Source organism: Epinephelus lanceolatus, chromosome 18, assembly GCF_041903045.1.
Source record: "Epinephelus lanceolatus isolate andai-2023 chromosome 18, ASM4190304v1, whole genome shotgun sequence".
NCBI lineage: Eukaryota > Metazoa > Chordata > Actinopteri > Perciformes > Serranidae > Epinephelus > Epinephelus lanceolatus.
Genome location: NC_135751.1, coordinates 8,522,097 through 8,577,410, shown reverse-complemented (window position 1 = coordinate 8,577,410; position 55,314 = coordinate 8,522,097). Strand labels below are relative to the sequence as shown.

Sequence of the window (55,314 nt, the reverse complement as noted above, 5' to 3'; positions counted from 1 at the left end):
AGCACACTAAGCAAATGCTTGAATCTGTTGTCTTCAAACCTTAAAAGGCATGCATATCCAGTGCCATGAAAACCCTAATTGCCCTGGTCTGAGTTACCTTGTAACTTACTTCTCAATATTGGGAGGAGTTATCTGTTGTTATTGGGGTTTCTTTTATGTAGCACTGATATCAATGTTGGGCTGATGTCCTTGATATGCACTAGCATACTTGAAGTATTGCCCAACGCCTGTGGAAGTTTTGTGAAACATGACACGTTGTGTCTGTTGTCTTGACGACACTGGGTGACCAAAATGCTCCCACACTGCTGACTTGAATGTGTCTGGGGGGGGTCATCAATGCCGGAGTTATCAGCAGCCACTCTAAAAGCTCTGTCTCAGGACTTTGTGAAAGCTGACCAGGCCTCACGTGAGCAGCAGGATGGATATTGGTGGGGAAAAAAACATGACGAACCACGAACATGAAGACGGAACCGTGACACAAAGACCTTGGACATTTGTATCAAGGGCTTGACGTGAAGTCAAGCGGCAACTAGTGAGAATGAAGCCAGTGCTGAAGTGCCAAAAACTGCAGTTCATCAAATGGTCACTTGAGGTTGGCTCCAAAACAGAGTCAATCGCCTTAGACTCCCATGTTAAAATGCCCAACTTTACAGCAGACATGAACATGTTTACAGCCTTGTACAAAAACAGTTTAGGCTTCTTTATCTAATTGCAGCATTCATGACAACTGCACATGGGGGAAATTTTTTGTACCTCAAATATTTACATTTTAGGTTACCCATATTTAAGGGTGGGAGAGCTTGAGTGACAGGCTGACTGCAAGGTGTCACAGTACTCTGTGAGTCAGATCCACACTCATCAACAGCTCTACCCTCTCTTCTAAATATGGTAGCATCTGGCTCCCAAAAACCAAGATGGCAACCACCGAAATGCAGACATTTAGGCTTCAAAATGACAGTCCACAAACTCATGTGTGATGTTACAGTAACTACATCTGTTATTATGTACAGTCTATGTATATAGAGGCCTGTATATCAGTGGCTTGCAGTCTCTGACTTTACATGATGACTGTGTGAACACATCACAGCACATACAGTACAGGCCAAAAGTTTGGACACACCTTCTCATTCAATGCATTTTCTTTATTTTCATGACTATTTACATTGTAGATTCTCACTGAAGGCATCAAAACTATGAATGAACACATGTGGAGTTATGTACTTAACAAAAAAAGGTGAAATAACTGAAAACATGTTTTATATTCTAGTTTCTTCAAAATAGCCACCCTTTGCTCTGATTACTGCTTTGCACACTCTTGGCATTCTCTCCATGAGCTTCAAGAGGTAGTCACCTGAAATGGTTTTCCAACAGTCTTGAAGGAGTTCCCAGAGGTGTTTAGCACTTGTTGGCCCCTTTGCCCTCACTCTGCGGTCCAGCTCACCCCAAACCATCTCGATTGGGTTCAGGTCCGGTGACTGTGGAGGCCAGGTCATCTGCCGCAGCACTCCATCACTCTCCTTCTTGGTCAAATAGCCCTTACACAGCCTGGAGGTGTGTTTGGGGTCATTGTCCTGTTGAAAAATAAATGATCGTCCAACTAAACGCAAACCGGATGGGATGGCATGTCGCTGCAGGATGCTGTGGTAGCCATGCTGGTTCAGTGTGCCTTCAATTTTGAATAAATCCCCAACAGTGTCACCAGCAAAACACCCCCACACCATCACACCTCCTCCTCCATGCTTCACAGTGGGAACCAGGCATGTGGAATCCATCCATTCACCTTTTCTGCGTCTCACAAAGACACAGCGGTTGGAACCAAAGATCTCAAATTTGGACTCATCAGACCAAAGCACAGATTTCCACTGGTCTAATGTCCATTCCTTGTGTTTCTTGGCCCAAATAAATCTCTTCTGCTTGTTGCCTCTCCTTAGCAGTGGTTTCCTAGCAGCTATTTGACCATGAAGGCCTGATTGGCGCAGTCTCCTCTTAACAGTTGTTCTAGAGATGGGTCTGCTGCTAGAACTCTGTGTGGCATTCATCTGGTCTCTGATCTGAGCTGCTGTTAACTTGCCATTTCTGAGGCTGGTGACTCGGATGAACTTATCCTCAGAAGCAGAGGTGACTCTTGGTCTTCCTTTCCTGGGTCGGTCCTCATGTGTGCCAGTTTCGTTGTAGCGCTTGATGGTTTTTGCGACTCCACTTGGGGACACATTTAAAGTTTTTGCAATTTTCCGGACTGACTGACCTTCATTTCTTAAAGTAATGATGGCCACTGGTTTTTCTTTAGTTAGCTGATTGGTTCTTGCCATAATATGAATTTTAACAGTTGTCCAATAGGGCTGTCGGCTGTGTATTAACCTGACTTCTGCACAACACAACTGATGGTCCCAACCCCATTGATAAAGCAAGAAATTCCACTAATTAACCCTGATAAGGCACACCTGTGAAGTGGAAACCATTTCAGGTGACTACCTCTTGAAGCTCATGGAGAGAATGCCAAGAGTGTGCAAAGCAGTAATCAGAGCAAAGGGTGGCTATTTTGAAGAAACTAGAATATAAAACATGTTTTCAGTTATTTCACCTTTTTTTGTTAAGTACATAACTCCACATGTGTTCATTCATAGTTTTGATGCCTTCAGTGAGAATCTACAATGTAAATAGTCATGAAAATAAAGAAAAACGCATTGAATGAGAAGGTGTATCCAAACTTTTGGCCTGTACTGTACAACTGAAGTCTGAGGGCTCAGTCTGTAAGTGAACATTTGGATTCAGCCAAACACCCAAGGACCTGTGTATGTAAACACATATAGTGTGTATGTAAATGTAGCAATTTAGTCCTGGAACAATGGCACTACTGGACAAGATGAAACTGATATTGATCGTCACATCTGACTCTGGGTGAGATAGTGCTCAGGTAAAATTATCAGATTATTCTTTCAAGTCCTTCTGGATGTTAACAATGTCCTCTGTGATATAAATATACTTACCACCCTCTGTGTGGATATTTTGCTATGCCTCTCCCTTCATATCAAACCTAATTTCTAATTTCCCCTACACTTGTTTATATACTGTATGTGGTTTGTTCTCTTCTGTCATAAACTTTGACATTTAGGGATATTGAAGCTGAAGAGGATCCAACAGCCTGAGGCCGACAGACTAGCTTATAAAGCTTCGCGTCAGTTTTAGAAAGCAATCAATCACTTCAGTTATTACGATGCCAGTCTGTTCAGTAAAATATTTGCTATGAACTGTGAGCCCTGATGTCACACCACTGCATATTCATTGATTCATAGAAATGAAATAGATGTGGTATGCCATCAGTGGCGTAAGTTAGATACAGTGGGCTCCAGTGCTATTATGACGGGCCCTAAGGTACACTAGTTACTAGTTAAGTGCCTAAACTAGCTACTGTATTATATTATTAATGATCAAATAGATACTTTACATTGGATAACACCAACATACATATTACGCAGAAATGATCACCGCATATATATGACAAAAATACCAATGGAAATAAGGTATTATTCATTTAATTGTAAAATTTTTATAACTTATTTATATTTACTAACATATTTTGTTATAGATTGCTGCTGGCTATTTTACAAAAAAACAGAAGAGAAAAACATGATGAAGATGGGTTTGCCTTTTCAAAGGCACATATAGCAAATAGCAAGTTTTTCTTTGAAAACAGGCATATTTCTAAGGTAGCAATTCAAATTGCTCACAAGGGCTTGTTTTCTACCCAACAAATACTTGGAGGTCCCACTCTCTCTATGAGCCCCCTCACCCCATGGGCCCCTGTGCAACCGCCCCGCCTGCTCTGTCTATATTTACGCCCCTGTATGCCAAACTCCAGTTTCCATTGTCTTTTCCAGGGCTTTAAAGCAGCTTGGTCAGTGGTCGGCAGTGACTGATTCCGACACACAAGGCACCATTAGGTGTCTGGGCTCAACTAACTCCACTGTAAACCAATCAGCAGTAATGAGGTCATATAAAGATCTGGGGAAAAAAAAGATCAATTATCCATTGAACATAATTTTGAAACCATCGTGGCAAAAATGTCCTTTTGACACTGTGTACACAAAATATTAATTCAGGGGCAGGTATGTGCAGTTTGTTTCAGTTAATTCAAGTCATAATGTACAATGCATCATCTTGTTTGTGACAGTGTCACTTTTCAGATACTAGCTATTTAAGAATGCAGGACTCTCTGTACGACTGACACTTCTTAAGAACCTAATAAATGATTGTTTTGGCAAGTGATCTGAGCTGGAGTCAAGCTGGGTTAACTTTGCGTAACGCCTAGTTGGACCTGCAAGGGTAGATTATTGGCGTCAGATACCCTACTGAGTGATAGGTTGGCTCTCTGCAACACTGCTGTCATTGTCAAAGTCATCCATCACAGTAGCAGGAAACCATGAAGGGCAAGAGTCAGTCAGTCAGCTTCACATAGAAACAGGTTTGTTAACAAACATTTACGACTCAAACCAAGCACTGATGCGTATCACTCATTTTATTTACTTTTCTCATTGTTTGAAATGTGGCCTGTTTGAGGTGTTGATCAGGGTGTGACTGCCACTTTTGAGTGATGATAGATGGGACGCTATGAGCTGGCTGTGTGGTTGAACAAAGGTTGGAATGGGGAGAGGTGGCCATCAACACACTAATAATAGAGAGTTATGCACAGATGGCAAGGGTGAGGGTTTACGTGTTTAAATACTGATTATTGATGGAGGAAAAGTGATGGAATGCAGTTTGCAAACACGACTCATTGTATTCAGGGAGCAGGGGTCAGGTAGTTGCAGAAAATATGGATTCAGTCAAATTTAAGTCCCACCTAGGACTGACACAACAAACTCTTCTTACATAATCATGACATGCATGAAAGTAAAGCAGCTTTATGGCTGCTGGTAATGTAAGAAGTCATATTTTGAATTATCTGCTCACAAAACAACTGCCTTTAATAATCACCACAGATGTTTTCTTATTTATTTGCAGTGAGATCACCACAAAGATGTTCATATTGTATGTTTTTGCAAACCATGGTTACATTTGTATATTATTTTGTGGCAGATGTGTCGAAACGTTATATTCAACCACACCACTGTGGTGAAGGTGTGTTTAGGTTTGGGCGCGCACACGCTGCTGGGAAACATTACAATGTGTCGATAATAAACACCCAGGTTTGGTGCCACAAACACCAGTTGAACTGCTGCGAAGCAGTGCCAAAAAAAACAACCAGTGTTACTGGTTTTGATCAACAGTGGTTTGCAGCTTTGCAGGTTTCTTCCAAATGTGACACAGCATACACCATCCCCTCCACCTCCTGATGGCAGAAGTCAGCTTTATGTCTTTTCGTCACTTTAGAAACATTGATATGATGCTTATCATACTTTTGGAAATGTAACGTGTTCTGGGTTTGCAGACATGTACTATAATGCTAACATGTCCTTCTGGCGACTGGGCTGATCAGACATAGTTTTCTTATTTTGAAGGTTTTCCAAGACATTGTGGATGATGGTTTTACTTAATTTTCCACTACTAGAAAACTCAGAGCTGCAATAAGGAATAAATCTGTCCAGGTTGTTCAGGAGTAAATGTTAACAGCTGTTCCTAAGTTCAAACTTAGCCTCATGTTTACCTTTGTATTAACTATTTTCATCACTAAATTAAAACAGATTGCAGCTCACAAAGCTAACATTAGCACGCTAATATCTGAAGAGTAAAGAATGGTAATATGCAGTAAAGTCGACACATTTGAACTGAAACTTGATAAATGCTGTTTAATGATCATTTTAAATTACATGTCATTGAAATAACACCATAAACCTCAAACTGTGAAACATTACACTCAAAACCCTTGACTTAATAAGTAAATAACATCAGTTAGCTTAGCATAATCAAGCGTTTTCCTCCCAGTATAACTGTATGAATACTACTAACTATGTTACACACAGATTTCTACATGTATGCACACAGAAGTAAAACCAATACCTACATTTAATAAAGATTTACCTTTTGAGCCTTTACATCTGTACTTGTTGGAAGCCCTCCATTCAGGACCTAGGCCTTTTTGGTAGAAACATGTGTCTTGGGTGATCGGATCAAAAATGGACAGCTCTAAGTACAGGTGTAAATGCAGCAAATGCATTCTCAATGTGTCTTGAGATCCGATCACTCAGACCACATTCAGATGTGGTCTGGGACACATATGGCCACATTCTTTTAGCAGCGTGACACTAATGTGTCCTGGGCCACACTGAATAAGCGCCTACTCAGCTGACATCCTTACTTACGAACTCCCTGCCAATAGGTGCAGGGCCATCTCCAGAGCAGTTCTCCTCCAGGCAAATGGTCAGTTTACTGTTTGCCCTGTTAGCAGAAGCTGACACAGCTGCAGCTACTGAACAGTCCCAATAAACTCACACCAACACTGCAATGGTTTGACCTTGTTGTTGAACCTGTTAATAACCATTAGGTAATGGCTGTGTGATGCTAACAGTTTGCCTTGTCACTGTGTATGCATGGGTGGACTCTCACCAGTGTTGTATAGCACAACAAACCTCCCACCAGTTAAAAACCACACTGCATTTGGTCTTTGCAATTTGGAAATTATGTGTGTGTTTATTTGTAGAGTAGGCAAGAGAGGTCCAATCACAAGTGACCACTCGAGAGATGCCTTCTAATGCCAGGTGTCAACAGACAGACTTTGAGATGTCCACTTGTGATCAGACTGCCCAAGACACATGTTAATACCTGGTGGAAACACCTCCAGAGTCAGGAAGTGGGCTGGTAACATCACTGCAGACACTTCACACCCTGGAGACATCCAGTTCAAACTTCTCTCTGGTAGATGCTACAGAACACTGGATACCTAAAAACAAAACAAACAAACAAACAAACAAAATAGACACATGGACAGTTTCTTTCCACAGGCCATCACTGTGATTAACACTTAACACCAGCCCAGGGTGTCAGGACTGATCCCTGTGCAAAAAACCCTGTAACACCAAGCACCCACTTTACAAGTAAACCATACAATTCATTGTCTAAATACTCACTGCTCTTTAACTTGTTAATATCATCACTATCAATATATTAGCATCACTATGTACACTGTATATACAGTCACAGTGTCTATTTATACATACAGTACAGGCCAAAAGTTTGGACACACCTTCTCATTCAATGCGTTTTCTTTATTTTCATGACTATTTACATTGTAGATTCTCACTGAAGGCATCAAAACTATGAATGAACACATGTGGAGTTATGTACTTAACAAAAAAAGGTGAAATAACTGAAAACATGTTTTATATTCTAGTTTCTTCAAAATAGCCACCCTTTGCTCTGATTACTGCTTTGCACACTCTTGGCATTCTCTCCATGAGCTTCAAGAGGTAGTCACCTGAAATGGTTTCCACTTCACAGGTGTGCCTTATCAGGGTTAATTAGTGGAATTTCTTGCTTTATCAATGGGGTTGGGACCATCAGTTGTGTTGTGCAGAAGTCAGGTTAATACACAGCCGACAGCCCTATTGGACAACTGTTAAAGTTCATATTATGGCAAGAACCAATCAGCTAACTAAAGAAAAACGAGTGGCCATCATTACTTTAAGAAATGAAGGTCAGTCAGTCCGGAAAATTGCAAAAACTTTAAATGTGTCCCCAAGTGGAGTCGCAAAAACCATCAAGCGCTACAACGAAACTGGCACACATGAGGACCGACCCAGGAAAGGAAGACCAAGAGTCACCTCTGCTTCTGAGGATAAGTTCATCCGAGTCACCAGCCTCAGAAATGGCAAGTTAACAGCAGCTCAGATCAGAGACCAGATGAATGCCACACAGAGTTCTAGCAGCAGACCCATCTCTAGAACAACTGTTAAGAGGAGACTGCACGAATCAGGCCTTCATGGTCAAATAGCTGCTAGGAAACCACTGCTAAGGAGAGGCAACAAGCAGAAGAGATTTGTTTGGGCCAAGAAACACAAGGAATGGACATTAGACCAGTGGAAATCTGTGCTTTGGTCTGATGAGTTCAAATTTGAGATCTTTGGTTCCAACTGCCGTGTCTTTGTGAGATGCAGAAAAGTTGGGGATTTATTCAAAATTGAAGGCACACTGAACCAGCATGGCTACCACAGCATCCTGCAGCGACATGCCATCCCATCCGGTTTGCGTTTAGTTGGACGATCATTTATTTTTCAACAGGACAATGACCCCAAACACACCTCCAGGCTGTGTAAGGGCTATTTGACCAAGAAGGAGAGTGATGGAGTGCTGCGGCAGATGACCTGGCCTCCACAGTCACCGGACCTGAACCCAATCGAGATGGTTTGGGGTGAGCTGGACCGCAGAGTGAGGGCAAAGGGGCCAACAAGTGCTAAACACCTCTGGGAACTCCTTCAAGACTGTTGGAAAGCCATTTCAGGTGACTACCTCTTGAAGCTCATGGAGAGAATGCCAAGAGTGTGCAAAGCAGTAATCAGAGCAAAGGGTGGCTATTTTGAAGAAACTAGAATATAAAACATGTTTTCAGTTATTTCACCTTTTTTTGTTAAGTACATAACTCCACATGTGTTCATTCATAGTTTTGATGCCTTCAGTGAGAATCTACAATGTAAATAGTCATGAAAATAAAGAAAACGCATTGAATGAGAAGGTGTGTCCAAACTTTTGGCCTGTACTGTACATAGTAGTCAGATATTTATATTTATCTTTGTTCAGCTATGTTGTCCTTGTTTTAAGTGTCTATTTCTGTGTATGTACTTTGAGAACAACAAAAACTGGAGTCAAATCCCATATCTGTATAAAGGAAGCACAACAATATATAAGGGCTTTAAACAAAATATGAGACATTTGTTTAGTTTCAATGGTGCAATCTGACTCAGTAAATCACTAGTTTGAAACTAGTCTGAACTGAGGAAGGATGTTCAAACTTAGTCAAGGATTTATTCCAAAGAAAGTAGTATAGTCCCAAATTTATCTTGTAAATTCAGATTTATAAATAAATATCCTATTTTTCTTACTGTTTCCAGTGGTTTTACTTGTAAAGTTTTTATCCTTAAGACCTCTGGCCTGATTGTTGGTAAACAGATATTTTAAAAACATGCACAGTAACTAACAACATGAGTTGTATTGGTGTTTGACTTGTTATATTCTGTAAAACTCAATACTTTTACACTTTTTCAGTGTACTCTTCAGCAGTTTGCCTCTGGCAGCTTTGTTTAGTCTTTTATTGAATCAGGAAGTCTCTTTTGATATCTCTCTGACAAGAGGCAAAAAAATAATAAAAACATGAAAATAAATCCTGAAATCAAAACCTTTGATCTTTTAAGTCATTGAACTGCCATCTAACTCAACTAGGGATACTGGGGAAAAGTGACAAATGGATTTAAAGTGGCCTTTTCCTTTGAATACAAGTCAACATGGTATTTTAAATACAGTAGTGAAAGATAAAAGGAGAGTGTGTAGATGTTTTTAACCTCTGAATGATTATTTTCATTGTTTGTGTCAGGTGGTTTCTCAGTTTAACTGATTCATCTCGAAGAAATTAAGCAGAGTTTGATGAGAAGGGTAAGACCTTTAAAACTATTGATGCTGTTATTTCAGCACCTGTTCTGACTTGACTCCTGTTTGTGAAAACAGGTCTTAGTATAGCTGACACTCTCCCTTTTGATAACTGAAAACTATTGTTCACTTCTAAGGTTACATTTTCCCTGGCCATACCCTGTCACGCCCAGGACAGGCCTCCTGTTCACATACTTGGCTCCTTGCCTCACCTGCAGTCATCATGGTGTTTAAAAAGTATGAAAACAAGTAAGTATAGAATCAAAATTATTGCATTATCATGCAGCAAAATGAGGTCATGGCGGCGGATGAATGGCAAGATCGTATCGGGATCTTCTCAAGGTATATCTGTGCATTCAAACTGCCATCAATAAAATGACAGTTTGTGCAGAAATTCTTCAGTCGTGCAAACCAATTATTGCATCAGCTGTTCGGGTGTTGCAGGTGAAGACACTGGATGTTGAGGTCCTGAGCTGGTGTGATTACATGTGGTCTGTGATTGCAAGGCCGGTTGGATGTACTGCCAAATTCACAGCAATGTCTCATAGAAGTGAAATGAATATCCAGCTCACGGGCAACCATTCTGGTAGACATTCTGCAGCCAGTGTGCAAATGGCACATTTCCTCAAAACTTTCAACATCTGTGGCATTGTGTTGTGTGATCAGACTGCACATTTAAGAGTGACCTTTTCTTGTGACCATCCCAAGACACACCTGTGTAATAATCATGCTGTTTAATCAGCATTTTGATAAGCCTCACCTGTCAGGTGAATGGATGATGATGGAAAAGGAGAAATGCTCACTAACACTGATTTAAAAAAAAAATGTGACCAAAACTTGAGAGAAATTGTCTTCTGAGTGCATTAAAAAGTCTTACGCCTCCATTAGACTGTGAGATTTTAGCAAGTTTTTAAGTTCAGTGCAAGCTATATCCGGATGTAATAAATGGCATCAGGTTTGATGTATGCAGACTGTATGATGACAGTGCCTACTGAATCACAGGCTATGACTAACACTGCAATGGCTTCTCATACTGAATCCTTTTTTACGAGCTTTTTGGAGCTGGAGGACACATCATACAGGCAAAAGTTCTGCTGCCACAACTCAACAAGGTTTTCCTCTTTGCTGGAATCCCACACATTTCTTTTGGTGTGTTTTTCCTCCATGGCAAGCTGTTATCTGTCTGTTTGTTTGGGTTTAGCACCAGTGTGTCAGCATGCTGCATTTCTATTGGTTGGTTAGTAGACATGGATCATAAAAGCAGTCTCATGGTGAGATCGTCCCAAATTTTTGACACTGTCAGAATTTTTTCCTAGACTGTCTTTGACCACAAGACCATGACAACAACCATCCTTGAATCTCTCTCACTGCGCGATGTATGACCTAGGGCTTGGTATTGCCACTGATTTCCTGAATCAATTCGATTTCGATTAACAAGGTACTGATTCCATTCAATATCGATTTGATTGAGGATTTCAGTTACAGTACCGATTTTTGCTAGTACGTGAAAGAGACTCTCAGTGAACTAAAACTGTAAATTTTACAGGAATTATTCTTAAAAAAGAATGAATTCAGAATAGGACTGAAACTGAATATTCTGACTAAATGTTGTTTCTAGAGCAGCAACAGTAATATTAAAACAGCAAAGTCATAATATAGACTTAATATCTCACTTTCAACATATCTATAATGTCAATACAAATAAATTGTATTCCTGAAAGTTTAGAATGAACAAAAACACAGACAGCAGTCAGTATCAGTCCTCCTGTCTTCTCTGCACCTCCTCATGCTGCTGAGAAGATTCCACTGCCTGCAGGTAACATCACCCAAGGTAAGTGTTAAGATAAGTGGTAAGCTAAACAGTAGTTGTTGTCTCAGCTTGTTAAATTGATTTTATCTTGAAAGCGCACATCTGCTACATCTTTACTCCGTGTTTTTGTGTCTGTGTCTGTGCGTAAAAGTGGCGCAGCAGCCCCTATACACAGACAGCAGGAGGAGAGGCTGTGGCAGCATATTAAATTCCACCAAAACATAAAGCATGAGCCAACAGTTACAGATAAAAGAGCCTATAACATTGGAGCTTCTCAAGACTATGGTCGTTAATAGATTAGCATATATTAAAATTTTGATCTCGGATTTCAAGAATCGATATCAGGTAATTTAAATGAAGATTGATTTGACTCAGATGAATCAAATATTTTAACAAAGCCCTAGTGTAGGACCATCAATTTAGACCCAAAATCATCGCCACGTTTCCTTCATGTTGGTAATCTTTCATCTCAAAATCACACAGTCTTTAGATGCTACCTTAAACCTTAGGAAATTAGAGCAATAACAAAAGTGTTGCTTTTAAATTTTTGTGTAATTATGTACATCACAGTTAGGTTGCAAAATTACTTTACAAAGCACAGGAAGCAAACACAGTGATGCAAAATTTTCTAAATAAAAATACAAGTTAGGTCAATATTTATGTTAAAATTTCATAAATACCCCAAGTGATCTTGGAGTATATTAGGTAAGGTTAAATTATGTTATAAAAAATAATTTGTTAACAATTCTGAATAACCAGATTTATAATATTGCCAATAATGCCAATATATTCAGACATTTGAATGCAGACTGACTGAATATAACTCTTCCAGCTTAGTATTTCATCACTCAGGACTCCAAGGAAACTTGTGGATGAATGTTGGGTAACTGGATTATTTCCAGTGAAGACAAGAGTTAGATTTACAGTATTTATTTGTTTTTAATGTTAACAACAACAACAACAACAAACACACATTTTGCAGTAAACTCCTGCAAACCTGATGGGGAAAAATTGTTATGTAACAATATGACTTACTCAACAAAGTTCATTATGCCTCAAATTGGTATCCTGTAAACCAACCAGTTCTAATTTTGTCAATAATTAGAAATGTTTCAGAAAACCCATTGGTAAGAAACATTTTTATGCCCAGATTTGATTTTTTTGCGTATGAACAAATGTTGAACTTTTTTGGCCAAAAATATTTAACGTTTAGAATCAAGTTTATTACAACTGCAGAGGATCTGATCTGACCTTTTCCCAATATTTTCTGCAGGTCTTTATGCTCTCTCATGCCATCCCAGTCGGTTTCAATCAACTGAATATACTTGCTTTGTGTGATAGAGGCAATAAACCAGACTTCTTTCATTGTAATTGCAGAGGATTGATTTCACAAGCTACTATTAACTCACACGTCTACTTGGTGCCATTTAGACTCCCTCTCAGGGTATAATTATTTCGCCCACACTCATTTCACAAATGAACTGACATTTTGAAAAGCTTTCACTGAAGCTTTACTATAGTATACTTCTGAAATTGAACTTTTGAATGACTGAACTTTGGCTTTTGCTGCCTGTTTGGACAGCTTCGTTCACACATGTTCCTCCTCAGAAATTATAATCCTAAGGTCATGAAAGCAGATTTCAGGAAACCTTAAACCCTGGCATTGAAAAACCAACCTCATAAATGTCACGCAAGTAAGCATGTTTAAAGGTTACATTTTTCCCTGGCCATACCCTGACACACCCAGAACAGGCCTCCTGGGCACATACCTGTCTCCTCACCTCACCTGCAGTCATCATGGTGTTTGCTGAGTGATCGTTAGCTGCAAGAGTATTAAATAGGAGGGGAGAGTCCTGCAGCTCCTCACTCTCATCTCTTTGTCGTCTCAGAGCAGAAAGGCAGCATCCACCATGACCTCCTTCAACAGTCAGAGTTTCTCGGTACGGAGCTCCAGCGGCTCCCTGAGCAACTTCGGTGGTGGACTGGTATCAGTCAGGAAGGCTGGCAGTGTGTATGGAGGAGCAGGAAATGCAGGGGTCCGCATCTCCTCTTCTTCCATGGGTGGACGTGGCAGCATGGGGGGAGGCTACTCCTCCTCAAGCAGCTACAGCGTGTCCGGCATGGATGACAGCATCATCGGCAACGAGAAGTTCACCATGCAGAACCTCAACGACCGCCTGGCTTCCTACTTGGCCAAGGTGAAGGCGCTGGAGAAGGCCAACGCCGAGCTGGAGCTGAAGATCAGGCAGTATGTGGAAAGCAAGGTCGGTCCCAGCACCAGGGACTACAGTGCCTTCTTCGCCACCATTGCTGACATCACTGCCAAGGTAACCAACCACTCCTCATCCTAATAGGTGCAAGGATGTGATGCCTGATGCAGAGCAATAAAGTTTTACCTGAATTAATGAGCTATAGTCCATATTGGGGAGGGGGAGTAGTACTGTAAGAAACAACTATAGTACTAACAACTAGTACTTCATTAAAATCTAAAAAACTGAAAGCAGATATTGACATAAAGCCTTGTGTTTATAGAATCCTTCTATGATTTTAATGTGGTAGCCTACTGCCCTCTTTTAAGAATCTCTTAAGACGAAGACCTTCTATCAGCAGCCATGCTGATGAATATTATAGAATATTTTGGAGACACATACTATCTGCCATCCTCAATAGACATGAATGTGAGTGTTTTACTCACATGTGATGATGCAGGTCAGCCAATAGCAACCCACTCCAGCACAACCAGTTGTGCATAGACCTTTGTATTGGACATCTGTACCCTTTGATCATGACCACCCCCCAAACCTAGTGATGCAGCAGTGGTGTGATTAAGGCTCTATCTGTGTCTCTCAGATTCAGAGCGCCATCAGAGTGAATGGTGGGCTCCATCTCAGCATTGACAATGCCCGCCTGGCTGCAGACGACTTCAGACTCAAGTGAGTCCAAGACACACACACACACACACACACACACACAGAGTGAACACACACATTACTACGACTGAAGTGGTAATACCAGAAACAATAGTGATCGTAGTAAAAGCATTAGTCGTACCAGTAGGGGAGCCTCTCACTAGTGCAACTAACTAGTAGACATTTTAGACCTCACTATTGTGACTACTAAGGTGAAAAATGATGAGTCTTACTGTTTTGCCCATTTTGTAGCTATTCTGCTTCTCTTTGCAGTTTCTTTGCATCTTTTTGTGGTCTCTTTTTGAGTCACTTCCTGGTCAGTATGTGTTGATAGAAATGTAATTTTGCAGGTGAAAGCCAGAGGGCCACTGACACTTTGGCTGCCAGTAATCCTTCTATGGCTGTAAAGAACTTCTTTAACATTTTCATGTTTTTTTCATTGGAGACAATGTACAACAAATTGTTCAAAAACTTGACTGATGTATAATAAGTCAAGCTTTTAAATCTCACAACATATACTGCAACAAACACACACAAAACTAAGTGTAAAATTAAATGATAAAAAATATTTGACTCAGTAGCAGTATCTTCAGTAGCAGCAGCAGTAACAGTAGCAGTTGTAGTAGCTACCGCAGTAGCTACAACTAAAGTTAATGACCTACATCAGTTTAGAGCAGACCTGGTCAGACTATATGCTTAGTGAATTTAAATGAATGATATGTTTTTACACACCTGTACATGAGTTACTGAAACCAGAACAGCATGGCAACACACATTAAGATAGATAACTCTGACATCACTGTACACTGATATTCAGTCACAGGTGTGACTTGATTGACAGGTGAGATACTAACATTTTATCATGCAGCAGCAGCAGCAGCACCTCAGGGCTTCACCTCAGCTCATGAATTTGTTTTAACACTCTGAATGATATGAAAGAGTGGATCTGTTATGATGTTTGGAGTCTGGCAGATCCATTCATGCAGAAAACATCTGTCTTTTATTAAAGCTTACATGTCCTGGTAAGGGCGACACGGTGGTGTGGTGGTGAGCACTGTCACCACACAGGGTTCCTGGTTCGATCCCAGGAGGGAGCCTTCTGTGCGCAGTTTGCATGTTCTCCGGGTACTCCAGCTTCCTCCCGCAGTCCAAAGACATGCCGGTTAATTGGTGACTCTAAATTGTCTGTAGGTGTGAATGTGAGCATCTGTCTCTATGTGTCAGCCCTGTAATAGTCTGGTGACCTGTCCAGGGTGTACCCCACCTTTCACCCAGTGTCAGCTGGGATAGACTCCAGCCCCCCCGCGACCCTCAAGAGGATAAGCTGTTCCAAAAATGGATGGATGGATGTCCTGATAATCTGTGTTTAAAAGCTATATATTTCTTACTGCTTCACCTGCTGCAGCATCAGCATCCACTAAAAATAATGAAAGCACAAAGCAACTTCTGACAAGTAGTGAGTGGGAAGTGGCTGATGAGGAGAGTTTGAACAGGTGAGCTAGTGGGTGGGAAGGACAGGTAACTGGGACATGTGGGAAAGTCTGAGGGCATCTGGTGCACAGATACAGAATGATAGTGAAGGGGTTTGAGGAGTTGAGAATGTGGCTGGAGGGAGGGGACAGGAACAGTAATACTATATAAGCAATAACTGTGAGTTAAGGTTAGTAGTAGTAGTAGTTAATTACATATCAAGTTGTATTAAGTATAAATACACCCTCCTCTCCCTTGTTCTTCTCCTGCAGGTATGATAATGAGCTGGCAATGCGTTTGTCTGTGGAGGGCGACACTGCTGGCTTGAAGAGAGTCCTGGATGAACTGACCATGGCGAAGAGCGACCTGGAGATGCAGATTGAGGGTCTGAGGGAGGAGCTGATCTTCCTCAAGAAGAACCACGAGGAGGTCAGAGAGCACTAAAACAAAACCACAACCACATCCTGTCACATCTGGTTCCTTTATTACTACATAATTCATAATAAATGATGAATTAGTGTAACAGTAGCAACCTGAACTTAATCTTTATATGGTCATTTTCATATTTGACTTTGATTGATCAAATTACAACGCATAATTATACCTAATCATTATAATAATAAAGTATATAAAAAGTATATAATTAATAAAGAAAAAAAACTTACTAATAAATTAGCCTAAGAATAATTAATTAAAGCAGGTTTCTTCAAGGACCTTTTAGAAAAATCTGTAAAATCAAACGTTATGAAAAATACCATTTCAGTGTTATTTTCATCACTTGGTACAAAAAGAAAATATTGGTACATCATCGGTATCAGACAATATTGGCTTTAAAATTAACTATATTCATTCAATGAATGAATATTACATACATTAAAAAATATTGTATCTCATGTCTCCATCTGCTGGTGGGACTTCATGATAAGAGTATGCATGCATAATATGATGTTAATTCCATTTGATGATCACTAAAATTAGGTAGGGAAAAAAATTGACATATCTATATCAGTATTGGTTATCAGTCAAATGAGGTGTTACATATCGGCGGATCGGATATCAGCAAAAAATCCAATTTTGTGCATTCCTATTTAAAACTCTACCTATACCTATCTTTTTTTAGGTTTCCTGCCAAGGAAAACATCTGGGTTATATTCAGTCCAATTAATAATAATTGTGTTAATCTCTGGAGCACACTGAAATTTATTTGTCAATGCAGTTTTTTGTTATTATACATTCTGACACTTTAAATCTGGCTTTGATTTTTTTTTTAAAAATAGCTTACAGAATTTCTGTGCACATCAGTGGAAACGTAAATTTAATCTTGGTTAATTTAATGGCCCTAGTATGGCTTCTATTGGCAGAATTATATTATATTCATGACTGTGTTTTCATTAGTGTAAAATCACCTGAAATTATGAATTGTTTCTTTACACTGTAATGAGGTGTTTTTATCTACATACAGACAGATCCTCCTCCACAGAGTCTGCCATGACATTTCTACACTAGCCCAGAAAGCAAAAGCAAACACTGGCTCTAGATAGGACCATTTGCATTTTTGCACATTTGGCACATGGGAAGTTTCAGTTTGTTGCAATCTGCAACCTCACCACTTGATGCCACCAAATCCTTCACATTTAACCATCAACATTGGTACAGCCACACACCCTGAGTAATAACAGGGTTAACAACAGCCCCTAGAGGTGGCCGTGCTTATGACACCCCAAAACACTGCTGCTCTCTCAACAGTGCAAAAAGAGACTCAGTTAGAGCTGCAAGCATCTATTATTATTTTATACAATTAATCAGTTATTTTTAAATCTCATGATTTGTCTAACAAACAGTCCAAAAGCCCCAAATATTCAAATTAAAATGATTTAAAGCAGCAAACTGTCACATTAGAAAAGTTTGAACCAGAGAATGAATTTGGCTTTAAAAGATTGTTTATTAAAGTTATTGCAGAGTAGTTTTCCGATAATCAAATAACCAATCAAGTAACAATTAATCAGTGAACTGACATGTATTTAATTCATTTATTAACAGTTTGTTTGGATTATTTGTTTAAGTTCACTTTGCACTCCAAGACAGGAAGAAATCCCAATGTTGCATTACACTGAAAGAACAGAAAAATCCATTAGAAACTGAGTTTAAGAAACAGAGGACCAGCAACTCTTTCTGAGGACTCAGTTCATGCGAACATTAATAAAACAAGAATGAAGTAAACTCACACACACAACTCTTGTATCTGTTGTTTCTCTGCAGGAGATGCTGGCAATAAGAAGTCAGATGAGTGGTCAGATCGACGTGACAGTGGACGCCACTCCAGGACCAGACCTAAGCAAGATGATGGCCGAGATCAGAGAGTACTATGAGAGCATCACTGCCAAGAACCAGAAAGAGCTTGAGCTCTGGTTCCAGACCAAGGTAACACCATGACATCACTTCCTGTGGATGCAAAGAGTACCTGTATGGTAAATTCATGTACAGATTTTTTGTGTGCTTGTGTAGACGGAGACTCTGAACAAAGAGGTGGTCATTCAGAAGGAAACCCTGCAGACGTCCAAGTCAGAAGTCACAGAGATCAGACGGACGCTGCAGTCGCTGGAGATCGAGCTGCAGGCCCAGTTGGGCATGGTGAGTGTCACAGTGATGAAACGCGTACTCAGTACTCTAACTTCAGTAGAAATGTTTCTAAGTGTCTAAGTGTAAATATACTCTAATCCTGCATTCAAAAACGTAAAAGTAAAATAACTCCTTATGTAGAATGGCTCATTTCAGAATAGTATATGATATTGTTGGATTATAGTTATTAATGTGTTGAGGTGTTTATCACCTTAATGTTGCAGCTGCTAAAGGTGGAGCTCATTTCAGTGACTTTATACTGCTGGCTAGCTTGTCAGTCATCAAGGCAGGCACGTGCACAGATAGACCCCAGGTGGCGCTCAAGCACCTACATTTTTGCCCTCTGACTAGAGGCATTTGCGAGACATTTCTTTTCTGTTTCTTTTTCTAATTTAATATTTTGGTTTTTAAATTTGGCCCATGGCATCAATTCTTAGTTAAAAAAAAAGGCCCACAACAGCATTTGAGTTTTCATCCAGACAGCAGCAGAGCAGCATCCACGTCTCCCTGTGACCTGTCTTCATGGACAGCCAGGTAGATAGTGTTTGCCCAAAGCCTCGATATTGTATGTTACTTTTTAAACTACCGTAATGTGTCAGCGTTTTCAAAACTCTCAAATTTAAGGGATTAACACTGAAAAACATGCTTTTCTTTTTAGTACTTGATAAACAAAGTTGAGGATTTAAAGAAATAATGCATACGTCAGGACAGAATATTAAAATTTTATATTAATAACAGGTAACAAGACCAGTACATATGCAACAAAATTGACATCACTCCTTACAGATCCAGCTGGGCACAGATTTATGATAACATTTAAGTGTGTAATTTAAAATTAATTTTAATTTTTGTAAATAGTTAAACTATTTATAACATTTACTTAAATATTAAAATAATAATAAAGAAAACTATATCTAAATTTGAATACACAGAAATTACATTTATTAGTATTATTGTGTGGACGGACACTGACATTTTAGTAACTCAGCGGAAACAAGTTCTGTAGCAGAGAAAAGTCTCTTTTTTAGCATCAGTATAAACCATGTCAAATCATATCCCCCGCTCACAGACGGCTGCTCAGTGCTGCCACTGTGGAAACAAAAATAAATCTATAAAAATGATTTTTGGTGTAGATGGAAAATTAAGTGTTGAACATTCGTAACATTAACTTTGTTTCTGCAGAAAGCGTCACTGGAGGGAACTCTGGCTGAGACACAAAACCGTTATGCCATGCAGCTCTCTGGATACCAGATGCAGGTGAGACAGAAAAAGTTCCGCCTGTTTCAACTATTTTACTTTATATTTCTACAGTTTGATTCAGACTTTAAATGGTATTATTTTTCTTCCTCTTCTTCTTGACTTTCAGGTGAGCGCTCTGGAGGAGCAGCTGGTGCAGCTGAGGGCAGACCTGGAGAGACAAGCACAAGAGTACCAGATGCTGCTGGACATCAAGACCAGACTGGAGATGGAGATCGCCGAATACAGGAGGCTGCTGGATGGACAGGGCAGCAGCAGGTGAGACTGAGATAATTCAAAAATATTAATACTGTACAATAAAACTAACCAAAGACATTCAGTTTACAGTGATCTGTTTTCTGATTGGTTCAGCAGTGTCAGCTCCTCTTCAACGACCTCGACCACCAGGACCAGGCGCATAGTGGAAGTGGTGGAGGAGGTTGTTGATGGAAGGGTAGTCTCTAGCTCCTCCACCACCTCCTCCGTGAGCACCTGAGCTTCCGACGCAGGTGACAGCCAATCACCATCATCACCATCATCATAGTCTCATCACCATTGTTCACTGATGTTGAGAATCTGATGTCAAATAATAAAATAAGAGCTCAAATAAACTCTGTGCTTATGTCCGTCCTGTTGCTATGGTTACTTGCAGTTTAATACATCCTGAGCTGTGATGTAAAATAACAACAGAAATTATTTTCTATGATCATGGTGTGACTTAAGTCACATTAGATTAGATTAGATTAGATTCTACTTTCTACTGTCACTGCATCCATACAACAAAAAACAGTTTAGCATCTAAGTAGATGGTGCAAACAGTAGCATGTAGTACAGATATAAGAAGATGCATGTGAAATCAACAAGACAATAAAAATAAAATAAACATAGATACAAATTACAAAGGAAAAAAAAAAAGAAAACTGTAAAATAAGTACGGAAGCTGAGAGCAGCCATGTTGGAAATAACTTAAAATCAAATTTCAGTTACTTTGATGTACAAAATGAATCAAGTTATCTTAAGAAAACAATTATTAATGTTAATTTTGTGACAATACCATAGTGGTAACACTTTATTTTGACAGTCTATCTATTGAAATTCTAGTTATCTGTAGCTATTTAGTAGCATGTCAACAGTATATTATATACTACACTGTTTCAGCAGACAAGTAATATACATTCAAGTAACTGCCACTAGACTATAAGGTGCATTTGAAGTGTTGATCTACAGATTTTACGAGAAGTGTCTGTTGACTGTCAATATTTTTTTCAACTTGTTGGCAACTAATATTCAACTAACTATCTGTAGATTGTGTCAGCATCTTCTAAGATGATTATTAATAATTCAAAATTAGTCTGTCAGTTGAAAGTCAACAGGGTCATGCCAACACATGATCAAGAGCATACTCACAAGGTATCCCAAACTCATCAAAAGAATAATTAACTGACTATCTGTTGATGGTCAACTCATCTATGATCTAATCTAGTAATCTCTAGTTAATGATCAACAGATTATACACGGGTGTACATAGTATACTGTTAGAGACTCTGCATGTAATACTGACATGGAACTGCTGTGTATATCCCTAAGACCTTTCTACCTACCCAGGGGGTTTGGCAACATCATCATCTGTGCAGTGTATGTTCCGCCAAGTGGAAATGCTGCTAGAGCCGCGGCTCGGATAGCCAGCAGTTGCAACTTACACCTAGTATCCCAAGTTTTATTCTTGGCAATTTTAATCAGTGCATATTAGAGCTGTCCCTCCTTGGTTTTGAGCAGTTTGTTACATGTGACACAAGAGGGAAACTGTATTTTGGACAAATGCTATGGTAATAGAGATACGTACACTGTGAAAGCAAAGTCACCTTTGTCAAACTCCAATCTCAATACAGTCCACCTAGTCCCAACATACAAAACTGTGTTTTAGACAGCAATCCACAAACAAAGACAGGGACTGTATGGTTGAGAGAAAGCATGGAGATACTCAGAGGATGTTACAATTTTCTAGATTGCCTTTCTTCTGGATTTTGGCAGTCAGACCTTTGGCCCAGTCCTCAGGAATGACTTTTTTTATCCCAGATATTCCTGAACAGGTCAGTGAGGATCTTGACTGAGGTGTTGATGTCAGCCTTCAGCATCTCAGCATGAATGGAGTCAGCGTTGGCAGGTTTCCCATTCTTTGTTGCTTTAATGGCACTTCTTACTTCTGTTTCAGTTGGGGGGCTGGTGTTACTGTTGAGTATGTTATTTGCAGGTGTGGGGGTAGCAGGATGTAGTGGTTCAGGGCAGTTGAGGACTTCACAGAGGTGTTGCACCCATCTTGCTGCCTGTTCACGCTCTGTTAAGAGGTTGTTCCCATCTTTGTCCTTTACAGGAGCAGATTGGCCGGTCTTCTTGCCACACAGTTGTTTAGTGATTTTATAGACAACACCCATTTCACCTCTTGCAGCTGCCCATTCTGCTTTGCAAGCTAGTATCTCAACAAAGGCCCTTTTATCATTCCTTGCGCTCTTCTTGACCTCCTTGTCCTTGTTCTTATAGGCCTGTTCCTGGAGTCTCAGTGATTTGGTGTTTAGCATCTTGGCTTTTAGTTGTTTCCTTTGTTCAATTTTCTGCCACGTGCCAGTTGTCAGCCACTCCTTGTTGTTTTTTTGTCTGAAGCCCAGGACTTTAGTAGCTGTCTCAACATAAGTGTTCTTGATGGCTTCCCATTTAGTGTAGATATCCGGGTCCTCATCAGTTGGATCAGCCAGATCAGATATGCATACAAGCCTGTATTGATGTATTATTTTCCTTTGTTTATTTTTCAACCTCTTAACTGAACCACTTATTTATTTATTTTTAAACCCTCTCAGTATTTTGGCAGCAATAGCAGCTCTGCAAGCTGATTCATCTCCCAAATCAGGAGATATTTACTTTCCTCCCCTCTAGGCCTCATGCCTCATTTCAAATGCACAGATTAGAAACTGAAACTCTTCCCCTCCTTTTCTGAACTCCTCGGAAATTGTCAGGACATTTTAAGATAGATTACATGATGGGAATTTGATTTTGTTAGTATTCTCATGGAAAACAAAGATACTCAATATTTCACAAGAGCTTGCTTAGCAATACAGAGAATGAAAGTTTCACAATGCAGATAAAGCAGGTAGACAGGATCTGTTCAGTGATTTATTAAAAGTACCAGGCTTACTGGTGGGTGCAGATAGGCAGACAGTCAGATACAAGTCCAGGGACAAACTTGTTTGTGTTGGGCTAACATGTAAAACAGTGAAACAAAGTTTCAAAGGGTTTCCTCCCCATGTTTATGTGTACAGAAAGCAAAAATTGAAGTTAAATTAATAATCATCTTACACCTTATTTGACTTAATAACCTGCTTTTTAGAATTATTTAAAAGCTTGCAAAGCAGTCAACAGTTTTTCAACACAGAACTAAATTAGAAGCATCAGACTCCCATCCAAAGAGAGAACACTACATTCACACTACATAGGCTATTCAATTAAAACACCCTGTGTTTACACTAAATTAGTATTTAACAAATTATTTTTATTTCAGGGCTGGTTGTCAAATATTATATGCCTTATCAGAGGTATCCTGTATGTTCTAAAAATAACTGTGGTCAAGCCACTGTTTCTACTTTCCAAATCTGTCCCCACTGTCCAACATGTCCCCCTGTCCATACTCCCTTTTGATAATAGCTCCCATTTTATATTTACAAAAATGTCCTAATCAATATAAACTTGTTTTCCACTTCCCAGATATCTATTCTCTTTCCAAAAATGTCCCCACTTTGCAAAAAAATGTTCCCACCTTCAAAAAATCAAAATCAAAAATGTTTTATTGCAAGTAAAAAAGGATTGATTAAAAAAATGCAAATCCTAAAGTTTTGTTTGCAAATCCTAAAGTTTTGTTTGCAAGTGATTTTTTTTCGTTTGCAAGTCAAAAAGTTTTGCAACTAAAAAGTTGAACCTGGAGGGGAAGGCCAAAACTGAAAGCTGTAAGACACGTCTCTATTGGCCAGTCTCAATCGGAATGACAGCTTGCAAAGCATTTTTTTTTCTTCTTCTCTCGGTTGGCAGATTGCAAACAATTTAAAGGTGCATACCGCCACCTACTGTACAAGAGTGTGCAACATCATGTCATTTAGCCTGTTTCTTAAATTCTACTCATCAGCCTAGTACGCTTGCAAAGCAACATGGGAGTTCTGTGGTTCACGGGGAATTCAGTGCGGAGCTGTGGTGAAAATCAATTCTGAAACCGAAGTTTTTCGGGGCTCCGAAACCGCAAAACCCGCTACCAAGTGATGCAATACACATGCCAAAGTAGTAGGTGGCGATGTAACTTCCAATGGAAAGGCCATTTTAACCAATCATAAGTCAGCAAAATCATCATTTGTTTTCATTTATTCTTTCAGGTGGGTATATGTCACCTAAGCACCTTCAGATTTTATGAGTGTACCCTTAACAGATAATTTGTTTACACAGTTTGTATTGTGCTTCGTGATATTGTTTGAGGGAACTGTAACGTAAGGTAACTGCATACGAGTGGATGTAACCGTCACTAATGCTAGCGTAGTTCCTCAGGGATTAAAGCTGTTATTACTTTAATTTTGACAATCTAACCTGTGACAACAGGTTTTAAGGACTGTAACTGTTGGTAGCTGTTGTTGATTTTATTTAAATATGTTGAATTATAATTTTATGGGTTATTGTTTGTCGGACGATTGAGCTAAGCTAAATAACGCTAACGTCAGCTGTCACTTGTTGCCATAGCAATGGTAAACATTCACATATGGGCTAAGTGCAGAGTGCAGAATCAATCTTCATTGTAAATATAATTAAGATACATTGTATTTAACACAGGATGTGGGATTTTAGTAGTTAATAAACTTTTAGAAAAGAGCTATTTACCGTTGCTCTGATGTCAAACAATGGAGGCAGGTAATAAAACACGCAACCGCTGCCATCAGAGTCCTCCAAAAACTTCACCCTGGACTCCGGTTTCAAAGAAACGCTGTTTCAGGGGCCCAAAAGTGCGGTTGCGTGTGGCCAAACAGCCAAATCGCATAGAATAATACACAGTTTCAGAAGTACACGGGTCCGTGTGGACTAGGCCTAATAATAGCAAGAATGTTTTATTTGAACTGGTGCATGTAGATTGCTTTTGTTTAGCCAGGACAGAACTATTCGACGGTGTAATGGTCAGTACTGTCGATGCCCTGGGGTGCAACAGTAATGCCAACTGTTGAGTGTTTCCATTGGGAGAGAGGGAATCGTGGGTGTAGCCCGCTCTGTATGGAGCCACGTCAAACCCACCAATAGAAACTCTTCTCTCATCCATCAGCGTAGGCCCGGCCCATTAAGTGCAGTTGTAGGTACTTGCAAGCAAAAGTTTTTAACTCGCAAGCAAATAGGACTGATTTGCAAGCAAAACTTTTTAACTTGCAAGCAAAGAGTACTGATTTATAAGCAAAAATGATCAAATGTTTTTATTTGATTTTTGATTGCAGTTCAAGAAATATGCTCTAAAAACAGTTTTATGTGATTGCAACAAAGAGACACAAAAATACCTCCACATGTTTCTACTGCAGTTTCTGACATCTTAAATGCATTAATCACAGTGCACAGTAGCAGCAGCTCCAGTTAGCCTCAGGCTCTATGGCTTTTTTATATTGCTTTTACCTCCCTCACAGTATTCAATGTTCCCTCGTACTGTCTTAAAACACTGACTGGTAGCCAAAGTACAATTAAAGAGCTTTCCTAACATTAAAGGCTCCACCGCTACATTGAAGACCCCACAGGTGTTCCCGGCCAGCACCTACCCTGAAAGCAATGGACAACCCTCAACCGCCTGAGGACCGGCGTAGGACTCTTTGGGGCAGCAATACTAATGTGGGGTCTCGTGGATAGTGCCCACCTCGAATGCAGGGATCCACTACAAACTTTGGAATACTTAATAACCAGCTGCCCCTAACACTGGCCACTGAAAGGCGATTGTGGTCTAATCGACCTGGACGATAAAAAACTGGACTGGCTTGCCTAAACAGAGCTGAAGGTCTAAGGACATACGCCAGAAGAAGATACAGGAAATTAACATAGCAGCAAACTACATTTTGCTGTGTAAAGATACAGTAGAGTAATGGTATTCAGAGCAGATGGAGTCGCACTCCCTCTGATGTACGCTGTACACAGAGGCTTCTCTATGTACAACAGAGCTTCTCTGTGATTTGCTGTAAACTGGTCCAGATGTACGTGCATGTTATTGCATGTGAGTCCTTGTGAGAGCGCCCCACTGACTTGTTAATCACCACTGCTCTGCACTGCTTGTACAGCAATACCTACTGATATTAGGTATTATTGCAGAAGTGTAATGCCCACCCTCCGCTTCCCCCCTAAATTAACAATGTTAGCTCTGTCAGCACTGTTTCTATTGTCAAGCTTATTATGGAGTTAGCACCATTAGCTACTGGCTAGATTTTGAGAACAGTGTGCAAACAATCCAGCCCCATACTCTGAATCAGATATGCTCTAAATGTAGCATACAGCTCTTTTTTTTAATGATTTACAAACACATCAAAAAACATTTCAAGTACATCCAGAAATTTTGGGAATGAAGTATGTTGTGTGATGAGTTTACATTTTTACTGGTGTGCTCTGATGGAAAATGTAGGTCTAGTTCAGCAGGAGTCCAACAACAATCATCTTTTTTTTTTTAAATGTCATACTGTACAGTGATTAGTTGTTTCAGCCTCCAGGTGCACCCTCAGCAACAGTAGTAAAAGCTGACTCTGAACACAGCCTGACAGTTAAAGTTACATTAATCTTCTGCCCCTCCCTACCTTAGGCTGCCTATAAAACCTCTTGAGGTTACATAACTCTGCCCAAACTGATCGTAAACCTGATGTTTTTCTCACTGTGTGCCGATGGCTAATTCTCTTCTAGAGGTATGTTGAGGAGCAGACTGTCTGAACAGAAGATTGAAATGAAAAGTTAAATACTGATAAGGCAGTGTACATTGTGTACAGTATGTAAGAAACAGCTGGAAGGTAGCCTTTGTGGTTAAACAAGTATTTGTCACAACATTGTTTCACCATTATTAACTAATTGAGTAAAGCATAAAGAATGTAAGATGGTGTACATTACTTTTAATCTTCATATCTTCTTAATGGAACAATGATTAGGATAAGGTTGGAGGTTTTACCTCTCTAGAGGTAGCACCAAGACCTTAATAAGGTCTTTTTTTTTCAATCAGCTTTTCAACTAAGCGTAATTTGGGCTATTTGCAACTCTGAATGTAGTGATGAGTTTGACATGTACTCTGTATAGTTTGCTGTAATGCATTGTTATATATTTCACATCACATAAGACTGGTGAATTAACTGGAACTATCTCTCAAACTTTTTCTTATTGAATGACAGCTGAAGAAGTGACTGAAGTTTTTCTTGTCAAACGGTCAGTGCAGTGAACTATTTCTTAACCAGTGGTGCCCCCAAGGGGGGCCATGGCTGCTCAGTAGGCCTACATTAATGTCTTTGAGAGGCTGTGGCACACTCATATTTAAAACTAGTGTGAAGGTGGTGCTCTGTGAAACTTAAAAGCCTATGACATCTTTTGTCTGCAGGGGCTAAATAACGTTCCAAAGTTTGGCTAAATTTCGGCGAGGGAACAACTGGCACCACTATTTCCTCTAAGGTGTTTTACTGCTCAGTTGCGCACTGTTCCCTACCTCTTTGCACAGAAGACAAAAAAGTTGCACACTCAAATATCCCCGACTGTTTTCACTGTTTTTTTTTCCTTGTCCTAATATGTGCTGTGAATGGTGAAATGTTTGACTTTAACTGTGAACGTGAAAGCACCCCATTGTGGGCGTTTGTCTATGCAATGAGTGACAGGTGACAATGTACTGTCAGTCTAGTCTGGGGCCGTTAGTGGCCGTTTTGGTAAGGAAATGGAACCAGGGCAAGTGAGACAGGATCCGGATTTCGATGGATGTGCCTTTCCGTAAAAATAAAAGCACCAAGCTAATAAAAATGCGGTGAAACTTTTAATTTAAAGAATATAATTTACAAGAAAAGCCCCAAGCCATTAAGTTAATCGATTTTCTTACACCCCTCATCACCCCAAATCGATGGTGCGCCAGAATTTAAAGTTTTACTATGGTGAACACTTTTAGTTTGGTGAATTTGGTGAATACCGCATCCGCTCCCTAGACAGGAACCAGAATCCAGACAAAATTCAGAGTGAATAGACACCAGGCTCTTTGCTTGAAGAACCTGGTGACGCGAGGCTACTGTCAGTCAGTGATGATTAAAAAAAACATGCCCACCAGGCACTGCCCAGCCAATTCTGCAACGGCTGTGTAGCTTGACAGCCAATCAATGGAATTATGTCGAGAAGCCGCTGTTGGCACATTTGTTTTGTTGTTATCCATTAGCAATGCAGCTATGGCTAAACGCGACGGCTCTGGCACTTTATCCTCTCAAAATTGCAAGAAAGAAAAAACACACGTCGTTCACGTGGAGTGGCTGTCTGAGTATATTCAAACTGGGAACGACGAGCGGACGCCACCTGTGAAGCTCGGCAACATTTTTTCTTTTTCAACTAATATTGGAGTTGTTTGCAGCGAAAGTTCAAGGCAAGTTTTCAGAGGGGAAAGTGTGGAGTGAGTTGAAACTAGACTACCTTAAGCGACACGTTGGAACAAAAGGACATTTACATGCTGTGGATATTGTAAAGAGATGCAAGCAGGGGCTTGGGATTGGATTTTTACTGCAAGAGAGCACAGAGGAATGGAAGAAGAGAAACGAACTGTCACGTAAGAAAAAATCTGACCCAGAGGAAGTTAAAATTCTGATTGACAATGTTCTACTTGCCATCAAAATGAACACATCAATGCTAGCTGTACAACAAATTCATGATCACATGGCAAAATACACTGCCTGGCCAAAAAAAAAGTCACCACCAAAAAAAAAAGGTCATACACTCTAATATTTCGTTGGACCGCCTTTAGCTTTGATTACGGCACGCATTCGCTGTGGCATTGTTTCGAAAAGCTTCTGCAATGTCACAAGATTTATTTCCATCCAGTGTTGCATTAATTTTTCACCAAGATCTTGCATTGATGATGGTAGAGTCTGACCGCTGCGCAAAGCCTTCTCCAGCACATCCCAAAGATTCTCAATGGGGTTAAGGTCTGGACTCTGTGGTGGCCAATCCATGTGTGAAAATGATGTCTCATGCTCCCTGAACCAGTCTTTCACAATTTGAGCCCGATGAATCCTGGCATTGTCATCTTGGAATATGCCCGTGCCATCAGGGAAGAAAAAATCCATTGATGGAATAACCTGGTCATTCAGTATATTCAGGTAGTCAGCTGACCTCATCCTTTATGCACATACTGTTGCTGAACCTAGACCTGACCAACTGCAGCAACCCCAGATCATAACACTGCCCCCACAGGCTTGTACAGTAGGCACTAGGCATGATGGGTGCATCACTTCATCTGCCTCTCTTCTTACCCTGATGCGCCCATCACTCTGGAACAGGGTAATCTGGACTCATCAGACCACATGACCTTCTTCCATTGCTCCAGAGTCCAATCTTTATGCTCCCTAGCAAATTGAAGCCTTTTTTTCCGGTTAGCCTCACTGATTAGTGGTTTTCTTAAGGCTACACAGCTGTTCAGTCCCAATCCCTTGAATTCCCTTCGCATTGTGAGTGTAGAAATGCTCTTACTTTCACTATTAAACATAGCCCTGAGTTCTACTGTTGTTTTTCTTCGATTTGATCTCACCAAACGTTTACGTGATCGCCGATCACGATCATTGAGGATTTTTTTCCGGCCACATTTCTTCTTCGAAGACGATAGGTCCCCACTATCCTTCCAGTTTTTAATAATGCGTTGGACAGTTCTTAACCCAATTTTAGTAGTTTCTGCAATCTCCTTAGATGTTTTCTCTGCTTGATGCATGCCAATGATTTGACCCTTCTCAAACAGACGAACATCTTTTCCACGACCACAGGATGTGTCTTTCGACATGGTTGTTTAGGAAATGAGAAGCAACTCATTGCACCAGTTGGGGTTAAATAACTTGTTGCCAGCTGAAAGATAATCGCCCATGCAGTAATTATCCAATAGGAGGCTCGTACCTATTTGCTTAGTTAAATCCAGGTGGCGACTTTTTTTTTGGCCAGGCAGTGTATGTGAGTATACCAGAACACTGGAGAAGCAAAAATTACTCCTTTGAATTTGTGGAGTCAATCAAGTTGTACAGTTGTACATTAGGAGACTATGTGCAGTATCCGAAACGTCCCAGTGCATACTTTGATAATTGATGAGACCACAGACATAGCACTGCACAAAATGTTAGTGATGTATTTCAAATACAGGGAGGAGAATGACGTCAGTTACAAAACTGTATTTGGCGGCATCGTTCAGCTGAAGGCCTGTACTGCTTGTGATCTTGTAGAGGCAATCACAGACTTCTACTCCAGCCATGAACTGGACTTGCAGAGAATGGTGATGCTGACCTCTGATGGTGCCTCAGTAATGCTGGGAAAGCACAATGGTGTTGCAGCTTTGTTACACCAGCAAATACCACATCTCACAGAACAACACTGTGTGGCCCAAAGGGAGGACTTGGGCATTGATGATGCTTGGAAAGATGTGCCTTTGATGCGAGAAGTGGAAACTCTTCTAAGAACTATATATTCCATTTTCTCAAGGTCATCAGTGAAGAAGTGCAAATTCAAGGACCTAGCTGAGGTTCTAAATAAGGAAACACTGTCATTCAGGCCTTTGAACGAAGTCTGTTGGCTGTCACGCCATCAAGCTGTGAATGCTGTTCTGAGAAACTACACTGTCCTTGAAGAATACTGCAGGGCACAAGCCAGTGAAAATGAAGATCCAGTGGCAAAATACTGCTACAAAAAGCTGAGTGATCCAAAGTACAAGATTACTCTATCTGCTCTTGGAGATGTGTTAGGTGAACTGGCAAACCTGTGCCTTTCTCTTCAAAGACACAACCTGACTGTGATGGAAGGACACTGCTACGCAAGAGCAAAGATTGAGAAGCTGTGTGCCCGGTACTTGGAGAATGAGCCTCAGTGGAGTGACTGTGTCATTGAGGTGGTAAGGGCCTCAGAAGCTGATGGGGCAATTACCAGGGACATTACTCACTTTATTTCAAAGCTGTGTGATCACTTGGATGCTCGATTTCCAGTGGATGATTTAAAAGAGTGGTCTGCATTTGACATTGAAGTGCTGGGCGCAGATGTCAGTTTTGATTATGGAACCACAAACATTGCTACGCTAGCAAAGAAGTATGAGACCATTCTCCGCCCACAGTCTATGGATGACATCAAGCATGAATATGCTGATTTCAAGTACATAGTGAAACAAAAGCACAAACAAGGGTCAATTCGACATTCTCAGACATGGTGGCTGCAACACTAAAATGTGAGGAGCTGAAGGAGATATCACAGCTTGTGGACATTTGTGGTACATTCCAAGCATCCAGTGCTGACTGTGAAAGAGGCTTCAGTTTGATGAATCGTATCAAAACCAGATCCAGAAATTGACCTATAGTGACACATCTGGACCAGCTGATGCAAATCAAGTCAAGGCAAGAAGACGGTGGTGGCGCCATCAACGTGGACAAAGTCTATAACTGCTGGAGCAGTGAGAAGGACAGACGAGAAAAATAAGGTGATATTTTAGTCCCTGTCATCAGATTAGATATGTTCATGCTCACTCATGAAGAATATTCTATTAATCATATATTAATATTGTTATATATTACAACCACTAATACAATCAGCTGTCTATTCATAGCTTTTCCTGTCCAAGCTAGTTATACAATTTTAAACTGTATCATTTTGTGTGATTTTAACTTTGACAATGTCTCTGTTCTGTTCTTTGTTTTTCAGAGGAGAGGGGGAGGCCTTTCTTTTTACAGCTGACTGCATAGACAGCACAGTACAACTCCATGGACATTGGACAATTTTTCCATTTTTCTTTGGAGCCCATTGGCAAAACATTACAGCATACAATTATGCAAACACACACACACACACACACACAGAATATGTATGCACATATACTGTACACACCTACATACTTACAACATATACACATTTTGATATTTTTCTACACTGTAAAAACTCATCCAGTACAGTACTGTCTGTAGCAGTAGTGCTGCTACAATTTTAGTTTATGTTTACATGCACTCATTGCACTGCCTAGCCACTAATATTTTTGCTAGGAAAATGTTTTCACCAAGTACAGTGGCACTGTCTGTAGTAGTACAAATTTAAGTTTACATCTAGTTTTGTGCCCTAGTATATTTTATAGTTGCAGTTTAGAGGCCTAGAGTACTTGACAATTACTAGGGCTATTGTATATTCTTACAATTTATAATCTACTCTATTATCAAGCATACTTATGTACCAAGAAAGAGTTGATGTTATTGTTACTTGTTTTGTATTGCAAAGAATGGTTTGCTCTTTGTGTAGGCATTACTTTTTCTTAAATGTTTGTGTAATGTCTCCAAGTGATTTTTATGGAGCACATTTTTCACATAATTGTTCACATTATGGCAATAAATACAAAATCTATTTTGCCAAAACAATATTTCGTTGTTGCAATACTTCATGTTGTTAAAATAATCTTATTATTAATCATAATTATAGTCACTTGTAATGATATTTGGGGTAGGAGAGGTGATGCCATGGCACCGCCATGTGTACGTAGTGTGTACGCGTCAGATGTGGCCCACAGTCGCTCAAGTAGTCACTCAGGGAAGTTGAATGCCTGCTCAGGAGTTTTAAAAATTAGAGGGAACATTGACTGGCACCCCCACTTTTGAATGGGTCCCTTGAACTCTTTCTGTATCTCAAGATATCTGAATGAAAATGGACTATATGGGAACCCAAAAGTTTATTGTTTATTGTTTATTCAAGATCCCTGAAGCACATAAATCTGCCTCTTTTCTTCCTGGGGTCCTAGACATTGAAATACAGTACAAACTTAAAATAGGAGTACAGACAAATTAAAGCTACTCTTACCTTTCTTGCATTTCACACAGCACTTAGAAAAAATTTGAACATCCACAACTCCCACCTCCCTCCAAAGTCCCATCCCCCTCCTCCTGCAACTCCACCTCCCTCCAAAGGCCTACTCTCCCCTCCACCATTACGTCCTCATTACGTCTATGATAGATGTAGACTCTGGCAAGGTAACGCTAGATACATGGAACATTAACATTAAGTGGAAATGCACAAGGAAGATAACATTAATGTTTCAGAGGCTACGCTACGTTAGTTATTAGTAACTGGATGCTGTGTTGTCATATAACGTTATAGCCTGTGTTACATTAGAGACAAACAAAAATACCTGACCAGCAGAAACTCTGCGACCATCTCACCCCTTTTTAGCTCAGGATGATGCTGCGGTTACACGAGTGAGTGGTTACATCAGTCGGAGGCCTCCACCTCCATGTGGGGAAGACAGACAGGACACTCGGCCAATGGTTGGAGTTTTCTTAGAACCATATTAGAATGGTGTAATTATGAGTTTTTATCTCTGGTGGAATTCACTTACATTTTAGTGTGCCATCAGCTTATTAATAGCATTTTAACAAAAACAAAGAAAAGTGTAAAATTCCCAGAAAGGTAAGTGATGCTTTAAGATATAAAAACAATCAAAATACCAAACTGATATCCAAATGAAAGAAATTAAGTACAATGTAATCATAGGCTAAACAATAATTAAATATTGTAAGCTTTTAAAAAGTTATTTTGGGCCATCAATTAAATTGCACTTCATATGACATTTAGTGGAAAACCCATCAATGTTCATGTCTCCAAGTGAGTAAATTTCTCGACTACCATCAGAGCCTTTGTCAGTCATGCTACATATCTTTGAAAGGTAGTTTGCATTAGCATTTGGAAGCCTATAGCAGCATCCAATGAGTCTAGGTTTTGTATGTGGTAAATGAACCAGTACCTATAATGCCTCTATGGCATAGATATTATAAGTATCCCTTGATTCCGCAGGAATATGACTTAGATGGCTACTCCACCTCCAAATCTGCTTCTGTCTTCTGAATATGTTGTACCCTTGTATTAAGACCTCAGCATTACCAAACGAGGTGGGTTTCTGTAAAAATGTGAGTATTGTGTTGCTGAGCAATTGTTCCACTTCATGAACTTTATTCCTCAGACTGCATGTGTTTAAATTTTCAGGCCATGTGCTTGTAATTTAGACATAGCCTACCACTAAGGTGGGATGAAAGTGCCACCATCAATGTCTTGATTAGTATTTATATATTGGCAGTATATGCCAACTCTATATAAATTAACACCCTCTGTGAAAATATGATAAGTGATTGTTCTAACAATCATGTTATCTGCCAGGATGAATAATGAGCTTGTCATAATTCAGAACAGCTATTATCCATTCTTTCTTCCAGCCTCAATCATATTTGGTAGTAGCTCTTTTCTCCTCAGTCTGACAGCATCTGGATTATCCTGATTTATGAATATATTTGTCCCTTTAAGTTTGCTTGCTTTCTGTAGTGCCTGTAAACTTGAGAAGGCTCTTTCTCAGGAAATGTTTCATTCCTTGCAATCCATGTACTCCTTTAAATTAAAGCTGTATATTTATATCTTTAAGGAAAAAGACAACCAGCTGATTTGAAGAAGAACATACATATGTACCACATGAAAACATAACTGATTTCCTGAAATTCAGTTACAGCTTTGGTTTGGTGTGCCAACCCAAGATTTTCTGTTGCCCCATCTGGCCACCCCTATGAAGAATTTTTGGGTGTGCCACTGGTCTTAACAACAGTAGGGTGTATTTAAAACCTCCAGGCCCTGTGACTTTCAGAGGGGAGGAAGTGTCCTTTGTGACCTACTATAAAAATAGTCTAGTTGGGGGTATAATGTTGTGATCAATCCAACGTTCTGATCAATCCATAGTGAAGGTAAATTCTGGAAATGAACTCTATAAGGAAGAGAAAAAATAGGTCAGCTGTCAACTTTGATATGATAGGATTGTTTCAGGGTTGGTTCAAATTCCTGATCAGTTGCCAGCTGGTTTGTGTTGTGACTTGGAGAAAAAAATAAAAAGTTACACCCCATTGTTTGAGGTGATTGGCAGATGGTTTACAGAGCTTAAGCTTCTTTGAAAGCTGAGGTGTAGTCACAGTTTGGAGGTTAAAAAGTCACAGAGAGAGAGAGAGAGAGAGAGAGAGAGAGAGAGAGAATGAAGCCAGAAGAGAGAAACAAACTGCAGAGCCAAATGAGTAATCCAACCAGAATGTACTGATTCAAAGTGCCCCTGAGCAAGGTACTTAACTCAAAATGGCCCTAGTGGATGCCCGCCAGAGTCTGTAATTGTACTGCTGAACATATTGAAGAGAAGCTGCATGTTCAGTCAAATTTCCAAAACACAGTATTTAATGAGTGCCTGGATTACATTGTTTCAAGACTGAAAGAGTTATTAATGAATAAGTGTTCCTGTCCATACTGGCCCTGAAGTGATCCCTTCTTAAAACCACTACATTGTGAAGGTCAGTTCACACCAGGAGTGTTTCTCACCTATCTCACGGAACAGTTACGTTTTCATTTTCACAAATGGAAAAATCCACAATGGCTCTGAGAGGTGTGTTGCATGCATAAAGTCACGCACCCTGATTTTATTTAATGCTCTGAGTCCATTTTTAGCAGCATGGCTCTATGGATGGCAGTGTCAATCTGTTGGTCCATCACTTTGTTTTAGACTGTAATAACTCAAAAACTATTGGATGAATTGCCATAAAATTTACAAACATTTGTGGTCTCCAGAGGATAAATCTTACAGACTTTGGTGATCCTTCCTGGTCTAGATTATGGACTTGTTTTGGAACTTGTTGGTCTAGCTTGATTTAGGACTAGCCTATCTTGATCTATAAATTAACTTGGGATTGATTCTTTACTTGAGACTTGTCTTACAACCTGTTAGTCTTGACATGAGAATTGGTCTCAATTTGAAGCTTGACCTGGCACTTGTCTTGGATCTTGTTAATCATGAATTTGCGCTTGTTTTGACAGCTGATTTCTTTCTTTGATTATCTCTTAAATATCTAGAATAGTAAATAGGCAAAACAAACAACTGGGGCCTTAACCTCCAGTTTATGGTAATTGGAATAATTGATTGATATACATTCACTGACTGCTATACTACATACACCTGTTCAACTGCTTCTTAATGCAAATCAGCCAATCCTGTGGCAACTACTCAATACATTTAGGCATGTAGACGACGTGGTCAAGACGACCTGCTGAAGTTCAAACTGAGCATCAGAATGAGGAAGAAAGGTGATTTAAGTGACTTTGAACGTGGCATGGTTGTTGGTGCTAGATGGGCTGGTCTGAGTATTTCAGAAACTCCTAATCTACAGGTTTACAGAGGATGGTCTGAAAAAGAGAAAATATCCAGTGAGCAGCAGTTCTCTGAGTTAAAATGCTTTGTTGATGCCAGATGTCAGATGAGAATGACTGGTTCAAGATGATAGAAAGGCAACAGTAACTTAAAAAAAATCATTACAACCAAGGTATGCAGAAGACGAACAACACATCAAACCTTGAAGCAGATGGGCTACAGCAGCAGAAGACCACACCCGGTGCCACTCCTGTCAGCTAAGAACAGGAAACTGAGGCTACAATTCACACAGGCTCACCAAAACTGGACAACAGAGGACTGGAAAAATGTTGCCTGGTTTGATGAGCCATTCATGACATTCAGAGGGTAGGGTCAGAATTCGGTGTGAACAACATGAAAGCATGGATCCATCCTGCCTTGTATCAACGGTTCAGGCTGCTGGTGGTGGTGTAATGGTGTGAGTGATGTTTTCTTGGCACACTTTGGGCCCCTTAGTACCAACTGAGCATGGTTTAAACACCACAGCCTACCTGAGTATTGTTGCTGACCATGTCCATCCCTTTATGACCACAGTGTGCCCATCTTCTGATGGCTACTTCCAGCAGGATAGCGCACCATGTCACAAAGCTCAGATCATCTCAAACTGGTTTCTTGAACATGACAATGAGTTCACTGTACTCACTGTAGTTCAATGGCCTCCACAGTCACCAGATCTCAATTCAACAGAGCACCTTTGGGATGTGGTGGAACAGGAGATTCACATCATGGATGTGCAGCTGACAAATCTGCAGCAACTGCGTGATGCTATCATGTCAATATGGACCAAAATCTCTGAGAAATGTTTCCAGCACCTTGTTGAATCTATGCCACCAAGGCTGGTAAGTGTAAAGTAGAATGTAGAGTAAAACAGAAAGGGTATTAAAGTAACACCTGCATCTTTACCCAGTCCTGATGCTTTGTCTGACAGAGAGGCCCTTTGCCAAAATTTGAATGAATGAATGAATGAATGAATGTTTATTTGGTCACTTCAAAAACATGTTATCAAACAATACAAAGATCTACAATAGGTCATATCAAGTATAGACCAAAAGGTGCAGAGTGAAGCCGAAGCTTATTATGTCTACCCTTTTAATGTGGTATCATGGTGCGTCTAGCAAAGTGCAAGAAATAAAAAATAAAAATAAAGAAAAGTTTAAGAAAGAAACCAAAAAATACAAAAATATATGTGTGTGTATATATCTAACACATACATACATACATACATACATACATACCGTCATTCAAATAAGGATGAAAGTACAGTATAAGTACATATTATGGTATTATAATATATTATATAATACAATCACAATATTAATTATACTATTATAAATATATATTACACATTAATATCAATTACATATTAACATTATATTATAACAATATACCAGAGGGTCGCCTGTTCAAGTCCCCGTCCGGTGTCAGTTCACCTGCCGAGGTGCCCTTGAGCAAGGCACCAAACCCCCCCCAACCTCTCGGGGCGCCTGACCAAGGCAGCCCCCTCACCCTTACATCTCTCGACTTAGTGCATGTATAGGTCCTGTTTGTGCATGTGTGTTCAGACCTGTGTGTAATTGACAACAAGAGCGAAAAAAATGAATTTCCCCTCTGAGATTTATAAAGTATATAAAATTTTTAAAAAAAATGTAATACACTATACATACACCATACACATATATATATTTATATATACAGAGACGGCTGGTATAAATGAGCTAGCAGGGCTAAGCCCTGCCTATCTTTTACAATAAAGATGAGAAAATTAATAAATTAAAGAAAATATTAAAATATTAGTTATTGAACCTTAGAACTGATTGTTTTTGGTGGAACCTATAGCAGCAACAGCACTAAAATAGTCACAAAAATGCAGGATTTATCTAAATGGGCTGATTTTTTACAGCCCATACTCCTAGAATCAGCTTCCAATCATTGTTGTCACATCGTGAGTGACAGGTGTCGTGACAAGCCCCCTTGATTTACTGTCCAGTTGGGCTAAATTCATTCAGCCCAGGCCACTGACTTTTGGCCAGTGACAGTGCGTGGAAGTACAGTGAGGGCCTGCCCGCTGTTAATGTAGTGGGAGAGTGAGCGTTGAGTCTTGCGAATTGCGTTAGCATCATGCTGAACGAGGTGGATTATTTTAAATGCCGTCTATCGAGAGGGACCTCATCCAAAAATCATTGGACTTATATGACTTGGTGATTAACCTGTTTGCATCCCAGAAAGGCTGTCGATGTGAGCTTCTCTTAAAATAAGGCAGGCCCAAGTAGGGCTGGGTGGTAGGCCTATTCGTGGTGACGGTAACTTACCGTACATGAGCCGCGCTACTGCTTTTGTGGTTACCTACGGCGGCAGAATGGGGCCCCGCGGCCTGCCCGCCTCAAGCACCTCCCACGCTACGTGATGTAGGTGGCCTGGCCGACCGCACCAAACCCAGGCCCGCGGGAGAAGGGGGCCCGGAGCCGCCGGCCCTCTCTCTTCCCTCTAATGTTTCAGCAATCAGCAATATAATACTAATTGTATAGTATAATACGATACATTTATGTACATAATCTTATCAATCACAATAAAGTATGCTGCAATATATCTACATATCTGTTTTATAATTGTTTATAATCTTGTATTTATAAATATATTTGAACTGTTTTAGTGCGTTAGACATTTTCATTTCATTTTCGAGATTGTTCCACAGATTGACTCCTTTTACTGAGATACATCTCTGTTTTACATTTGTTCTCGTCTTTGTTTTCCTTAACATGCATGTTCCTCTCAATTCATAGTGACTAACTCTATGTTGGAAGAGCCTCTGAATACAGTCAGGGAGCATTTTATTATTTATCTTAAACATAAGTTGTGCAGTTTTGAAGTCCAGCAAGTCATAAAATTTTACATGTACATGAGTACATGTGAGTTTATAAATAAGTTATTAGTTGGTTGACGGTAATCAGCTCTATTTATTTTCCTTATTGCCCTCTTCTGTAAGATGAAAACTGGGTTTGAAATAGTTTTGTATGTGTCCCCAGACCGTAGCATCATGTAATGAGTTTTGGTTGAGGATGTCCTTTGTTTTATGTAATATTCCGATACATTTTCATAATTTTGAACTATCATGGTTTACATGTGGCTTCCAGCACAATTTATGGATCAATAATGAATCCCAAAAATGTATTTTCATATACTCTTTCTATTTCGATATTATTAATATTGATTTGTACATGATTATTAATTTTGCAGTATGCAAATAATATAAATTTAGTTTTATTTAGGTTTAATGATAATTTGTTAATGTCAAACTATCTTACTATATAATGATAAAAACTCTGTGTGTGTGTGTGTGTGTGTGTCTGTCTGTCTGTCTGTGTGTCTGTTCCACGTTTTTCTCCTCACTGACTTGGTCAATCCATGTGAAATGTGGCAGAGTGGTAGAGGGTCATGAGGGTTAGGGTTAGGGTACATAATCACGGAAACTGTGTGTCATTCTGTCTGTCCCACGTTTTTCCACTGACGTGGTCAATCTATGTGAAACTGCACATAGGCATTGAGGATTGGCATAGGTAGAAGGTGAAAAAGCTACCAATGGGTATGGACTAGTCGTTTTAGATTAGTTAATTCTTCTTCTACTGTGATCAGTAGCTCCTTCAAGTCTTTTCCAGTACATATCAAGGTGGTGTCATCCGTAAATCGCAAATAGTACACAGTTTCAGATCTTTGAAACATTAGAGATATCATTTATGTACAGAATGAAGAGTTTAGGGTCCACGACTGATCCCTGTGGGACCCCGCACATTACTCTCATAAGGTCTGATTTGGTAGCCATTCAGCCATGAATATGCTTTCCCTTCTAATGCCGTATCTTTCTAATTTTCTCATGAGTAATTTATGGTCAGTGGTGTCAAAAGCCTTTTTGAGATCAGTTAAGATCCCAACTGTGTACTCTTTATTTTCAATAGCTGTTGTTATTTGTTCCGTTAAATCCATCACTGCCATTGTGGTTGATCGATTTGACCTGAATTCATATTGGTGGTCGCTCGAAAGGTTCTGTTTTTCGATGAAGTTATCTAATCTTGTGACAAACAGTTTTTCTAATCTTTCTGAGAACTGAGGAAGGAGTGAAATTGGTATGTAGTTTGAGAATGTGTGTTTGTCTCCGTTTTTATTAATTGGAATGACTTTGGCTATTTTCATTGAGTTTGGGAAAGTGCCAGTAAGGAATGATTGGTTGCAAATATGTGTGAGTGGTTAAGCTATATATTCTATAATGTTTTTTACTAATGCCATATCAATATTGGTGCTATCAGTGGATGTTTTATTCATAAATTTGCAACTAGTTCCTTCTCCTCTGTTTTATTCAGACACATGGTGTTTGGGTTTCTGGTGATTATGTCCTCCTCTACCCCATCCTTTTGTATTGGATCAACAGTTGTTTTTGCTAAACTGTATCCTACATTTACAGAATAATCATTAAATTCATTTGCTGTTTCTTCAGATTTAGTTATGATGGGTTTATTATTTTTTAGATAATTACAATTTAGTTGTAATACCTTTGTTATTTTAGTTAATAAAAGCTTAAATAAATCTGTATTAAATCAACATTTAAAACTCAGTTCAGGAACACAAAAGGCCCACAAGTGCTGTCTTCTGTGGGTTAATCCAGCTGTGATTATTTAGTGGAAGGGTTCTTGTTTTAACAAGGTGTTGTTTTTTTGTTTTGTCTGAGTGGAAGTAATATGCTGCTGTATTATAGCAGTGAACGCACTGATGGGGCATAGGGTCTTACAATATTGCTGATATCTTGCTGTGGTTCCTGTGTTTAAATGCATTTAAATTAATTGATCTCATGGAATGAGACTTAAAATAACAAAAATCATATCAGTTCTTTCAGCTCATGTGCCGTAAGAATGGCGTGACAAGATGTTTTAATCAAATTCAAATTAAATCTGAGTCAAGGGTTTGAAGCAGCAGAGAGAAGGGTGAGCAGGGAGCCTCTGCTTGCAGGTAAAAAAGTCCATATATGAGCTATTAATACCTATGTACCTGCTCTCATGCATGTAGAGACTTAGGCACCCACAAATCATCCCATCATTCAAGTGCTTCACTAGCTGCAGGCAGGAACCTCTTACATGTGACAGCAGATCACTGCCCATCAATCACATCCACACCTTCTCATTCCACAGATCAGATCTCACTTTGCTTCCAGATCAGCGGATTAACTCTCAATGTAGATGCAGTATGCATCTAAAATCACGCTCCTTCTCATGAACTTTCTTTGTAGATGTCTGTAGAGTCAAAAAGAGGTTGAAGAGTTCTAAGAAAGATTGCGAATGAAAGTGGTGGAAAGCAACAAAGTAAGGTTATTTAAGCCGACATACTTGTACTTTACCTGAATTTTTTTTAAACATTTTTTGGGGCATTTTGCCTTCAATTGACAGGACAGCTAAGTGTGAAGGGGGTAGAGAAAGAGAGAGGGAATGACATGCAGCAAAGGGCCACAGGCTGGAGTCGAACACGGGCCGCTGCGGCAACAGCCTTGTTCATGGGGCGCCTGCTCTATCTACTAAGACACCACCCACCAATGCACCACCTGAAGTTTTTAAAATTTTTATATTTCCACTCCAATATATATTAGAGGGAAATATTGTTATTTTTACCCCACTGTATTTTTCTGACACTAACAGTTCCAACTGTAGTTAATTTTACTTAAAAAAAAAACAAATCCTCAAGTTCACACCAGAAACACAAAAACATACCACAACTGAGACAAGCTGGCTTCTTTTTGACACAGGAGAGCCATGCTGATCCGCAGGTTACCATGACGATATAACAAACTGTCAGCCAACGGCGTTTTCCCACAGCATACAGTATGTGTGAAGAAGGTTGCTGTCAGACAGGTGAGAGCTCAGTGCCAGGAGGCGTTTCAGCTGTTGCTGCTGCCATCACTGTGAGCTCTTTGTGCTGACAGAAAAAAAAACCTGCAACGCCAGCACTAAAAGCATCTACTGTTCATGGATACCAAGGGTTATATCACACAGCTGAGAGGGGAGGCGTGGATGAAGTACTTATATTCTGAAGTTAAAGTACCGATAGAGGTGGAAAGTAACAAAGTGCATTCACTGAAGTACTGTACCTAAGACTAGAGTTACCTGGCCCTGAGTGTTTCAATTTTATGCTACTTTATACTTCTTATTCTGCTACTTTTGTTTGAAAGCTTTAGTTGCAGGTTCAGATAATGAATACAAACTCTAATTAATTAGTTGATACAAATAGATAATGATGTGTTATCATATATTAAGTTACCCAGCATGTATATGAAGTATTTAAATAAGCTCCACCTATACTAGCTGCAACTTTAAAGTGACGAACACATTAATGCATCAAAAATTATAATGCAGTAATATAATTATATTTATAGTTAGTAATATAGTATATTTTGCTGAAATGGGCCATTCTACATAATGATTGATGAATCATTACTTTAATTGTGGATGCATGAGGTTTCACTTGTAACAGAGTAGACCGTTTGAACACTGCGGTATTACAACTTTTTAGGTTTTGCAAGCAACATATTTAGGAAAAGTATACAAGTGTCTCAGCTTTGTGTAGTTAAAGCATTAATTGTAAAAAAAAAAAAAAAAAAAACAACTGACAGACCACACAATATCATTGTAGGGCGTCGGCTTGGATTGGGAACGCTGCCTAAATCGAACCGTGCTTTTTACACTATGAGTCACATTCACACACACATTCATATACTGGTGGCTGAGGCTACCATACAAGGTGCCACCTGCTACTCAGTTTTTAACACACTCACACCGATGGAAGCATCATCGGAAGCAATTTGGGGTTCAGTATCTTGCTCAAGGATACCTCGACATGCAGACTGGAGGAGCTGGGGATTGAACCACTGATCGTCCGATTGGTGGGCGACCAACAAAGCCAAAGACCTGTGCCATGTCAAGAGAATAAGTCCTGAGACGAGTACCAGGTCAAGGAAACAAGTCATTAGACTAGTGCCAGGTCAAAACCAGCAAGTCTAAAGACTAGTGCCAAATGAAGACATTCACATTCACTTAAAGTACCAAAAGTAAAATTTCTTATTATGCAGAATGGTTTATTTGAAACTAATGTATATCATATTATTGTATTATAATTATTGATGCATTAATTTGTTCATAATTTTAATGTTGCTGCTGAGCTCGGAGCATCTGTATTGATGCTTAAGTGGAGTAATGAGAGTGAACTGTTTGGTGTTTGGCAGCAGAGTTAAAGTTGGAGTTAGTTCATATGCTTGGAAAAAAAGTGCATTACAGTCGTCTAACTGGAAGGTAATGAAGGAGTGGATGACTTTGTCAGAAATAGATCTAATTTTTGCAATATTTCTGAGTTGCAGTAAAAACATGACAGAACCAGTTTTGTGATGCAACTGTTAGAACACAGTCCTTCAGTCTTGTACGTGATCAAAAGAATCCTTCTGAACTGTAAGTTCAATATTTCTCTCTGAAGTATAAAGTAGCAAAAAATGTCATAAAAATGAATGTGAAAATACCAAAAGTACAAGTACCTCAAAGTCATACCCAAGTGCAATATTTAATGTACTGGGTTATGTTCCAGCTCTGGGGGGTGTGGACCGTCGACCCCGCCCCTCACCTGCAGCACAGCCCACCTGAGCACCTTTAAAAGAAGCAGACTCGCCCATCTCTGCTCACTTCTCTTCTCTCCTATCCCTCCACTGGAGAAGGCAGGCCGACACACACCTCCTCTTTTATTACTCCATCATGATGTCACGAAGGTCCATGATTGGCGGTGGCAGCAGTATGAGCGGCGGCTTAGGCTACAAGTCAGGCTATAGCTCATACAGCATGGCAGGAGGAGCAGTAGGTGGTGGTGTTAGGGTCTCCCAGGCAGGCAGGGGCTACTCTGTTGGGGGCAGTAGTGCTGGCTATGGCTACGGCGGAGGTGCTGGTGGTGGTGCTTTCATGGCAGGAGGAGGTGGAGGAGGTTTTAGCTTAGGTGGAGGTTTTGGAGGTGGTGGTGCAGGCATGGGGGGTGGTGCAGATGACAGCCTCATCGGCAACGAGAAGTTCACCATGCAGAACCTTAACGACCGCCTGGCCGCCTACCTGGCCAAGGTGGCGGCGCTTGAGAAGGCAAACGCTGAGCTGGAGCTGAAGATCAGGCAGTTTGTGGAGAACAAGGTCGGCCCCAGCACCAGAGACTACAGTCCCTACTTCGTCACCATCGCAGAACTGCAGGGCAAGGTGAGGAAAGGGGGCAGCATGGACCAGAGTTTTAGCAGTGGTCCAAGGAACTCTCCATCATCTGGCGGTCTTTTTAAAAAAAAAAAAAAAAAAACAAATGCAAGAAAAGAAAAGAAATGCAAAAAACATATATTACAGACATCTGATGGCAAAGTGCTTACCACTAAATAAATACAATACAGAGGGGAAAAAAGCTGAGATCAAAAAGTCATTTGTTTGTGAACTGAGGAACAAAGAAAAAAAATTGGCTTACATAAAGGAAAACATTAAACAAAGAAAAGTAGCACAACAATAACAGATAAAGTTATGTAATTTGAGGGGGTGAGAAGTGAATCAGAGCCCCCAGTGATGGGATGGATGTCACTGAATAAAAATAGGTCAACCGCACCTTTGTGTAAGTGATCCAGGTGAGGCTGCCACACCTCAAAATCTCAAGCTGCTGCACACAGACATACTGGATGTTTGCAACCAGGTATGCAAGCAGCCCTGATTTCATTTTTTCCCCCTAAAATTTGTCTTGATGGGGCTGTTTTTGTTCATCTATACTGATCCAAGCAGTTAAACAACAGGAAATGAGTAAGTAACACTTTAATAATTCATTAGCTGTTGAAGTTGTTTAGTGGATGAAACACACCAAAATAATTTGGTGCTTTTGTGTTTTATGTCATTGTGAATTGAAAACAGCAGTGTGACAAAAGAAAAGAAAAACATAACTTTGTCAAAAACTATGGAAAAGGTAATTTTTGCTTTTTTGTCTGATATATTTGAGTTTTTGATAAAATGAGACGTCACCTTGAACTCTCAAAAACATTCATTTGATCTTTCAGGGAGTAAACTTAAAAAAAATACTGAAAGAAATCACAAGTTAAGCCTTGTTAATCCTCCTGCTTTGACTGCGTGGAGTCATATGGATGTGATTGATGTCTGGCTCCAGTGATGTCGACCACACCCGTGTGTAAGTGGTCCAGGTGAAGCTGCCATGTAGTTTGATAGTTAAGATTGTACTGCTGAAAGATCAGTTTTCTTTTTTCATCTCCCCCCCCAAATAAGGTTCATTTTGTGTCATGATACTATCCGCTGTGATTGGCTGGAGTCATGTGGGTGTGACACGATGTCGTACAATCTGATTGGTGGCTGAGACTCAAAAGGAAAAAAAAAGCTTTTTTGCAGATATATTTCGTTTAATCCATACATATTATTGTCTTCATACAATGTTTTAATTTTCTATTCATAATCTGTATTTCTATGTTTGGACAGAGAAGCACAAGTGCACCTTTTTTGTACAGTCTGACATTTGTAAATGACACCTGCCTTTATTTGGAGTTATTTTGTAATTTAACATCAAAGTTAGAGAGCAAAAGTGGGACATATTTTTGGTTATTTAAAAAAAAACCCACATCAGAAACATGTATTTTCAGGCCTTTTGATGAACATCAACTAGCTCACTAGTTCATGGGCGGGGTCTGCAATCACTCAGACTTCGGACACTTGAATAAGATAATTTAGAGTAAATGTAATTCACTATATGCACTATATGGTCATTACAGGCTATGCAAATCTCTAGAGTCACATAGTATTATTCTACATTTTGTCACCTTTTCAATAATACTTTGACTTTTACTCAGCTGGCATCATGCAGTGTGTGCATTAGTAGAAAGAGGACTAATGCGATCTATGTATCCATTATTTTCCTGACATACTGATATAATGTCTCAGCTATGCTTTGTGTGTGTTTGTGTGTTTTCAGATTCAAGATGCCATTCTCGAAAAAGGTACGGTCATACTGAGCATCGACAACGCCAAGCTGGCTATGGATGACTTCAGAGTCAAGTCAGTAACTCTTTATTTACCTTTTTTTTTTCTTTTTTCTCTTTTCTTTTTACCAGGATCTGAAACCTTAAAAAAAACATTTATCAATTACACAAAATCAATACAAAGTCAAACAATGACAAATGGAGTTAGAGTTAAAAGATACTGGGTCTCCACATGACAGCAGGGCTTTCTGCAGTGTATTATCATCATCATCATCAGCATCACTCACCCTGCTGGCTGCTGTGGAGGCCTAGCAGGTGGATTTACTGTCAAAAGTTTGTGACTTTGTATTGAAGATTAAAAGTTGAAGAAACATTTTGAGAATATCCAAATGAAAAATATAAAGCCAGGCATTAATTCATACTTGTAACTTGAGTGTCTCAGGTTGATCACTTTATAGCATCTGTCAACCTTTTCTCTTCATCCTGTTTTGTTTTTGCATGCTCATCAATGTTATACCATTAAATTCTTTGTGTAATTAAATTACTTTAGCATTCTTATTGTATCTACTCATCATAATTCCATAACTAACCATAGCATTGTTATAAAGAGTACAAATTTCATTTAAACAACTACATTTGTTTTCAACACATTCACAGTCTTGAGTTTTTATCTTTTTCTTTTTGACCCTAATTTGACCCCATAATAAACTCTGCAGGTATGAGAATGAGCTGTCGATGCGTCAGTCGGTTGAGGCCGATATTGCTGGGCTGAAGATGCTGCTGGGAGAGATGGGCGTGGCCAAGAATGATCTGGAGATGCAGATTGAATCCCTGAAGGACGAGCTGGCGTCTATGAAGAAGAACCACGAAGAGGTACTAATCCTTTAAAACATACAAACAATAACCTGAATATTTTGGATGCAAAAATTAGAAATGAACTGCAGAAAATACATAACTTTAAGAGATTAAGTTCAACCATCAAATTGTTTATCATTAAAGATATTGATATTACCTCCTCCTGCAGGACTTGATGGCCATGAGAAGTCAGATGAGCGGTCAGGTGAACGTGGAGGTGGATGCCACTCCTCAACAAGACCTCAGCAAGGTCTTAGAAGACATGAGAGAACACTACGAGGCTATGGCTGCCAAGACCAACAAACAGCTGGAGGCCTGGTTCCTTGCCAAGGTGGGGATGAAAACTGCCTTCAAGACGAGCATCAACAAATATGTTCTGTTCTGTGTATTTTTATGACTTCTCTCCTCCTCTCAGTCAGAGGAGCTCAGCAAGGAGGTGGCAACCACAGAGATGACAATTAAATCGTCGACCTCAGAAGTGAAGGAGGTTAAGAGTCAGCTTCAGGCTCTGGAAATCGAGCTCCAGTCACAGCTCAGCATGGTGAGAGCATAGAGCTAACAATTCATTTATTTGTCACATGAAATGCGAGCTACAATTCCAATGAGATGTAATCCTGTCAGTGCCTTTAATTTGTGTATTAACACAAGACTGTGACAATGAACACATGATTGGGCAGTCTTAGGCTGTGTCTTCCTTTAGGATTCTCCAATTACTAATTCTGTCTTTGTGAGCATGTAGTGACCCTCGATGAAATCTGATTTTTAAATTTTCTATTATTTATTTTACAATAACAGACTCTTAGGTGTCCACGTAGAAACGATAAAGACTCCGAGGTGTCCACATAGAGACAATAAGGATTCCATGGTGTGCTCGTAGGGATCATCAAGACTCCCAGGTGTCCTTGTAGAGGGAAAAAAGAATCCTGGGTCACCATCTGGAGACAAAAAAAACTCCCAGGTGTCCTTGTAGAGACAATAGAGATTCCCAGTTGTCCACGTAGAGACAAAAAGAATCCCAGGTGTCCACGTGGGTGTCCATGTAGAGTCGATAAAGCTCTCCGGTGTCCACATAGAGACAGTAAAGAATCCTAGGTGTCCATCTAGAGACAATAAAGACTCCCAGGTGTTCTTATAGATGAGATAAAGACTTCCAGGTGTCCACATAGAGACAATAAAGACTGCGAGGTGTCCACATAGAGATAGTAAAGAATCCCAGGTCTCCACGCAGAGACAATAAAGACTCAGGTATCCAAGCTGAAATGATAAAGACCCCCAGGTGTCCTCATAGAGACAACACAGACCCCCAGGTGTCCATGCAGATATGATAAAGATTCTCAGTTGTCTGCGTAGAGACAATCAAGACTCCCAGGTGTCCTTGTAGAGAAAATATAGACTCTCAGGCATCCAAGTTGAAAAGATAAAAACTCCCAGGTGTTCATGTAGGGACAATAAAGAATCACAGGTCACCACCTGGAGACAAAAAAGATTGCCTGGTATCCACATAGATACTCCCGAGTGTCCATTTAGAGTCGATTAAGATTCACAGGTGTCTACATAGAGAAAATAAAGACTCCCAGGTGTCCTTGTAGAGAAAATATAGACTCTCAGGCATCCAAGTTGAAAAGATAAAAAATACCAGGTGTCCATCTACTGACAAAAAAAGACTCTCAGGTGTCCACAAAGAGATGATAAACGCTGTGAGGTGTCGACATAGAGACAATAAAGAATCCCTCGTCTCCACACAGAGACAAAGAAGACTCAATAACCTACACATTGTTCATTGCTTTTGTTTATCTGGACACCTCATCATGTGTTATTGCTTATATCTGGTCGTCCAGTGGTCCAGTTTCTGTCCTCTAACTCATCTGTGTCCCTGTAGAAAGCAGCTCTTGAAGCCACACTGGCCGACATCCAGAACCGCTACGCCATGCAGTTGAACGGATACCAGATGCAAGTGAGCTCTATGGAGGAACAGCTGGTGCAGCTGAGGGCCGACCTAGAGAGACAGGGACAGGAGTACCAGATGCTGCTGGACATCAAGACCAGACTGGAGATGGAGATCGCAGAGTACAGGAGGCTGCTGGATGGGGAGGCAGGCGGGTAAGGAAAGATCAGAGATTAAATCTAATGTCAAACATTTTTGCTTGAAGTTCACCCAAAACCATTTTGACCTCAAAGTTGGACAGAGAATTTTTTAAGAGCCTCAACACTGACTTTCAGCAGAGGGACAACTCACAGTAAAAATGAGAATGGCTGACTTAATGTGTAAATACACAGCTAAAAAAGGTTAGAACATAAAACTATATACCAATTGGTAAAAAAATCACATCTATATGCACATTAAAAAATATTTAGATAGTAGATAATTTAAGGCCCAATCCACCTTCTACAACCAACATGCTTTGTAAACTACAAGGCAGGACAGTCATTATTATTTTAATTAAAATTATTTCACCTGATGTAATTAGGGTTAGGAGATCCAAAATATTAGCTGAGATAAATTTCACAATGTTTCAACTTTTAAAATATCAATGTGGGTTGATAAAATGCTTTTACTTGTAATTTTCAGTGGGTTTTTTAATTTGTAAATTGAAGATGTGCATAAAAACAGGTGGATGTAAACACTTACTGAGAGTAACTGGCCAGTTAGAACTGATTTCCCTCTCTAATATGAATGATAATTGCATTTTAAATGTGGAATTTTACACTAAACTGAAATATTAATCAGTCCAAGTAACAATGGTTTCATTTATTACTAATACCAAACATAAAACCCATATTTCTCTAACTTCCTGTGACTTCTCTTTCTCACTCAGATCATCAGGCAGCTCTCAATCTCTCTCCTCCACAACCACCACAGTCATCACAAAGGTCATCGAGGAGACCGCTTGAGACCAATTGCACGTCTGTCTGACCCAGGGGTGGAGCCAAATTTCAACCTATCACCTTCCTGCCTGCTGGCTCAGAAACATGATGAAGAGTGTCTGTCCTCTTTATCGGGCTGCAGTTCTGCCACTTCACGCTCATTTTCAGCTTTCATTAAACCTGCAATCAGTCAAAAATGATGGATTTGTGAGGGAAAATCACATTTGATTGATAGTTTGGGTTGGGAACAACTTAACTGTCAACAAACCTTCTGTCTGCTGCCTCAAGAAATAAAACAAAGCTCAACTCAACCAAATGTGTCTTAATGCTTCCAAATAAAAAGCTGCATAAATGTATTCATTCCTTATTCATATTTATTCAGTACATAGCATGTAGTGATGTCCAAATGAAGCTTTATGAACCACTAATTTGTATTTGTTGACCCCACTAGATGGCATGCTTTGTATAAAGAAAAAGCCTCAAGTAATGGCAATTTGTGTGCTTTCAACCCTTTGTTGAACAGAGACTGCCATCTAGTGGGCTCAGAAAATAAATAAAATGGTTCATGAAGCTTCATTTGGCCACAATAAATAGCATGTAACACTTGGCATTTTAATAAATGTATTTTAATAAATGTATTACTATTGTTGCAAAGTATGTTAGCATTCATCTTTAAATAGTTTATACAGTATGTAAACACAAATAGCATGCATAACTGGACATTGTAAGGCTTAGATGAACTGTCAGTATGCTGTTACCATACTAATAAGGTGGTAGCCTCAGATCTCAGACTTTAATTCATGACTCTCAGACTCTCATTCATTTTATCAATAGTTTAGCCATCAATTAAAATTAATTAATTGGAAGTGTCCAAATAAAAGTCACCTTTGTTTTACCAATGATTTGTGACATTTTACATGGCACTTTTCAGGATAGATTTCTATTGATTTGTTAGACAACATCAGGGGCCGTATTCACAAACATTCAGAGAATATTTCCAGAGAATTAGTGATTTAGGAAAGTTCTCAGAGCAACTCTGAGCAAGGAAGGACAGAAACTTATATCATAGTGAGGGGGTGTGGTTGAATCTGTTACTAGGTATGTAAACAGATGTGATTGGTTGTCACAGACACACCCATTTGTGAGCCTACAATGTGTGGACATGAGATGGACTGCTGACTGTGAAAGTGATCTCATTATTAGTGTGATCACTCTGCTGATGGAAGGCTGAGACAGACCTAAGTCATCACTGCTACACTGTTGCATTTTTACAGTTTTCTTAATATTTTAATATTGTGATCATTTATTTATAGCATTAGGTGGGAAATGTGTGCGTATATCCCTAATGACATCAACCGTGCATATTATCTCTGTACGATCTCATCTGTAGTATTTCATTTACTCACTGTCATCCAGCATTAGCAGAATATTTCTCCAACCTCTTTGTGTTTCCACCAGTTTCACCATTTTCTCTGCTTAAGAAACTCTTTTTTTCTTAGAATTACATCACTAGGAGCAAATCATTGTACTAGGAAGCTTTGTGAAAAAATAGTCATGAGGTAAAGGAGCTGCAAAAAGCTTTGTAAAGAAAAGTAAACAAACAAGAAGACAGACAACTGACAGAAACTATCAAGAAATGTGCGCAAAAGGAAAAGGTTTAACGCCTCAGCTACACACTAAAAAATACTGGGCCGTGTAATTCTGACTCAATATATGGTTAAAATGTAACATCACACTGGGTAGAAGTAAGCACTTCTTCTGGTTTGATTTATGACCCAATATAAGGCTAAAGGGTAGGATTACACTGGGTAAAAGTTAATACCTCTTTTGGTTTGATTTAAATGCCAGCAGCAATGTAAATATAACATTAACACATCTTGGTATGGCTAAACAACCCATGGTACAAATAACACTGAAACTGGGTCAAAATAACTAATGGTCAGGTAGTAGTAGTGGGTAGTAGTCAGGTAGTAGGCAGTATTTTACAGCTATTTAAAGCAAGTAGTAGTCAGACAGAAAGCTGGGTGAAACCATGAGGATGATATAAATTACATTCTCTAAAATGTGAGCATAGCAGAGAGCAGAGCAGAGCTGCAGAGCTGCTGTTCCACTCCCCATTAAGAGAAGCTGGAAACTGTCCAACTTGACTGCAGCTCTTTGCCCCTGCTGCCTGATCCTGTCCTCTTTTAAAGCAAGGTGCAGCTCATCTAAACAAGCCTCTTACATGGCTGAATAAGGTGTCCTGATGGTGGAAAAGATCAAATATGTGGAACTGATGTTATAGTTTTATGTTGTTGAATGTTTGTTCTGCCTTATTTCTACACTCCCTATGATAAGGATTATTTGATTTTTAAGTTGTTACAAATTTACTACAAGAAATGTAGAGATAAATCTGTTTTGAAAATAGAATTCTAATGTCTATGTTTTGTGTTGTTTTGTACCATTTCCGCCCATGTAGGGGAACATCCTAATGCCAAGAACCTCACTAAGACAGAAAAGACTCTTTTTTCAGGTAATATTGTAATAGCTGACTTTACCCTCTACCAAAGTTATTTTCTGATAAGATATCTATGGCTTTCAGGTACTTCATCCACTAATATTTTAATGTGGTTGGTATGGCTGTAGATCAATTTTGAGGTCAAATGCAAAACTAAACTAAACAATTAGCAGATGACATCTCATGCTAAAATGCTAACTTTTAAGAAGTAACCTCAGTGGCACCTCAATATGCTTCATTAAAGGTAACACGTAACAACTGTATTTTGAAACTCTACAACAAGGTACGGACTATGTCATTCAGATAATAATTTATGCCCATGTTGTTTATCCAACTATGCTATTCCCTAAAGAAATCTAATATGATTGGTAAAAAAAAAGTACTGAGTGATGGACTAATTAATTGTTGATTATTCTAAAATATAAGTGGGAAAATTACACAACACAGCTGTTCTCATTGACCTGTATTTACAGTATGTTCAGAGAAAGTGGTTTTCATAAAATAAGTTGTTTTATTTGGGCATTCATTCATTGTTTTATTTATTTATTTGACATTTGTAACATTCAATAATTAAAAGTGTATGCACAGGTTTCAACAGTGCGGTTAATGCCACACAAAAGTAAGCAAGTATCAAGTCAAACTCTCACAGAGAGTACCAGCCATCAAATATTTGTCTAGCATACAAAAAGCTTCTGTACTGTAGTTGGCTGGCACTCTCATTAGCAGACATTGGCAAACATTGGCAAACATTTAACATATAGCCTAAATGATGGGTCATGCCTTACATTTTAGTTGACATAGTTAAGCTAATGTGGAATCACAGCTGTCAGCGAACAAGTTTCCACCTTCATACAATATTTGCATTCAGCCATATTGAGCCATATTTGCAGTGGCACTGTGTCCGTGTCAATCCAGCGTGATGGATTGACACCAGATTTGTATTGACATTCGTGGTTCCCACACGATGTGTCCTAATGACTTTAGTGATGCTCTGACTTTTTGCCTCATGTTCTTCAATTTAGGTGAAATGCTGTGACAACGAATGGATGGGTTGCTTTTAACTTTGGAGGGTGTATCATCTGGCAAATACTTCTGCAAATCTAAAATGTATGTAGCAACACTGATGTGTTCATGTCACCAAATAACATAATATATTACTGTAACACATTACGTAATTGTTGCTTTTGTAATGCATTTCCACCAACACTGCTCTTAACATGTGGTTGGTCAGAACAAAAGAACCAAAGAAACGTGTAAGGGGGTAACTGACTTCCATCTCTGAGTATAGTTATGTTAAAAGCGAAATTAGAGTATATGCAACCTATGTTGTATAAAGGTGCCAATTAGTAGTGATATATAGTTGCATGCAAGACCCTGGGTCTGTTTGAAATCTAAACTTACTAACATAGATTTAACTTTGCTGAGCAAACCACCCAAAGACTTGATTACAATGACATCATAACAGTAAACTCATTGAATAACATCAAAACAATACAAAAACACTGACAGAAGTTAAACAGTCTTGCTTAGCTTGTAAAATTGTACTAATGCTTTGACCAGCTGTTATGTTACCAGTCCACAAATGGCGCAGGGAGAGTCACTGCTCTGTCATGCTGCTATGTTAGCTGGTGGTTGTCCATTGTGGATGAGTCTGGTTTAGAAGGGTTGGTTCCAATGCAGTCCTTGTTGTGTTGTATTCCACTGATGCAGGTAAGAGGAAACTGGTGGCTCTTTGTCCTTACCAGAGCATGTGAGCAGAGCTGGAGCTGGAGCAGAGCGGGGAGCGATAGGATTTTTTGTGAGCGAGGAGCGGCTATTTTTTTTAAAAGGTGGAGCGGAGCCTTATCTCTCGCTCCAAATTCGCTCCGGTCGCTCATGCCCCACCCAGAATGCATCTTTGCACCTGCGCACACCCACACTATTTTCTTTCAAAACTATGGAGTTTACTGTGTACTTCAGAAAAGAAACTGAGAAGAGAAGCAGTGGTACCTTGGAGAACGGTCCCTAACTGCGGGGAGAGGCAAGAAGCCTTCCTCCGGAGGTCGGCCGCTTAGCCCGGTCTGTCTCTTCTACACTTTGACTTATTTCCACCCTGCCGACAGCGGTACCGTGTAGAACGGTCCCTAACTGCGGGGAGGGGGCTTCCCCGGAGAATCTACCAAGCTCATGTTTTATTTGTGAATAGAAGATTATAGGTTAGGGTAGTACGATGCAGTTTTTTTGAGTGGAGTGGTGAGCGAGTGGAGTGGGCTAAAATTTATGATGGAGTGGAGCAGAGCGGAGCGAAGAATGCGCAGAACCAAGCAGAGCGGACGAGCGGTACAAAATGAAAGGTCTGCGAGTGAGTAGCGGAATTTTCACCCGCTCTGATCCGCTCACATGCTCTGGTCCTTACAGAGTCAGCAGTTTGGCACTAACTTGTCTTTGTTGCTCCTTGTTGCTTGTGAAGTTAGCCTGCAGACTTTGTCGTAGCTGCTGGTACTAACTTGTCTACTTTAGATTAGCACTGCGGTTAGCGGTGCATACCTAACCAAAAACCTCAGCACACTCTGGGGTCCTCTTAGGGAAGGTCTTGTGTCTGCTTTGTGAAGACCACAAGTGGTGATCAGAGCTAGGCTGCAGCTCCTTTGGGCAGCAGAGGTGAGAAGCAGAGCAGGGGTAGGGAGGTTGTCCTGCAGCAGAGACCCCTTCTTCCTTGGGATACCAGGAGAAAGAATGAAGAATAGAAGGTTTCACCTTATATTGACCTGAGGATGTCGTAGGTCACATGCCCCAGTGACCAATGGTGAATGAAGACTGGCCCAAGTGTAAAAACCAGGAGGATTGTGGGAAAGCGATCAGTTACAATGTAACCTTGGTTCTCTGATTGTGGGGATTATCTCTCCACACAGTAGTTGTAACTATGGGAATTATCCCCATCTGGGGTAATCAATGTGGAAAATGAATAATCTTTAAAACACACCACTGTACGTGGCCGGCATGTGCCAATATATAAAAGATCCACCTTGCACA

General features: G+C 39.8%; 2 protein-coding genes across 3 annotated transcripts; both read left to right on the top strand.

The window, feature by feature from the left end:
• Positions 1-13,211: 13,211 nt before the first annotated feature.
• On the top strand, positions 13,212-20,228 carry LOC117268315 (keratin, type I cytoskeletal 50 kDa-like). 2 transcript variants are annotated; one of them, XM_078161035.1, is made up of 8 exons: positions 13,212-13,710; positions 14,234-14,316; positions 16,035-16,191; positions 18,022-18,183; positions 18,268-18,393; positions 19,564-19,638; positions 19,748-19,896; positions 19,993-20,228. In XM_078161035.1, exons 1-8 carry the CDS (start codon positions 13,294-13,296, stop codon positions 20,111-20,113), a joined length of 1,290 nt encoding a protein of 429 aa, XP_078017161.1. In that variant the 5' UTR covers positions 13,212-13,293; the 3' UTR covers positions 20,114-20,228. The 2 variants fall into 2 exon arrangements, with proteins under 2 accessions (XP_078017161.1, XP_078017160.1); XM_078161034.1 differs by having other exon boundaries at positions 13,215-13,710; positions 19,990-20,228.
• A 23,546-nt stretch (positions 20,229-43,774) lies between these two features.
• On the top strand, positions 43,775-50,161 carry LOC117268983 (keratin, type I cytoskeletal 13-like). Its single transcript, XM_033645790.2, has 7 exons — positions 43,775-44,331; positions 46,079-46,161; positions 46,802-46,958; positions 47,110-47,271; positions 47,356-47,481; positions 48,820-49,040; positions 49,757-50,161. Exons 1-7 carry the CDS (start codon positions 43,849-43,851, stop codon positions 49,830-49,832), a joined length of 1,308 nt encoding a protein of 435 aa, XP_033501681.1. The 5' UTR covers positions 43,775-43,848; the 3' UTR covers positions 49,833-50,161.
• Positions 50,162-55,314: the final 5,153 nt, after the last annotated feature.

Bases quoted from the DNA above. Each gene is read 5' to 3' on its own strand.
- LOC117268315 (XM_078161034.1), top strand. From the start codon at position 13,294: ATGACCTCCTTCAACAGTCAGAGTTTCTCGGTACGGAGCTCCAGCGGC. The intron at 18,394-19,563 runs GTGAGTGTCACA...TTGTTTCTGCAG, and splicing joins TGCAGGCCCAGTTGGGCATG to AAAGCGTCACTGGAGGGAAC. The intron at 19,897-19,989 runs GTGAGACTGAGA...TGATTGGTTCAG, and splicing joins GATGGACAGGGCAGCAGCAG to CAGTGTCAGCTCCTCTTCAA.
- LOC117268983 (XM_033645790.2), top strand. From the start codon at position 43,849: ATGATGTCACGAAGGTCCATGATTGGCGGTGGCAGCAGTATGAGCGGC. The intron at 46,162-46,801 runs GTCAGTAACTCT...TAAACTCTGCAG, and splicing joins ATGGATGACTTCAGAGTCAA to GTATGAGAATGAGCTGTCGA. The intron at 49,041-49,756 runs GTAAGGAAAGAT...TTTCTCACTCAG, and splicing joins CTGGATGGGGAGGCAGGCGG to ATCATCAGGCAGCTCTCAAT.